This window comes from Artemia franciscana, chromosome 4 (genome assembly GCF_032884065.1).
Source record: "Artemia franciscana chromosome 4, ASM3288406v1, whole genome shotgun sequence".
Classification (NCBI taxonomy): domain Eukaryota; kingdom Metazoa; phylum Arthropoda; class Branchiopoda; order Anostraca; family Artemiidae; genus Artemia; species Artemia franciscana.
This window is the reverse complement of record NC_088866.1, coordinates 60,311,286-60,383,374: the sequence shown is the minus strand read 5'-3', so window position 1 is coordinate 60,383,374 and position 72,089 is coordinate 60,311,286. Positions and strand designations below refer to the sequence as shown.

The following is a 72,089-nucleotide window of genomic DNA, read 5'->3' as shown; positions in this document are numbered from 1 at the left end:
TTAGCACATGGTACTCTGTGTCCCAAGCTTTGTATTTCAGACAAGAATCTATCTTTGTCACATGTACCCATATTTTAAGCAAACACAGCTCAGTTTGAAGCGTGCATTTGATTATTTTCCTCTTGTTTCGGTCAAAACCAGTTTGAAGTGTTAATTTGCATACACGCCTCCCGTGGCACCATTTGGATGTCCTGTGGCACACAGTATCATTCCTAAAAGCGTTTTCAGCCAATTTCCTACAAAAAAGTAACCGTATAAACTAAAATTGACCGTTTAACTTAAAACTTCCCAATAATGTTTCTTCTAATGACTCTTGGCACTTTGCGGCTTGCCCATAGTACCCTGTGGCACCCTTCATGGAGTAGGCCTTTTTTACCGGAACTAGGCCTCCCTGATTGCATGGCACATATTTCATATAGCAACGGGTAAACAGACGGTCAGACACGCAGGCACAGAGAGAGAAAAAACACACAAAGTCAGACACATAGGCACACAGAGACGGACAATCAGACACATAGGCAAAGACAGAGAGAGAAAGAGAGAGAGGGAGAGAGAGAGAGGGAGAAACAGAAGGAAACACATTAATTCAGACACACAGAGACAGGCAAACAGACGGTAAGACACTCACAGACAGATGAAGAGAAAGAGAGAGAGAGAGAGAGATAAAAACGCACAGAAACACATAAAGTTAGACACACAACCGTACATACACAGGCAAACAGACAGTCAGACAATCAGGCATAGAGGGAGAGAAAGACAAAAACACACACAATAACAAAAGAGTAAGACACACTGGCACACAGATACAGGCAAACAAACAGCATGACGCACAGGCACAGAGAGAGAGGGACAAAAACACAGACAAGCATAAGAAGTCAGACACATAGGCATGCCCAGACAGGCAAACAGACGGGTAGACACACAAGCACAAGGACAGAGAGAGAAAGACAGACACAGACAAACAAACTTAGGAAAAAAGATGGTCAGACACACAGGCACAGATCAAGATAAAGAGAAAGAGAAAAAACACACAAAGTAGGACACAGAGGCACACAGATAGAGGTAGACAGAGGGTCAGACACACAGGCACAGAGAGAGAGAGAGAGAGAGAGAGAGAGAGAGAGAGAGAGAAAAAAAACCACAAGCAAACACACAGTCAGACCCAGTGGCAAGCAAAAACACGGTCAGACACACATGCACAGAGAGGAAGAGGGAGAGAGAGAGAGAGGGGAGAGTCAGAGAGAGAGAGAGAGAGAGAGAGGGAGAGTCAGAGAGAGAGAGAGAGAGAAACACTCACAAACACACAAATTCAGCCACAGAAACAAGCAAACGGATGGTTAAGCACACATGCACAGATAGAAAAATAGAATAAAACACACATAAACGCACAAAGTCACACATACAGGCATAAAGAGACAGGCAAAGATTGGGTCAGACACACAAGCACAGAGAGAGAGAGAGAGAGAGAGAGAGAGAGAGAGAGAGAGAGAGAGAGAGAGAGAGAGAGAACTCACCAACACACAAAGTCAGACACACAGGCACGGCTTGTTTTCCTGTCGCTGTGTGCCTGTGTATATGACTTTGTGTGTTTTTTGTCTCTCTTTCTCCGTGCCTGTGTGTCTTACCGTCTATTTGCAAGTCTATGTGTGCCTATGTGTTGGATTTTGTGTGTGTTTTTGTCTTTTTCTATCTCTCTCTCTCTGTGTGTCTGACCGTCTGTTTGCCTGTCTCTGTGTGAAATATTTGCCATGCAATCAGGGAAACATAGTCCTAGTAAAAGAAAAAAGGCCCTATCTGTGGAGCATGCCACAGGGTATCCAGGGCCAGCCGTAGAGTGCCACAGGTCTTCAGAAGAAACGCTATTGGGAAGTTTCGTTAAAATTTAAACAGTAAATCTTAGTTTATACGGTTTATAGGGTGTTTTATAGAAAAATGACCGAAAACGCTTTAGGAATGATAATATTTGCCACAGGATGCCACGGGGCCGCTACGGGAGGCACGAACTGTGTTGATGTTCGATAATCAAAGAAAATAGTCAAGTCAACGCTTCAAACTGTGGTTTGAAGAACCAGCCCCTCGATATGGCTATGACTTTTTTGTTTTTGTGTGCTGAATTTCAACTTAACAATTTAGAATTCAAATTCAGATAGCAAAAAATTATCATGATTATATTTCTTATCTCTCCATCATTAAAACCAGAAGAAGAAGAAGAAAGCTTTAGCCGTAACTCAGATGCCTAACGAACCTTACTCCGAATGCAATTAACACGATTATTCAGTCACTTACCAAACGAAGACGAAAAACTATTTCACATTCCCTTTTTTGCAAGTTGTTTGGCATTAAGATCGTAAGATATACACCAATATATTCACAAGTCGGCAGAATATGTAAATAGCCCTTTATTTTATGTACTAATGAACATCTGAGTCCTTAAATTAAGGTGCCAAGTACGGTTTGTTTCGATAGCCATATCATCCCACTGACCACCCGTAATTTTAGACGCAAAAACAGATCTCTATCATAATTAATGCAGATAATTTAAAATAATTGATTTTGTTCACCATATTCGGAGTCTTGTTTTAAATTGCTTTACTTGACTGGCTATTTAAAATTGACGCAGATATAGCATTCTAGGTTTTAATTATATAAATTATTTGACCCCAGAATTAGCGTCTGGTTAGTAATCTTGCTTTTAAAATAGTAGTGTTAATAGCACAAAATGATATGCATTATATTAAGGAGAAACTCTGTCTGATCTGGCTTGTATGCGTGATTCTTATTCTTATTTTTAAGTTGGATTTAAAAAGGCAATAAGAATTTTTATTTTTGCCCATTTTTTTGCAAAACGACTTTTCATTGCTTCAAACAATTTCTCTTCGATTTTTAAAGGACTTCTTTTTGCCTAGTTTTTCTTTTTTCTAGTTTTCTTTTTGCAAAAAAAAACCCTCATAGAATCTCTTGCTGGTATGTATCGAGCTCGGGCCGTATCCAGGATTTTGTTAAGAAGAATTTATTTTTTTCGGGGGGGGGCGTACAAAAAAATAAAAAGGCATTAAAAATGTACTTCATGCATTTTATTAAGTTTTTACGAGTCAGAATAACATTTCAGAGGGGGTCAACTCCCTACCTTAAATATGACCTCTATTGAGCCACTAGTTAAATAATTCAAATCTTTTAAGGTATATGTTTCCTCTGAGACAAATGATTTTGTGATAAGCTCGAATTTGCAACTTGCATCAAAAGGATAAGATACTTATACCATTGGATTCAACAGTTTCAGTTCTGTCCATTCACTAGGCCAGAATAATGATATTACTTAGACTTTTGCTTGGAGTAAGATCAAGGCTATATCCAAGGGGGGCATGAACCCTCTTCCCTGAAATTTTTCTTCGACTCGTAAAAAGGTAACAAAATGAATATAAACAAATTTCTGATGCATTTTTTAAAAATTTTGAAACCCCTTCCTCCGAAAAAAAATCCTGAATATGGACCTGAGTAGGAAAAATACGAAAATTGTCCTTTTTTCAACAAATTTCAACTAACATTCAAAGTATGTTCACCCATCAGTTTTAAAAAATATAAATAATAAATTTCAAAAAAGCGATTCGGCAGATAGATGGAACTGAATCCCAACTATGGAACGAAAGCAGGATTTTGGTTTTTCATTGATATATTAGAACTGGAGGAGAGCTGAAGAATAATGTAGAAAAATTGCAAAGGTAGTACAAACCTTAAAGCACCCAACTTCTGAATAGAACCGTTTTATATTCAAACTACATTTTCAAATTCAGCATAAAATATTGCATTACAGCCACAGTAAACCTTGCCAGTCTAAAACTGGGTTCATCAGTGATTGTGATCTGGCACGTTCTTAGGGCTAGCCATGAAAGCGGTGGCCTTAGGAACTATGGAATCTAGTTTAGGGGGCAAGGCCGTATCTAGAGGAGGGATGGAGGGGCGCTTGATTTGAAAGGACCCTAGTTTTCATATCCTTAATTACAGCAAAAATATTTTGCAGTGGTTTCATTCCTCGTGATGTGAGTTAGTATTATTTCCAATGGCTTCAGAGCGTGCAAAAAAGCAATACATACGGAAGAAACCAATGCAATAAGGCAATGGAATAGATATGAAGGTTTTGAACCAGACAAAAGAGCAACTGATTTCAGGGATGTACAAAGCAATTCAATTAAAGGTGATTTTTTATTTTTTTTTTTTTTTTTAAGAAGACAGTAAATGACTGCTTATCCAAAGCAGACACATATAAAACTATTGGAAGAACCTGTAAACGTTTTAGGTAAATACCAGCCACATACTTGGGGATGGGAGGGTTAAATCTCATCCCCTAGAAGTCTATTTTTTTTTAATTTGTGTGCACTTCTTATTCAATTTGTCAAATAATTATTTTTATTGAAACTGTTCATTTTTTCCAATGAAAATACCCAAAACGTTTTGAATAATAATACTATCCCTCTAAAACCTAATTTTCAAAGTCTTGGGGGGGAATGTGTACGGGACACTTTGCTACCCTGCGTCAGCTTCCCCAAATTTGTGCTGCTGCTATTATTGTTTAGATTATTTGTTATTATTATTGTTTGTTATTATTATTATTATTGTTTAGAGTATTAAGGATTAGAATTTAACACTGAGATACTCATTCAATTTCTTTACTTAAGAAAATGCATTAAACACCAAGAAAATAATTATCTAATGGTAAACTAATTATTTAATGGTAAAACTAATTATTTAATGGTATGCTACCTCAAAGGCTAATGGAGCTTTCATGTCAAAATGCAATAATTCGCACTTACCGTTTTACGCATCTAAGCTTTCAGACGAAAGTAATTCTAAAAAAAAAAAATTTTCATTTTAAAACACTATCTCCACCACGCACCTGTGGATGTACAAGGCTTTAACATGACAGATAGTAATAGCTTTGGAGACGATGGCATCTCAACACAGCAAATGGGATTGAAATGTCATTGGAACACAACAAATGACAACAATAATTATTAATATTTGCATGCTACGTTTATTTGTTATTCCCCTACCTATACTTATGACCAAAGATCCTATGCATTTATTGTTTCAATTGTATTTTTATGATCAGCCTCTCTTTTACCGAAAATCAATGTATTTTCTTCAACAAATTTACATATTTTTCTTATCTCTCATTTCCTTATCAATCTTGTTCCCCCAATTTTATTCTTCAGGTGCGATAAATTAAATAAACTTCAATTGCGTTTTGTTTGTAATTCTATTACGCTTAATAACGTTAAATGTTTGATCATTGGCTCCGTAATCATCTGTAAGATGGCCAATCTAAAGGGGAAGTATAAGCAAAATTTGTGATCTAGCAGTTCTTTGAAGTCTCATACCTAAGCGTTGCACAAAATCATTGGTTACTACAGCATATACCGGTTCTAGGTCTAGGCCAAAAGAGCAGCTGCTTCCCTTTTTTACCTCTGACATTAATTGTTTTATTTTGTATTTTGTTTAGATCCTATTAAGGTACGTTGACACTCCTTCAGATTATGAGGCCCAAAACCGCTGCTGAAAGTAGCCTACTTCAAACAAGAAAGGTATTATATTTTAAACCAGCTCTTAATCAAATTAAATTGAAACTGATTCTTATCAGTATTTCTAAGGAACCTCGAGTTTTATACAGGCTATTCATTAAAATTTATTCTATTGGATTTAAGACCCCCGGAATGCCACTAAGGACAATTGCTCATAAAAGATTTCTCGGGATTAATTCAACTGACGGTAAGACTACAATTTAAAATAAAAAGTGATTTGCTAAACAATTAACAGGAATCTTACACCTGAGGATAAGTTAGATGTGACTTTATATTCATTTTCATCCACGCTATAAATATCTACATTTTAAACTGTATCAAAGTGGCCATAGAAATATCCGGTTCTTTTGTCTTTCGTGGCTCCAGAATCAGGCTCGTCCGCAGGTTGTTTTTTTTAGGGAGGGAGGCTAAACACAAATTTTGATTGATAACTTGAATAAGAAACGCCAATAAATTAGTAACAAATGAGATTTTTGAGAGAGGGACGAGTGGGCTCGAAGGCCGTCCTCCAAGATACTTCCCTCCCCAGAATATCTTTATTTATCAACTGTGCACAACAAATTGTCTTTTCACATTTACAAAATTTCAAAAAAAAGAAAAACAGGAAATATTCGGGAAAAACAACATTTTTTACAACCAAATGGCTGCATTGCTGGAATCTTTCAATTTGTCATAAGCGGTGGAGCTTACCTCAGGTAATCGGGTAAGCCTTAGGTTATCTCAGGTCAGCTTACCTGAGGTAAGCAGTGGAGCTTATCTCAGGTTTTCCACTCTGCCTCTGTAAAAAGTAATACTCCCTTTTTTGATTTTGAAATGTTAAATCTTGCCTATGGACCTCCAACAATAGTAGGTGCTTTGGGTAGAATTATTAGATACTATAGCCTACTTCAAGTAAGAAAAGCAGTGGATTTTAGATTGGATTACACTAAAACTGGTTCTTTTCGGCACTTCTAAGAGACCTCGAATTTCACATGTTCTATAGAATTCCATTCAATTAGGATTTTTAAGCCTCAAGAAGATACTGGGAGGAGTATTCTTCCATGAAAGACCTCCCGTGATTAAACTAACAGACGGTTAGATTAAAATCTAAAAGAAAAATGTTTGGCAAAGCAATTACACAGGACTCTGAAACACCTGGAGATAAGTTGGATGGGATTTTTATCATCATTGTTGACCCATTTCTGTCCCGAGGATGTACTTAGTTAAGGATCTGATAAGAAAATTATTTCTGATTCACATTTTCAAATCAGCTGCTTGGGACAAAATCTGTAGGGTTTCCTTTGTAACAATGGGTGGTTTCGAATAAAATCTTATTTTTTATTTATTTTAATAGTGTGTAGTCATTCTTTTACTTCGTTTCGTCTCAAGATTACAAATGTCTGTTGAATCTAGTTTTAAAGGGGTCAACAGAAAAACTATTCGAAAGGACAATCCCAGGAAAGTTGTTCCAGATTGAAGTGCACAGTTGAAAGAAGCTGTTTTTCAAGTACTCACTTCTTGGAGTGTCATCCATAGGATAATTAGACCGAGCTGTGTGGCTTCATGTCTCTCTTGTCGGTTGGATAATGGGGAAATAATGCGAAAAATCTTTACAGAGGGTTGTGAATTCGTATGCAGGTAGAAAACAGTCATTGAAACTACGTCAAACCTTCCACGAACAGACTGGAGATAGTCAAAGGTAACGACTGAACCTGCCCTATTCTGGATATTCTAAAGTAGTGCCAACAGCGTTTTCAAAGCACCGTCACACAACGGAAATCCACATTCTGCGATAAATCTATGGCAACATTGGTAGAGTAACATGATTGAGCTAAGAAAAGATACTATCATGGGGCAAGCTTCCCTTTTCTGGCCATTCGTGGGAAGGGAGCAGCCCGGAAGTGAACAACCAGAAATAAAGCTTTCAACTTTCAACCGCTTTTAACAGATGTCCACGGACGCCATGCGTGTAGTTTTTTGTTTTTTTAGTATGCGATTATGCCATACTCTGTCAAAAGCTCTGGCAATATTGAATTACAATATCTTTTTGCTAGTCCGATCCGAAGACTAACCCACATGTTTGACCACGAGATGGACAAGCGCTAAACAGTTCCAGCAGAACCCAGGCACCGCCCCCTTAAAAATTCACTCAATCTTATTTCTTTTTCGCTCCAAAATATCATAATTCGTCGATGGTTTAAAAAATATCCTTCCTCATTTGCCAAATTTCTCAAAAGACAAGATTGCGGAAAAAAAATTATCGGGACACTTATTTGCTGCTTTGGAATATAATAATTTGTTACTAGAGAAGTGGACATTTGCATATTTTCTGAAATGAGTGGGGTATATGTCCAAGGTATTGACAACGGGAATCATTGTGGCATTTAGCTTAAATGAGAGTACCCCTGGTATCACTTTTAAAAGTGATCAAATACGCCTAATAATATTTCTGCCTATTACTGCCGACTTCATATTTTACTAAAAGTAAAAAATACGATCATATTAATTTTTAACAGTGCCTGGGAAACATATTAACGTAAATATTTTCCTAAATTTGCTTTTTACATACTGTTACCTCAAACCAGCTAAAATGATTCAAACAGAATGAATCAGGGTTTATAATAGAATTTTCATTTCAAGTTGTCTCCAGATTGCTAAAATTATACCAAGTCGTTGGTGACCAGACCTGACATCATCTTCATTTCTATTAATGAATTTCTTCTTAGTCAGTAGAAATATATGAACAAGAATGGCAGAAATTATAAGAGGGTAATTTCTAAATATCGAAGCTTCATATTTTAAGTAGAGAAATAAAGGATTTCGAGCAACATTAATTTTAATAAGGCTACTAAAAAAACATAATACTCATTAAGAAATTATTATATTTTATGAGATATAAGAAATAACTGTTTAAGTGGTAATTTTGTGATCCGTAATTGAACTTTCGATGATGAGGGAGGTTTATTTTTCACCCCAGTGATTGAGCCAGCCATATAAAATAATTAAACTAATTAATCTTAGAATGTCACCCTTAGACACTGAAAAATATTCGAAAACAATTTTTAGAACCTTGGTCTCTTATGAAATAAATAATATAATTTCTTTAACCTTGTCAAAAAAATAGTGTTTGTAAATAGTTAACTATTATCGACACTTATAATTCTCGAGATTCAAGATTTCATTATTTAAATACATAAAAAAGAATTAAAGACTTTTAACCAACTTTAACCTCATTTTAACCTCAATTTAACCATTTACTAGCCATTTTAACCAGCTTTAAACTCTTTTAACCTTACACAAGTTTAGACAGCCTATAAAGTAAGGGATCACCAATAGCAAAATTTTACTCATAGAAAACAACAATAACCACATACAAACTCACATACTCAAGACTGAACCAGCGTAAAAACTTAAATAATCTGAAAGGCTGAACTTGTGTATAAAGGAAAAACCTATCGATTCCTACTTAAAAAAATTCTCCACTCTTACTTTTATTGTGCTAAGAATCGCTTCATTTTTATGGCACTTGGTATTAACCAAGTGACATATAGCAATCGCAAATTCTGTCGGTCTGTCGGTCTGTCTGTCGGTCCCGGTTTTGCTACTTTAGGCACTTCCAGGTAAGCTAGGACGATGAAATTTGGCAGGCATATCAGGGACCAGACTAGATTAAATTAAAAATAGTCGTTTTCCCGATTTAACCATCTGGTGGGAGTAGGGGGCCCGTTAATTCGGAAAAATAGAAAAAATTAAGTATTTTTAACTTACGGACGGTTGATCAGATCTTAATGAAATTTGATTTTTAGAAGGATATCGTGTCTCAGAGCTCTTATTTTAAATCCTGAGGGAATCTGGTGACATTGGGGGGATTTGGGAGGGAGAAACCTAAAATCTTGGAAAACACTTTGAGTGGAGGGATCAGGATGAAACCGGGTGGGAAAAATAAAAACAAGTCTAAGATACGTGACTGACATAACCACACCGGATCCGCTCTTTTTGATGAAGTTGGGGGGAGGGGGGTAATTCGGAAAAATAAGGTATTTGTAACTTACGAACGGGTGATCAGATCTTAATAAATTTGATGTTTAGAAGGATATCGTGTCTCAGAGCTCTTATTTTAAATTCCAACCAGATCCTGTGACATCGGGAGGAGTTGGAGGGGGAAACCGAAATTCTTTGAAAACTTGAAAATTGGGGTATTTTTATCCTACGAATAGGTAATTGGATCTTAATGAAACTTGATATACAGAAGGATCTTATGTTTCAGATGCTCCATTTTCGACTCGAATTGGATCCGGGGACATAGAGGGTTGGAGGGGGGAAACAGAAATCTTGGGAAACGCTTAGAGTGGAGAGATCGGGATGAAACTTGATGGGAAGAATAAGCACAAGTTCCAGATACGTGATTGACATTATTGGAACGGATCCGTCCTCTTTGGAGGAGCTGAGGGGTGTGAATTTGGAAAAAATAGAAAAATTGAGGTATTTTTAACTTAAGAATGAGTGACCGGATCTTAATGAAATTTGATATTTAGAAGGAATTAATGTCCCAGAGCTCATATTTCAAATCCCGACCAGATTTGTTGACATTGGGGGAGTTGGAGGGGAAATCGGAAATCTTAGAAAACGCTTAGAGTGGAGGAATCGGGATGTAGCTTGGTGGATAGAATAAGCAAATGTCGTAGATACGTGATTGACAGAACAAGCACAAGCTCTAGATACGTGATTGACATTATTGGAACGGATTCGTTCTCTTTGGAGGAGCTGAGGGGTGTGAATTTGAAAAATTAGAAAAATTGAGGTATTTTTAACTTAAGAACGAGTGACCGGATCTTAATGAAATTTGATGTTTAGAAGGAATTAATGTCTCAGAGCTCTTATTTCAAATCCCGACCAGATCTGTTGACATTGGGGGGAGTGGGAGGGGAAATCGGAAATCTTAGAAAACACTTAGAGTGGAGGAATTGGGATGAAGCTTGGAGGATAGAATAAGCAAATGTCGTAGATACGTGATTGACGTAACCGTACTGAATTCGCTCTCTTTGGAGGAGTTGGGGGGGGGGTTCAGTGCTTTTGCGAGTTTGGGACTTCTGGACGTGCTAGGACGATGAAAATTGGTAGGCGTGTCAGGGAGCTGCACAAATTGACTTGATAAAGTCGTTTTCCCAGATTCGACCGTCTGGGGGGCTAAAGGGAGAGGAAAAATTAGAAAAAATTAGGCATTTATAACTTACGAGTGGGTGATCGGATCTTAATGAATCTTAATATTTAGAAGCACATCGTGACTCAAAGCTCTTATTTTAAATCCCGACCGGCATTAAGCCTCTGATTTTCCTTTTAAATCAATGTATTGATTCTTAGAATTTTGTTAGAGCTCATACCATTTGAACTCATGGCTCTTAGCTCTTCTGGCCTTGTCACACAAGTGCCATATGAGCTCTTAGCTCTTGTTTTATTTGTTGTCGTTGTTTATTTGTATAATTAAATAAATAAACAAGATTTTTTAACTGAAAGTAAGGAACGACATTAAAAATTAAAACGAACAGAAATTATTCCGTATATGAAAGGGGCTTTTCCTACTCAACTTTACGCTAAAGTTTGACTCTTTCTCTTAACTCTACTTTTTAAACAGTAAAAAACTTTAGCGTAATGAGCGGGGCGTTGAGGAGGAAAAGCCCCTTTCATATACGGATTAATTTCTGTTAATTTTAAGTTTTAATGTTGCTCTTTACTTTTAGTTAAAAAAGCTTGTTTTCTTATTTAATATCTGGAATGTTTTTGAGTTAATGCATGTTTTGATTTTGGCTCTATAATTAAAACTAATTTGCATATTATTTTTTTTGGCTAAATGGCTTTCTCACAGTTTTAATCAGAATATTTTAAGAATAAAGTGGAGGAGGAGGCCCAGATGCCCTCCAACGTTTTGATTACTTAAAAAGCCAACTAGAACCTTTAATTTCTTACGAACGTTTTCATTAGTAAAAAATATACGTAACTTACAAATTTACTTACGTAACGAACCCTTATTCGTATGTTTTTATTACGTATATGAGGGGGTTCACCTCCTCGTCAATATCTTGCTCTTTACACTAAAGCTTAAATTGTGTCCCAATTCCTTAAGAGTGACCCCTGAATCACAAAGGCCATGGAATAAGTAGTTAAAATTACTAAAAATACTTTAGCGTAAAGAGCAAAGTATTACAGGGTGGTGAACCCCTCATATGAGTAATAATTTCTGTTCGTTTGAAGATTTAATGCTGCTCCTTACTTTCAGTTGAAAAAACTTTTCATATTTATTTTTTCGTTATTTTTTTAAATAATGCTAGAAAATCCTGCGCCCCCTTCCTTGAAATACTCTTCCCCATGACAAATTCCTCCATGGAAAGATCCTCCCATGTAACCCCCCTTCAATTTCCTCCCCCCCAACCAAAACAAATCCCTGTGAAAATGTCTCTACACTTCCCAATAACCATTATGTAAACACTGGTTAAAGTTTGTAACTTGCAGCCCCTCCCACGGGGACTATGGGGGAATAAGCCGTTCCCAAAGACAGAGTTAGTAGGTTTTTGACTATGGTGAATAAAATGGCTATCTCAGAATTTTGATCTGGTTACTTTGGCGGAAAAATGAGCGTGGGAGGGGGCCTAGGTGCCCTCCCACGCTCTAGAACTAGTAAAAAGGGCACTAGAACTTTTAATTTCCATTAGAATGAGACCTCTCGCGACATTCTAGGACCACTGAGTCGCTACGATCACCCCTGGGAAAAAAAAACAAAACAAATAAACACGCATCCGTGATGTGTCTGAAAAAAAAATACAAAATTCCACATTTGTTTAGAAAGGAGCTTGAAACTTCTACATTACGGTTCTCTAATATGCTGAATCTGATGGTGCAGTTTTCGTTAATATTGTATGACTTTTAAGGGGTGTTTCTCCTATTTTCTAAAATAAGGCAAATTTTCTCAGGCTCCTAACTTCTGATGGGTAAGACTAAACTTGATCAAACTTATATATTTAAAATCAGCATTAAAATGTGAATCTTTTGATGTAGCTATTGGTATCAAAATTTCATATTTTAGAGTTTCGGTTACTGTTGAGCCGGGTCGCTCCTTACTACAGTTCGTTACCGCGAACTGTTTGATTTTAGATTCTGCCAAAATTTTTGGCAGAATCTATATCTTTCATAAATCGATGCTAGTGCTTAAAACTAAATTAATAAAAACAACTTTCCGAAAAAGAAGTTTATCAAAGAAAAGTATATGTTCACATAGTTTGCCTCCTCCTCTCACTGTAAAAGTCTAAAACCTACTGCGTCATTGGGGCTTTGCTGAAAACTATATGTTTCTTGTACAGTCTTAGAAAGTAAAAACAAATCTAACTGAATATTTGATATATAATAATATTAATTGTTGAAAGATCATTAGTTCAAGATTTTTTTACACAGTTATTTTTATTTTTATTTTGAATGGTGCAATATCTGAAAAAAATATTTGTACCATAATTCGTTTTCAGTAAAGTGCCAATGACGCAGCAGGACTTAAAATGTAACAGTTAGGGAAGGGGATAGTATCCAAACTCTTGTTTGTAGTGAAACTATGTAGTCTTGAAGAGTTTTGGAAAGTACAAATAGAATCAAACTGATTATTTGATACATAATTATATTAACTGTTGGAAGATCATCAGTTCAATATTTTATTTCACTGTAATTTTCATTTTCATTTTCAATGCTGTAACAGCTGGAAAAGAAAATATATGTGTTATAATTCGTTTTCAGTGAAGTGCCAATGATGCAGTAGGCTTTAGACTTTAAAGTTAGTGAACAGGACAGTATCCAAACTCTTGTTTTTAGTGAAACTACATTTGTCTTGAACAGTCTTGGAAGGAACTAATAAAGTTAAACTAGACCTACGTTGCCCGGGCAACGTTAAGTGTTGAGGCAACTTTTGTCCGGCTTCACCGACTAAACTGTTGCGAGAGCAACACTTTGGTTTTGTTTCTTCGCTATCGATCAGTAATCACATGATCAATGGCTATTCCTCAGCGTTGAAAAAAAAAAACTGTATCGAAAGAAGGGACTAAATTGACTTTGCAGCCAGTTGAAATTTATCGTTTTTAATCGTAGATATACTGATATCTATGACGGATGATAACTTGGAACAATATCTTATATAATCTAGTTGGTATTATAAAGCTATCCCTAACTTTTCAGGATCAAAATACCATAGATGACATTCTATTAATTATTACGAAACTATCTTATGGTTTTACATTCTCGTTTGTGCTTGTTTCTTCACTATCGATTAAATGATGAAGTTGTCAGTCTATCGAGGTTTTTAAAACGGTATGTTCAAACAAGAACGCAATCAGTTATCACATGACCAAAGGCTATTCCTCAGGGTTGAAAAAAAAAACTAGAAATAATATCGAAAGAGGGGACTAAATTGACTTTGCAGGCAGTTGAGCTTTATCCTTTTCAATCGTAGACATCGTGACGGATGAAAACTTGAAACAATATCTTGTATAATCTAGTTGGTATTATAAAGCTATCCGTAAATTTTCAAGATTAAAATACCATAGATGACACTAATTATTACGAAACTACCTCATTGTTTTACTTTATCGTTTGTACCCGTTGTGTAAACACTTAATTTTGTCAGATTTAAATAGATCCAATACAATGTGTACCAATTTGCACAAATTGCTTGCCCAAAGTGAACAGACTCTTACTTACAAGTCCCCCTCCCGTGATAGACATCAAGTTCACCGGAAAAAAATAAATGGGTACACCAACTAGAAAAAGTTGCAAGCCCCTCATCGCTGAAGATGATTGTAGCCCAACAGCCGGTTATTACTTACAAATCCCCTACATGTCTTACCACTGGAACCAAATAGGTTTAACCATAAAATACACCGGAAACAAATAATAGGTACACCAACTAGCAAAAGTGGCAAACCCCTCATTGCTGAAGATGATTATGAGCTAACAGGCCGTTTCTCGCCCAAAGTGAACCGATTCTTACTTATAAGTCCCTCTCCCGTGATAGGCATCAAGTTCACCGGGAACAAATAAATGGGTAGCCTACATCAACTAGCATAGTTGCAAACCCCTCATCGCTGAAGTTGACTGTAGCCTAAGAACAGATTAATACTTAAAATTCCCCTAGATGTCTTACCACTGGAACCAAATTGATTTTACCATCAAATACACTGGAAACGAATAATAAATACACCAACTAACAAAAGTTGCTAACCCCTCATTGCCAAAGGTGATTATTACCTAACAGCCGATTGTTGCTTACAAGTCCTCTATATGTCTCAGAGTTTGTATCGGCCTAGATTTCGTTTCAGTGTGTACCTTACTACTGAACTACTACCTCACTACTGAACTACTTACTACTGAAGATGTCAACCCCTTGAAACTTTCAAATCGGTTTACCTCATGAGCGAATTTTTGTACCAAAAGATGGATGTCATATACTTTGACCAGCTCATCAAGAGCTATCGATTGCCGTCGAAAAAAAATTCTATCTATCTTAGTTCAAAAGTTGTTTTTTTTTGCCGTAGGCCAACTTTCTAACGTCATCACTTAAAAAGAAGAAAAGGATAAGCTCCAATTTCTTTAGCAATGAGAGAACATTTAAAGTTTATTAGGCACATCTGATACTATTTCTCTACCGCAATCCCAAGTCCGAAAAACCGAAAGATAAAATAAGCTGAAATCACGAACAGAAATAGGCAGAAACAATAGATGGCAGCACTTTCGGACCCGTGGGAAAATGCCACATTTTTGCTTCAGTAAATTTTTCTATTTATCACTCAAAGAAGATATATTGGTTGTGGGGCCGGGTAACGGCCGCATATATTTAACACTTATAGATGTAACTTGTAAAGTTTAAGAGGTACATCTGATAATATTTCTCTACCTCAATCCCAAGTCCAAAAAAAAAACAAATGATAAACCCAGCTGAAATCACGGCAGTGCTTTCGGTGCCGGTTTTTTGCTTCTGTAAATTTTTCTATTTATCACTCAAAGAAGATGTATTGGCTGTGGGGCCGGGATACTACCGTATATATTTAACACTTATAGATTTTGGTCCATCTTCAATTTGAAAGTGGTGCCTCCCTGCTTACCTGCTAGAACGGAGCTTTCCACTCGAAAGCAGAAACATGGTTTGATGAAACGAAAGCTTGGCTGCACAACTTCAGATACTCCTTTTTGACATAGGCTATATAACTCCATTTCACTCCGTACACCATAGGCTCTGGCTCGTGGGCAAGCAAAACCATTCTTTTTGGCCCCAGGCAAGAATTCTGCGGAGCTTTCCAAAATGTAATGTCATATTCATCAATCCGGCCTCAGGTCCACACTTTCTGTAAGAACCCCACAGGTTAAACCCTTACCAGTTTCCAGGAATAAGCTGAGATCGGTGGCATAGGAAAAAAAATCGGGACAAAACCAAAGTGTTGCTCTCACAACACAATTGAATATTTTATATATAATGACATTAATTGCCGAAAACTCCTCAGTTCAAAACTTAATTTTGTAATATTTTTTTATAGTAATTTGTATTTTTAATGTTATAACAAGTACAAAAGAAAATTTGTGTGATATAATTTGTTTCAAACAGTTCGTGGTAACGAACTGTAGTAAGGAGCGACCCGGCTCAATAGAAACCAAAACTCTAAAAATGGAATTTTGATACCAATAGCTACATCAAAAGAATTGCATTTTAATGCTGATTTTAAATATATAAGTTTCATCAAGTTTAGTCTTACGCACCAAAAGTTACGAGCCTGAGAAAATTTGTGTTAATTTAGAAAATAGGGGGAAAAACCCCCTAAAGTCCTAGAATCTTAACGACAATTACACCATCAGATTCAGCGTATCAGAGAACCCTACTGTAGAAGTTTCAAGCTCCTATCCACAAAAATGTGGAATTTTGTATTTTATGCCAGAAGGCAGATCACGGATGCGTGTTTATTTGTTTTTGTTTTTTTTTTTCTTTTTTCTTTTTCCCAGGGGTGATCGTATCGAACCAGTTGTCCTAGAATGTTGCGAGATGGCTCATTCTAACGGAAATGAAAAGTTCTAGTGCCCTTTTTAAGTAGCCAAAAAAATTGGAGGGCACCTAGGCCCCCTCCCACGCTAATTATTTTCCCAAAGTCAACGGATCAAAATTCTGAGATAGCCATTTTATTCAGCGTAGTCGAAAAACCTTATAACTATGTCTTTGGGGACGACTTACTCCTCCACAGTCCCCGTGGGAGGGGCTACAAGTTACAAACTTTGACCAGCGATTACATATAGTAATGGTTATTGGGAAGTGTACAGGTGTTTTCAGGAGGATTTTTTGGTTGGGGGAGGGGTTGAAAAGAGCGGGATATACTGGGGGAACTTTCCATCGAGGAATTTGTCATGGGGGAAGAAAATTTCCATGAAGGGAGCGCAGGATTTACTAGCATTATTAAAAAAAAACAATGAAAAAATAAATATGAAAAGTTTTTTTCAGCTGGAAGTAAGGAGCAGCATTAAAACTTAAAACGAACATAAATTATTACCCATATGAGGGGCTCACCTCCTCCTAATACCTCGCTCTTTACGCTAAAGTATTTTTAGTAATGTCAACTATTTATTCTAGGGTTTTTGTGATTCAGGGGTCATTCTTAATGAATTGGGCCAAAATTTAAGATTTAGTGTAAAGAGAGAGGTACTGACGAGGGGGCGAACCCTCTCATATGTCTAATAAAAACATGAGAATAAAAAATCTTTACGTAAGCTAGTTTATAAGTTACGTATATCGTTTACTAATAAAAAGATTCGTAAAAAATTAAAAGTTCTAGTTGCCTTTTTTATTAACCAAAAAATTGGAGGGCAACTAGGCTTCCTCCCCCGCTCTTTTTTCTCAAAATCATTCGATCAAAATTATGAGAAAGCCATTTAGCCAAAAAAAAAAAATCCAAATTTCGTTTTAATTATTTCTCTGCGGAGAGCCAAAATCAAAACATGCATTGATTCAAAAACGTTCAAAAATTAAATAAAAAAAAACAACTTTTTTCAACTGAAGGTAAAGAGTGACATTAAAACTGAAAACGAACAGAAATTACTTCGTATATGAAAGGGGCTGCTTCCTCATCAACGCCCCGCTCTTTACGCTAAAGTTTTTTACTGTTTTAAAAAGAAGAGTTGAGAGAAAGAGTCAAATTATAGCGCAAAGAGCGGGGCGTTGATGAGGAAGCAGCCCCTTTCATATACGAAGTAATTTCTGTTCGTTTTCAGTTTTAATGTCGCTCCTTACTTTCAGTTGAAAAAACTTGTTTTTTTTATTTAATTCAGTAAAGCGCCAATGACACAGTTAGTGAGAGAAGGAGACAGTACCCAAAACCTTATGATTTTTGCTTTTGATCACTTTTGACTCTTAAGAAGGGAATTAGAACTTTCAATTTCTAATCATTTGAGACCCCTCCGAAGCTTATACGCCCACCTATTATATAAAAACCATACATGCCCCTGGGGTAGTAGTTACGACTCTTCTGCAGGCTTTAGGGGTTTATATTGATCCTGAAGTCTTTGTTTCTGATCGTTAGACTATATCAAGCAAAATTAATCTCTCAAAATTTTGATTTTGGTTTGGGTGTGGAGGGGGTAGGATGCCCTCTGATTATGTCTGCCTCTTGAACTTTCTATTTTCAATCAAATGAGCCCCCTCTGAAGATTATACGACCACCCCTACATAAAAACCTTATACGCCCCCGGGCATAACTTACAACACTTGGTCTCAGGCTCTAGAGCGTTGTTTTTACCTCGGGTTTTTGTTAATTCATCTTTGAACTATTTTGAACAGAATGGCAATCTCAGAATTTTGATTGGTGGTGAATTTTGATTAAGTATCTTTTCTCATCTCGTCAGGCTTATTTCAAAAGGTTAGATTTTGCTTGTTTTCACTTTTTCTGAGCATTGAAGTTGACTTGGTTGAGGTCCTCGTTGAAAACTTTTTTTTTTCTTTCAATTTTTTCCACTGATTGGTACTACCCCTGTTTTCCTTGCCCATTTGATTTTATTTTTTCTACTATTTATTTTTTTCCTACTTTGCTTCATACAAAATTTTGATCGGATACATTTGGCAAAAAGGCTTTTGGGGGCTACCTACCCTCCAATCACCTTTGGCTCTTATAAAAGGCACTAGAACTTTCAATTTTCAATCGAATGAGCCCTTTCTGAAGCTTATAGATCATCCCTTCCATAAAAACCATTTATCCTCCCAAGGACATAACTTACAACACTTGCCCCTCGTCCCTGGGGGGCTGTTTCGACCCCAAAGTTTTTGTTATATAGTCTTTGAGTTATTTTTAACAACATGGCTAATTCAAATTTTTTCAGATAAATTTGGAGGGAAAGGGTTTGAAGGGTTAGTTGCCCTCCGATCACTTACGACTCTTAAAAATGGTAGAACTTCTAGAACTTTCAATTTCCAATCGAATGAAACCCTCCAAAGCTTATACGACCACCCCTTTCATTTGAAGTGCCTCTGGAAAGAAACAAATAAATAATAAAACATAGGAGCCTTATGGCTTTTACTATAGGCAACGCTATAACGTTGTCTCTGATGGAATAATCACTAGCCTGGACAGACGAGACACACGCAGGGGAGCCTTAGGCCAAACCTCTACGAAATCATAAGTTCTAAAATTTCATAGCACTTTCTATTCAAACTATAAAACAAATTTCTCTTTTTATGGCTGAAAATTTTGTATTGCCCCTTCCCAGTAAAGAGCTCCTGTGCCCACTGAAAATGTTTATAGACAGGTTTGTTAATTGTTTTTTTTTTCAATGTATTATGAATTTCTCTCCATATAGTTTCTGTTTAAATATACTGAAAAGAAAATCCAAAAATTCAATCGAATGTATTCCACAAAATATTACCAATTATTTCTTTTTTTCTTGAATTAGCGTTTATTGCTCATTTGCTTGTATTTCTCATTTTCATTTTCCGTACGATGAACTTGGTAGGTCTCCAATGCTGTCCATCAATAATTTCTTAGTCTAGGAAAAGAAGTTTCTACCAACTATCCTTTATCGGTGGCGTTCTGTTTTAAACAAGGAGGGTGAAAATTATAAAACGTATTTCTAACAAATTGTTGTTTCAAGCCCTAGAAATCAGGAATATTTAGAGATTGGATTTTAAAAAAAATAGCATTTTTGATATATAATTTAGGCTCTAAATCCATTCTTGAAAAGTTTTCTTCATCTAAATTTAAAATTTTCCAAAACAGCATAAAACCCATCATCAAGGTCGTATCCAGGGGAGGGGCTGGGGGGGATTTAGACACCCAAAAAATGTTTGACTCGTAAAAACGCAACAAAGATGCATAAAAATATATTTTGATGCATTTTTAAAGTTTCCCCCCCCCCCCGAACAAAAATCATGGATATGGCCTTACCCATCATCCACAATTATACCTCAGAAACATCTACTTATCCATATGTGATGTCATAGCGCCATTTGAAAATGTTAATGTATAATTTTCTTCCACTTATTATCGTTATTTTTTTATTATTATTATTTTTTTTACCGATACGAAGTCATATCATCAGAATGCAAAACTAATTCACACACAAGTACTTATTGAGAAAAACTGAATCAGTCATTCTACACCTATTAAATATCAAGGTGAGAATAACTCACATGAATGTTAAAAATGAAGTAACTAAGGACACCGCTTAGAATATTAGAGTATCAACACTGGGATTGAGATTAATAGTACAACAACCACTATAGTCAAATACGCATGAAAGTTGTGAATAATGATTTAGCATTTTCTTGCAATTACCATGCAGCTTTTTTAACGTACCCAACGATTTGTCATGCTTACAGTATGACTTATAGAAATAAGATACCCCATAAATGGTAGTTTTAGGTTCAGCCGGGGAATCAGTTTCCATTGAGAAGAAAAGAAACATTAAGTTTGAATAAAGGAGTATGCTGATTTTAATCTACAATTCATCATACTTGGCAAATCTGTTGTCAGAGAACGTCTACTATTGACAATGAATTTTTTTCTTCTTAGCAAAGGTCAGCATATTTCAATATAAAGAGGATATAATAGTCTAATGATAATTTCTTTTAGGAGGGTGAAGACCTTTAAATAAAATGTTCTCATTTTCCTCTCTTAAAAATTTTCCAAACCTTTCTTCGTTGTTTTATTAACCAGCAACTTACAAGATATCACACACTCGTGTCTTATAGCGGAACACCTACTCTTTTCTAACATACCTCCTCTCTTCTCAGTGATGCTAAATTCTTTATTTTTCGGAACCAATAAACTGCATTTAGTCAACCATTACACTTCGACAGATCCATTTGAAAATTACTATATAAAAAAAATTTTGATTTCAGTAGCAGATATTTAATGAATTTAATTTTCGAGTTTTCTGCAACCAATTGTCAAAATTAAACATCCTCTGGGTCAATTTACAGGTCGTTCTCTTCTTGAATAAGGTATCCCTTCAATTATGGCACAAAATTATAAGAATTCAACAAATATTTTTTTGCTCAAAACTCTCCGTTTACCTTCTTGCCATTTTACTCGCCAACATATTAGATGGCAAAATCAAACAGTTCGTGGTAACGAACTGTAGTAAGAAGTGACCCGGCTCAATAGTAACAGAAAGTCTTAAGAATGGAATTTTATACCAGTAGTTTCATCAAAGAATCGCATTTTAATGATGATTTTAAATATATAAGTTTCATCAAGTCTAGTTTTACCCATCAAAAGTTACGAGCCTGAGAAAATTTGACTTATTTTAGAAAATAGAGGGGAAAACTCCCTAAAAGTCATATAATCTTAACAAAAATCACACCATCAGATTCAGCGTATCAAAGAATCCTAATGTTAAAGTTTCAACTTCTATCTACAAAAATGTGGAATTTCACATTTTTTGCCAGAAGACAGATCACGGATGCGTGTTTATTTAATTTTTTCCAGGGGTGATCGTATCGACTCAGTGGTCCTAGAATGTCACGAGAGGGCTCATTATGACGGAAATTGAAAGTTCTAGTGCCCTTATTAAGTGACCAAAAGATTTAAGGGCACCTAGCCCCCTCCCACACTCATTTTTCCCCAAAGTCACCGGACCCAAATTCTGAGATGGTCATTTTATTTATCATAGTCGAAAAATATAATAAATATGTCTTTGGGGACGACTTACTCCCCCACAGTCTCCGTTGGAGGGGCTATAAGTTACAAATTTTGATCAGTGTTTACATATAGTAATGGCTATTGAGAAGTAAACAGACGTTTTCAGAGGGACCTTTTGGTTTGGGGGGAGTTTAGGGGGTGGGGTATGTGGAAGGATCTTTCCATGGAGGAATTTGTCATGAGGGAAGAGAATTTAAATGAAGGGGGTGCAGGATTTTCAAACATTATTTAAAAAAAAACAATGAAAAAATAAACATGAAAAGTTTGCTCAACTGAAAGTAAGGAACAGCATTAAAACTTAAAACGAACAGAAATTATTACGTATATGAGGGGTTCACCTCCTCGTAATACCCCGCTCTTTACACTAAGTATTTTTAGTAATTTCAGCTATTTATTCTACGGGCTTTGTGATTCAGGGGTTGTTCATAAGGAATTGGGACAAAATTTAAGCTTTAGTGTAAAGACCGAGGTATTGACGAGGGGATGAACCCCCTCATATACATAGTAAAAACATACGAATATAGAAGTTCGTTACATAAGTTAATTCGTAAGTTACGCATATTTTTTACTAATGAAAACGTTCGTAAAAAATTAAATGTTCTAGTTGCCTTTCTAAATAACCAAAAAATTTGAGGGCAACTAGACCTAATCCCCCGCTTCTTTTTTTCTCAAAATCTTCCGATTAAAAATGTGAGAAAGCCATTTAGCCAAAAAAATTAATATACAAATTCTGTTTCAATTATTTATGTGTGAAGAGCCAAAATCAAAACATGCATTAATTCAAAACGTTCAGAAATTAAATAAGAAAAACAAGTTTTTTTTAACTGAAAGTAAGGAGCGACATTAAAACTTAAAACGAACAGAAATTACTCCGTATATGAAAGGGACTTTTCCTCCTCAACGCCCCGCTCTTTACGCTAAAGTTTTTCACTGTTTTAAAAAGTTGAGTTAAGAGAATAAGTCAAACTTTAGCGTAAAGAGCGGGGCGTTGAAGAGGAAATGCCCCTTTTATGTACGGAGTAATTTCTGTTCGTTGAAGATTCTATGACTTTTAGGGGGTGTTTCCCCCTATTTTCTAAAATAAGGCAAATTTTCTCAGGCCTGAAACTTTTGATGGGTAAGACTAAACTTGATAATCCTTATATTTTTAAAATCAGTATTAAAATACAATTCTTTTGATATAACTATTGGTATCAAAATTCTACTTTTTAGAATTTCGGTTACTATTGAGCCGAGTTGCTCCTTCTACTTAATGAAACTAGTATTTTATACTAAAATTTGACTATGCCTCTGTCAGAATTGGTAGGTTCTAACATCATCCTTGATCAGCAAAATTTATGGGTTCTGTGAGAAATTAAATAAAAAAAACAAGTTTTTTTAACTGAAAGTAAGGAGCGACATCAAAACTTAAAACGAACAGAAATTACTTCGTATATGAAAGAGGCTGCTTCCTCATCAACGCCCCGCTCTTTACGCTAAAGTTTGACTCTGTCTCTCAATTCTTCTTTTTAAAACAGTAAAAAACTTTAGCGTAAAGAGCGGGGCGTTGATGAGGATGCAGCCTCTTTCCTATACGAAGTAATTTCTGTTCGTTTCTCATAATTTTGATCGAATGATTTTGAGAAAAAGCCTAGAGCGGGGGAGGAAGCCTAGTTGCCCTCCGATTTTTTGGTCAATTAAAAAGGCAACTAGAACTTTTAATTTTTTACGAATATTTTTATTAGTAAAAGATTTACCTAACTTATAAATTAGCTTACGTAAAGAACTTTTGTATTCTCATATTTTTATTACATATATGAGGGGGTTCGCCCCCTTGTCAGATCCTCGCTCTTTACACTAAAGCTTAAATTTTGTCCCAATTCATTAAGAATGACCCCAGAATCACAAAAGCCGTAGAATAAATAGTTGAAATTACTAAAAATACTTTAACGTAAAGAGCGAGGTATTAGGAGGAGGTGAGCCCCTCAAATGGGTAATAATTTCTGTTTGTTTTAAGTTTTCATGCTGTTCCTTACTTCCAGCTGAAAGAACTTTTTCATATTTATTTTTTCATTGTGTTATTAAATAATGCTAGTAAATCCTGCGCTCCCTTCATGGAGATTTTCTTCCCCCATGACAAATTATCGATGGAAAGTTCCCCCAGCATATCCCCCTCTTCTCAACCCCTCCCCCAACCAAAAAAACACTCCTAAAAACGCCTGTACACTTCCCAAGAACCATTACTATATGTAAGCATTGGTCAAAGTTTGTAACTTGTTGCCCCTCCCATGGGGACTGTGGGGGAGTAAGTCGTCCCCAAAGACATAGTTATAAGGTTTTTCGACTACGCTGAATAAAATGGCTATCTCAGAATTTTGAGCCGTTGACTTTGGTAAAATAATTAGCGTGGGAGGGGGCCTAGGTGCCCTCCAATTTTTTGGTCACTTAAAAAGGGCACTAGAACTTTTCATTTCCGTTAGAATGAGCCCTCTTGCAACATTCTAGGACAACTGGGTTGATACGATCACCCCTGGGAAAAAAAAACAAAAAACAAAAAAACAAATAAACACGCATCCGTGATCTGCCTTCTGACAAAAAATACAAAATTCCTCATTTTTGTAGATAGGAGCTTGAAACTTCTACAGTAGGGTTCTCTGATACGCTGAATCTGATGGCGTGATTTTCGTTAAGATTCTATGGCTTCTAGGGGCGTTTCCCCCTATTTTCTAAAATAACGCAAATTTTATCAGGCTCGTAACTTTTGATGGGTAAGACTAAACTTGATGAAACTTATATATTTAAAATCAGCATTAAAATTCGATTCTTTTGATGTAGGTATTGGTATCAAAATTCCATTTTTTAGAGTTTTGGTTACTATTGAGCCGGGTCGCTCCTTACTACAGTTCGTTCCCACGAACTGTTTGACTCTGAAACAGAGAAGTGGATAAAATCACAATTGTGTATTTCAAATTTTCCTACCGAAGTGCGAAAGGCCTATATAGTAAAACGAGCTAGCCGAAACCTCAGTTACTCGGCAGCGAGGGTATAGCATATCACATACTATGTGGATGTATTGGTCAAGTATGGTTCTGAAGCATGGACACTCCGAAACAGGGAGAAAGATTTGCAATATATACCCCAGAGAAATCGCCTACGGAATCTTTTGAGTATCTGACTGACTGACCGTATCTCAATCAGTAGGCTGTACAAGAGTGTGATTCATTTCCACTTTCTTAGGCTATAATGAGAAAATGTTAAGATACTTTCTGTGGAAGAAGGATGACATATTGCCAAAGATAGTCCCTTTTGGCCAACCCCTTAGGCTGTCTAGGGATTAACCCTTATAAAACTCAACCATGTTAAAATTAAGCCTTTTTTTTAATGAACTCAACTAAGTGTCTAAGGATAAGTTTGAACTTTTATTGATTAGAAGCTCAAAATATGCTTCTCGCTTCATTTGTAGTTTCTAAATTATATTACCCATTTTGGCAAGCATAGCTAATTTCAACCAAAGACATAGAGCCGGTAGATTTGCGGTTGTGACTAATTTCTGTCAGTAGCCGCAAATAAAAACGCTTCGTTTTCGTTTTTTTTTTTCGTTTATTAACAAAAAAACAAACAAATCACACACTATAAACTAACTACACCCTAAGAGAGCACTGCCCGTAACGGGTGACAATATTTATTCAATCATCAAGAATAGAATTATAAGGTAAGAAGAGAAAAGAAGAAGAAGGGAAAAGAAAAGAAAACAAACGTAAATTAATAAAAACAAAACATAGAGAACTATCGGTAAAAGAAATTAGGATCTAATCCAATGTTTTCCATTAAGAAGCTTTTAATCTTACTTTTGAACTCTGGTAGGCTATTAGCATTTCTCAAAGTATTTGGCAAATAATTCCATATTTTCGGTCCGGTAAATCTAATTGAAAAACCAGATGACGTGAGACGTCTCGTTTCTGTAACTAGTTGCGGTGCATGCCGAGTATCATGTTGGTGAATTTCATCATTCTTTCGAAAAACTGACATAAAGGACTCAGGTGCGGTACTAGTGCTTACTTTATATAAAGTTTCGGCAATCTTTTTTTCTCAAAGTCGAGCCACATTTAATATCTTAAGTCTTATTAAAAACGCCTTCACACTCTGACGAGGCTCAAGCTTGCAAATTGCACGTATAGCTTTATTCTGAAGAATTTGAACTTGCTTCCATTCTGACTTATAATTTGAAGCCCAAATGCTTATTCCATATAAAAGATATGAGTGGAATAGACTAAAATATAGGATCAGTAATATTTTATGGGGGAAAATAAATTTCAGTCTATGGAGAATACCAACAGCTCTTGACAGCTTCATACAAAGAAATTTAATGTGGATTGCCCAATCCAGCTTTTCATCAATTATTATACCTAAATATTTAATGTGCTCAACTCTTTCAATTTTTTCGTGGTCTGCCGTATTTGTCTTGCTTCGCCTTCAAGATGCTGCCTGCGCGTATCTTCTTGCCTCATTCAGAGTTTCTAGCTTATAACCCATTTTGGCAAGCCAAACTAGTGTCAACTCAAAACAAAGAACCGGTAGAGCTGCGATTGCGACTAATTTCTGTTGGTGGCAGCAATATAAAAACGCTTCTCCTTCAGGATACTGCTTGTGCGTATTTTCCTGCTTCGTTCTGAGTTTCTAACTTATATTACCAATTTTGGCAAGCATAACTAATTTCAATCAAAGATATAGAGCCGGTAGAGCCGCGTTTGTGACTAATTTCTGTCATTGGCAGCGAATAAAAATGCTTTTCCTTCTGGATACTGCCTGCACGCATCTTCTTGCTTGCTTCGGAATTTCTAACTTATATTAATCATTTGGGCGATCTGAAAGAATTTTAACCAAAGGTAAGGAACCGTTAGAGCCGCAATTGCAACTAATTTCTATCAGTGGCAGCAAATAAAAACATTTCTCCTTCAGGATGCTGCTTGTGCGTATTTTCCGCTTCGTAATGAGTTTTTTACTTTTACTACCCATTTTTCCAAGCATAACTAACTTCAATCAAATACATAGAACCGGTAGAGCCGCGGTTGTGACTAATTAATGTCAGTGGCAGCAAATAAAAATGCTTCTCCTTCAGGATGCTGCTTACACGCATCTTCTTGCTTGCTTCGGAATTTTTAACTTATATTACCCATTTGGGCAAGAGTCTAACTTTAGCGTAAAGAGCGGGGCGTTGAGGAGGGAGCAGCCCCTTTTATATACGAAGTAATTTCTGTTTTTGAACGAATTTCAACCAAAGGCAAAGAACCGTTAGAGCTGCAATTGCGAATAAATTCTATCAGTGGCAGCAAATAAAAACACTTCTCCTTCAGGATGCTGCTTGCGTGCACCTTTTGGCGCATGGCAAAGTTAATAATTGTTCCATTCAAGAAGAAATTTATCCTGTTTCCATCTAAATGATCAACTTTGATTTCTTTCCCAATATTTGGTCAAATATTATAACTTTTTTTTAATTTGTGAGTGAGGAGGAAAGAGGGTCGTTGAGTTTGGGCCTCAACTCTAAGATTAGCAATAGTTTTTACTCTTGTTAGACTTAAATTTTAAAAGGATGAAGTCTCTAGTCTAGAAATTCACATAAATCAGGAAAAAATTAAATAAGAATTGAAATGTATTAGGAAGAAACCAAAGTTTTACAGGCTCAAAAATTTCGGCTGAAAAAAAATTCTAAATGAATAGTGTGACGGTAGTGATTATTTTAATTGTAATCAGGTTTGAATAGTGGATCAATCTTCTTTTTAATTGGAATTTTGGGTGAAATATGTTATGCAACAACAGTCACCAGTTAATGCACAACTTAATGGGATAGGGGAAATAAACTACTACTTCCGAGAACCTCAGAAGGTTATCCATTCCAGTGTCCCTAAGATGTTCCAGTGACCAGCTGGTACTGGGGAAAAAGAGAAAGAAAAAGAGGAAGACATGTTCGGGTACCAGGAACTTCTTCGTAATTTTCAAGAATTGATTTTGTAATTAATTTTAGTGCTGAACGAAAATAAATAGCTTCTAACAATAACGAATAACCATTGTATATTCGAACCAATTCTTTTCACTTGGTAGTTCATTTCAAACATTTTTTTTTTACTTTCCACTTGCAAAGGTGACTGGGTAGGGGATTATTCAAAAGGGGGATTTTAAACACCAGTAGGAAGATTTTTGATCATGGAAATTTCGGTGTTAGATATTTGTTGGTTTCAAGTCTGTACACTCTAGAAATGACACTAAAACTGGATTTTGGTGCCATAAAGTGCTATACGACCGTGCTTTCACGAGGAAATTATAAATATTGAACATTTTAGCTACGTTATTCTACTGTCCTGTCAGAATTGGAGAAATGAACCAAAAAAGGGAAACTTGTCAGTGCTTCCGGCTCTTTTTAAGAGTTTTCAGAAGTTTTTTTCCCGAAATTAACATTTAGTGTTAATTTAAATAGCTATCATTCCTGAATTAACATTAACGACAAATTTGTCTTATAAGATAGTTTTTCTTTTTCTAATGTGTCCTTAGGATTTTAGCTAGTATGGGCTTTGTCTATACTAGGGTACAGCTACTGCTGCAACCAGAACCTTCAGGTTCGTTTTAGTCATGGCCCTGAAAAGCTCTGCTAATTTTCAAATATATAGGACAGAATTATAATTTGTTTTTTTTTAGATGTGAGACGGGGAATAGTTTTACATCGAAAAGGTATAAAAGAAAAGACATAAAAGAATTAACCAACATATAAAGACCCTTTTCAAACATGCCTTGAAAGCTTCACCTTTATGCTCTTACTTTGTAGTAGCAATAGATGTAGTAGCATTAGTAGCAGTATGCGCACAGCACTTTTGGTTTTAGATTCCCCTCAAAACACGCTGCAACTTAACCATTAACCGCCTCTGAAGCACTTCTAATGCCTCCTCTTGATAACCTGTGTGGGTATATTTTTTTTTAATTATATTCCAAACATTTTTTCAATAATTCCATAATTTTTTGCCTTAATATTCTTAGAATTAGTATCAGTAGTAGTAGTAGCAGTAGTGGCACAATTAACAGTAGCACCCATACCTTTAGTGGCAGTAGCAGCAGTAGAAGTAGCAATAATAGTAGCAATTGTGGTAGTATGAGTAGAAGCAGCAGCTACTTTATCTCGGTCTAAGTCGGACTTTAGTTCTTACCTCGGGCCGTCTTGAGCTAAGTCTATGTTTCTAGAGCCAGTAACAGAAATTGAAATTATTAAAATTGTTAATGGCTTGAAAGACTCATCTTCATCTGGGCCAGATTATATTCCTACTAAGGTAGTTAAATCTTTTCTTCCTTCAATAGTTGTGCCTCTTACAAAACTTGTTAATCTTTCATTAAAATATGGGGTTTTTCCAGATCCTCTCAAGCGTGCTCGGATTATTGTTCTGTATAAAGGTGGACCAAGAAATGATCCAGCAAATTATCGACCAATTTCAATTTATCAGTATTTAGTAAAATCTTCGAAAAGGCTATGCTTTCTCGTCTGCTTAAATTTCTAAAATCTAAAGAGTTTCTTCATGATTTTCAATTTGGTTTCCGAATGTAAGCACTCCACTGAGCATGCCTGTATGACCCTTTTGAATTTTATACATTCTGAATTGGATTCGGGGTTAATTCCGGCTGCTATATTCCTGGATATTCGCAAGGCATTCGATTCCTTAACCCATGAAATTCTTCTATCGAAGATGTCTCATTTTGGCATTAGGGGTAATGTATTTTCTTGGTTTCAATCTTATTTAAATGATAGGTTAATTCCTGTCAATCCACAATTTAATTTCTGTCAATCACAAGTGAATTTTGGCGTCCCTCAGGGATCAGTTTTAGGGCCAGTGCTATTTTTGATTTATATAAATGATCTTTTTTACGCAGTAAAAAAGCAGAAACCTATTCATTGCTGTAGACTCTGTCATCCTAAACCTTCCCTTGCCCATAGTGCCAGCTTTAGTTCACCATCTTCTGATGTCCTTGTTTGTTTTGCTGATGATAGCACACTCGGCACTTCGGGGAACTGTGAATCCGAGCTTCGATTAAACTTGGAATACTTGTTTGAGAGAGTAATTTCATGGCTTGATGCTAATTTTCTTAGCCTAAATTATTCAAAATCCAATTTTTTGATATTTTCGCACGTTTCTCAGATTTATCCCAAGTTATCAGAAATTCATCAGCCAAATGGGATAATTCACAGATCTAAAGATCGATATGTTCGTTTTTTGGGCATTCTTGTTGATGAAAACTTGTCTTTCAAGCGTCACATTGATTTGATTAAAATGAAGATATGCAGGAGTCTCGGTATTTTAAGGAAACTCAAACATATTTTCCCTGGATCAATTTTGGAAATCCTTTTTAACTCCTTGATCCGATCTTACGTTTCCTACTGTCCAATAGTATGGATGTCAACCTTTCCTTCACTGTTAAAACCACTTTCTAAGGTTTATAATAAAGCTAGAAACCTCATTAAGGAAACTAACCGTTCAAGAGTTATCCCATTACTTGATCTCGAGTCACTGTATATTCTTTCGTGTGCATGTTTTACTTTTTCTCAGCTTCATGGTGACCTCCCCCGTCCCCTAAGTGTTCAGCCATCTTTCACCTCTGATCAGAATAATTATAATCTTCGCAATACCAAAAATCATATTCAAGTTCCTTTTACTCCTTGTGTAAGGTCAGACTTTAATCCTTTAATTGCGAGTTATATTGTATGGAATAAGTCGCCCGAATCAGCGCGAAGGTGCCACTCATTCGGTGTGTTCAAAAAACTTATTAAAAATTCATTGGCTTCTTAGAAATTATTTTATCTCTTTTTATATGTGTATATGCGTGTTGTATGCATTTATATGTCCTTATTATTTCATTGAAGTCTATTTTATCTATAGATCTACATAATTAATTTAGTCTATTCAATCTATTAGTCTATTTAGTTTTTTTCTATAGTTTTTCATTTTATTTATATTTTCCTCTCTTCTCCTTTTTGCTCTTCTCTCTGTGAGTAAGTGATTTTTTTTTTCTTCTCTGAGTAAGTGGCTCGTTCATTTTCCCCTTCTTTACAGGCCAAAGAGCCTTTGGGGAAATAGTAAAATGTAATATTGTATGTGTGTTTCGTGATGAATAAATCTTATCTTATCGTAATAGGATGCAAATAGTTTCTTTTAACGAGTTCAACATCCCCCACAATAATCTCTAATAGTTTCAACTTAACCCACCCAAGTACTCCTAAGATATTGCCATTACGCCTTTTGACAACCCTCCTACAAAGGCTGTCTTGTGATTCAGTTCACCTTCATTCTCTTAGGCATAGTTGTAATTGCAGTCACAGTTGTAATTGCAGTCTTGCTATTTCTAGTAGTAGCATTAAAAATAATAGTGGTAGTACTAGTAGCAGCAGAAAAATTAGCCTCTTCCCTTTTGGTCACTTGAACATCCCTCCCATCAAGTCCTAGAAATTTCAACTTGTTACAACTTGCTGTTTGTATAACATTGCTGATATGACTTCTGATAGCCTCTATTCTCATATTCTTTGTGGAATTTTAAACTCAATGCAATTGCAATCAACAATTGGTTGCAATAGAAAAAGTAACTGAGGTACTAGTAATAGTAGTAAATGTAGCAGTGATTGTAGCATTAATAGTAGTGTGCACGTATTACCAGCTGGTCAGATGATCTTGCCCTTTAAGTATTCTCCAAAATATCCGACTTAATACCAAAATCAATTCTTAAGATCTTTGGATAATATAAATGCACATAATGTTTTTTTCATTTAGCTCAAATTTACCCTCAACATTGTAAATGAAGTAGTGTGGTAGTAGCTGTGGTAGCAGTAGTAGCGGTGGTAGTTGTAGCGGTAGTGGGAGCTTGCAAATATTGCCTTTTTGATCATCTCCCTTATCATTTCCTGAAAGCTCCAAATTACTATTTTCAGTCATTCCTGAGTTACGCCCTTTTGACGTTCCGTATACACATAACCTGTTTTCATTTAGTTCAATATTCCCATCAGCATTCTCTGAAAGGCTTACTTCAATGTCCTTTGTCTGTTTGGACAATAAAGTTCAAACACGCATACCTGACTCAATAACATATACTACATGTAAACAATGAACGAATTTCCTAACTTACAACCCTTACCCTGAAAACTTTGGGGAGGTTGACATGCCCAAAGACATAATTTTGGACCTCTCAGCAATGCTTAAGAACACCGCTCTCTTAAAATTGTGATCGGATTCATTTTGGGCAATGATAGGCTTAGAGGGGATGGTGGTTGTCCTCCATTCTCTTTGACTTTTGACTTAAAAGGGCACTAGCACTTCCAACTTCCAATCAAATGGGCCGTATCTAATCTGAAGGTTATATGACTACCTGTTTCTCAAAAACCTTATGTACCCCAGGGCATGGATTAAAGTCCTTGCCTCTGGGCTCTGAGGGTTCCTTCCACCCTGAATCAAGAGCGTATTAGCATTTTCTCCGTTTTGAGGGTACAGAAAACCTAAGAAAAACGCATTAAAAATTTGTTTATATTCATTTTTTACATTTTTACAAGCCAGACAAAAATTTCGAGGGGGAGGGAGGTTCAAACCCCCAAACATCCCCATATACGGTCTTGCCCTCAACGTATTGTTATGCTCTTTGAACTACTCTGAACGAAATATCTATCTCGCAGTTTCGATTGGATGCGTTTGGGGAAAGGAGCATGCGTCAGAGAGAAGGTGGACAAGGTGCCTTCCATCCCTTGTGGCTCTCAAAACCCTTACATTTCAGATCAAATGAGCCCTATCTAAAGTTCACACAACCACCAAATTCATAAAAACCTTATAATCCCCCCGGGGCATAACTTATAACCCTTGCCCCCAGACCGTGGGGCTGCATCGACCCTGAAAGCCTTTTTATGTGATCTTTGGACTATTTTATTAAATAAATGGTTGTCTCAAAGATTTGCCGGATGCATTTGGGGGAAATAGGACACGAAGGGGTGAGGGGACTGGTTACCATCTGATCACTTTGACTCATAAAAAGAGCTATAGAACTTCTGATTTCAAATGTAATGTGCCTTCCCCGAAGTTTATACGACCATTCTTTCTATAAAATGCTTATATGCCCCCATGACGTAAATAACAACCCTTCCTCTGAGGGCTGTCAGGGAGAAGTTGTCATCCTGAAAGACATAATTAGCAGAGCTTTCAAACTACGCTTAACAAAATGGCTATCACAAAATGTTGATTGGGGGGCTGGTTGCTCACAATTCACCTTGGACTATTAAAAAATGCACTAGAATTTTCAATTTCCAATCGAATGAGCTCTTTTCGAAGTTTTTTCGACAAATCCTTCTATACGAAGTGCCGTCGTCTAAAAAATACATTGGGCCTATATCGCTCTTTACTTGGGCAGCTCTACGAAGCTGCCTGTGATTACCTTATGGCTACACATATGCATCTAAACTTCAACGCCTACAGCTTTAAAATGTACCAGGGGATTCATTCTTTAGCTTTCAAGAAATGGAAGCATTTCCAGAATGGAAGTATAGGGTTTCTCTCTAATAAGAAAATGCTTGGCTTTACGAAAACCCCCAAACCGAAAGTGCTATGGAAATAAAGTGGCTCTTTAAAAGAGACAAAAATACCAAAGAAAACAAATGTAAGTAATATTGACAAGTATCCTGTAGTATTTTTGGCAATTTAGTCCGATAATTGTCTTATTTTATTTATTTTACTTACGTCTAGGCTATTGTTTATATATAGAAACATCATAGATTAAAAACATTCTTATGGTACCGATGTGAAAGGACTTGAATCATTGTCAGGCAAAATAACTAAACCTTTCCTAATTTCAAAAATTCCAGGAACCTGAGTTGGGAAACATATAATAAATGAGGGACTTTTTTTTCTTTCCAGACAGAAGCAAATAACCTTATATGCACTAATATTTTGGCTGCATAAAAGAAGCATTTCTTGGCAAAAAAATTAAAATAGTATAATGTACAAAATAATAAAGGAAGGGCCTTAACAACTTTATTACAAGGAAGTTCACAAGGAGAATCACTTATTAAAATACTTTAAGTTTTGGTGTTTTAAGCTTTGTTTAGGTGAATATACATATAATATTGAACAAAAACAAAATTTCAATACAACCAGGAGGCACCAGCATCTTAGAAATGTCTTGGTGGGACATGGCCTAGAATCGGCTGGGAACTGCTGCCCTAATGGTTTTAATAAACAGAGCTAGCGGCTGTCAAAAGCTTCAAGCATAAAACGTCAAGTTGGGCTTCTATATGCATCTTCTGTAGATAGCAAGTTGCGTTCCAACAGCCATCTTTTTCAAACGTTTTTCAACATTTTTCAACAGAGTGCTTTTCACACAATATCTGCATTATTGCTTGCTCTGGAAAAAAGTTCACTAATTTCGATAAGTTGAAACTTCACTCTCTTTTCTTTTGTTTCACAAAATATGTCCTATGTGAGACAGGATTTTATCACTACTCTTACTATTTCTGTTGAAAAACAAATATCTTTATTTTCAACAAGCACACATACTTTTTTTGAGCCGTCAATACAAAAAAAATTATAATTTGCTCGAGAAATACGAACAACTTGCGGTAAATTTAGGAGGAAGCTAACACCCAGAATGATAGCCCTCCCCTCTCCTTCATACGTGCATGGCTTACAGCGCCCAGTTTTTGGGGCTGAGGAATTTTTAGGCTTAACTACTGACTCAAAAGCTCTGGTATTTTTAATTTTAACTTTTCTTTTTAACATCCTCCTATCTTCACAGATAGTAGGGTAAACTACTAGCTTCACAAATTTGTTTGTCTTCGTTGGTCTTCATTTTAGCTTCTTTTGTATATTTTTTTTCTTTTGTTCTATTTTTATCTGCTCCATCGTTTTGTTTTATACGACAGATTTTCAAATGAATAAAAAACAAGTTTTTTGAAATGAAAGTAAGGAGCGATATTAAAACTTAAAACGAACAGAAATTACTCCGTATATGAAAGGGGCTTTTCCTTCTCAACGTCCCGCTCTTTACGCTAAAGTTTTTTATTGTTTTAAAAAGTAGAGTTGCGAGAAAGAATCAAACTTTAGCGCAAGGAGCGGGGTGTCGAGAAGGAAAAGCCCGTTTCATATACGGAGTAATTTCTGTTCGTTTTAAGTTTTAATGTCGCTCCTTACTTTCATTTCAAAAAACTTGTTTTTTTTATTTAATTTCTGAAAGTTTTTTAATTAATGCATGTCTGATTTTGGCTCTCCGTGCATAAATTATTAAAATGAAATTTGCATATTAATTCTTTTTTGGCTAAATGGCTTTCTCTTAGTTTTGATCAGACGATTTTGAGAAATAAGGGGTGGGGAAGGAGGCCTAGTTGCCCTTCAATTTTTCGGTTACTTAAAAAGGCAACTAGATCTTTTAATTTTTAACGAACGTTTTTATTAGTAAAAAATATACGTAACTTAAGAATTAACTTACGTAACAAACTTTTATATTATTATATTTTTGATTATGTATATTAGGGGGTTGGTCCCCTCGTTAATACCTCGCTCTTCTCACTAAATCTTGTTTTGTCCCAATTCTTTGAGAATGACCCCTGAATCAGAAAGGCCGTAGAATAAATAGTTGAAATTACTTAAAAAATTTTTATTATAAAGAGCGAAGTATTTATCTCCTCATAAATACCTCGCTCGTTATGCTAAAGTATTTTTAGAATCCCTCATATGCGTAATAATGTCTGTCGTTTTAATGCTTATCCTTACTTTCAATTGAAAAAACTTTTTCATGTTTATATTTTCATTGTTTTTTTAATAGTAATGCTAGAAAATCCTGCGCCTTTTTCATTGAATTTCTCTTCCCCAAGAAATATTCCTCCAAGGAAAGATCCTTCCATATAGCCCCCTCCCCTGAACCCCACGCCCAAACCAAAAAAATCCCCCTGATAACGTCGGTACACTTCCCAGTAACCATTACTGTATGTAAACATTGGTCAAAGTTTGTAACTTGCAGCCCCTCCCCCAGGGACTGTGGGGGGTAAGTCATCCCCGAAGACATAGTTATTATGGTTTTCGACTATGCGGAACAAAATGGCTATCTCAAAATTTTCATCCATCGACTTTGGAAAAAAATGAGCTTGGGAGGGGGCCTAGGTGCCCTCCAATTTTTTTGGTCACTTAAAAAGAGCACTAGAACTTTTCATTTCCGTTAAAATGAGCCCTCTTGCAACACTCTAGGACCACTTGGTCGATGTGAGAAAAAAAACAGGGTTTTTTTCCCTGGGAAAAAAAAACAAAAAAACAAACAAATAAACACGCACCCGTGATTTGTCTTATGGCAAAAAAATACGAAATTCCACATTTTTGTAGATTGGACCTTGAAATTTTTTCTATCGGGTTCTCTGATACGCTGAATGCGATGGTATGATTTTCGTTAAGATCTTATGACTTTTAGGGGGTGTTACCCCCTATTTTTCAAAATAAGGCAAATTTTCTCAGGCTCGTAACTTTTGATGACAAAGACTAAATTCGATGAAACTTATATATTTAAAATAAGCATAAAAATGCTATTCTTTTGATATATCTTTTAGCATCGAAATTCCGTTTTTAGAGTTTCGTTTACTATTAAGCCGGGTCGCTCCTTACTACTGTTCGTTACCACGAACTGTTTGATAAGAATTTAATAAAAATGATATTATGCTTCCGAAATAAAGCTAATAAAAGAATATTTGAAGCTTGTATCTAGACATAGCAACAGGTTAGCTGCCAAAAAGCAAGTATTTTAATAAGAGATTCTTTGAGTCTAATTTCATTTTCAGTCTTAGCCATCCTGAACTTCCTTGTAGTAAAGTTGTTAAGGCCCTTCCTTTATTATTTTTTACATTATACTATATTATTTTTTTTGCTAAGAAATACATCTTTTATCCAGCCAAAATATTAGTGCATAAAAGGTTATTTGCCTCTGTCTGGAAAGAAAAAAAAATTCCTCATTTATTATATGTTTCCCAACTCAGGTTCCTGGAATTTTTGAAATTAGGAAAGGTTTAGTTATTTTGCCTGACAGCGATTCGAGTCCTTTCACTTTGATACCATAAAAATGTTTGTAGTGTATGATGTTTCTACATAAATAAACAATAGCCTAGACGTAAGTAAAATAAATTAAATAAGACAGTTATTGGACTAAAACCGCCAAAAATACTACAGAATACTTGGTAGTATTACTTACATTTGTTTTCTTTGGTATTTTTGGCTCTTTTCAAGAGCCACTTTAACATTTCCGGTTTGGGGTCTTCGTAAAGCCAAGCATTTTCTTATTAAAGAGAAAACCTATACTTCCATTCTGGAAATGCTTCCATTTCTTGAAAGCTAAAGAATGGACCCCTTGGTACATCCTAAAGCTTTATGCTTTGAAGTTTATATGCATATGTGTAGCCATTATTTTTTAGTAGTCCAAAGTCACTGGGGATTAACCAGCCCGCCAATCAAAATTTTGAGATAGCCATATTGTTAAGCATAGTTTGAAAGGTCCGATAATTATGTCTTTCAGGATGAAAACCTCTCCCTCACAGCCCTCACGTCAAGGATTGTAAGTTATGCCATCTGGGCATATACGCATTTTATAGAAAGGATGGTCGTATAAACTTCGTAGGAGGCAAATTGGATTTCGAATCAGAAGTTCTAGAGCTCTTTTTAAGAGTCAAAGTAATGAGACGGTGAGTAGTCCCCTCACCCCTTCGTGTCCTATTTCCCCTAAATGCATCCAATAAAATTTTCGAGAAAGCCATTTGTTTAATAAAATAGTCCAAAAATCACATAAAAATGCTTTCGGGGTTGATACAGCCCACAACCTGGGAACAAGGGTTATAAGTTATACCCGGTGGGATTATAAGTTTTTATGGATGAGGTGGTCGTGTGAACTTTAGAGAAGGCTTATTTGATCGGAAATACAAAGATTTTAAGAGTCAAAAGGCTTGGAGGGCACCTAGCCCACCCTTCCCTGACGCATCCTCTTTTCCCCAAATGCATCCCATCGAAACTGTGAGATAGCTATTTTGTTCACAGTAATTCAAGGAGCATAACAATACCTTGAGGGCAAGGCTGTATATGGGGGTGTTTGAGGGTTTTGACTCACCCTTCCCCCTCCCTGAAACGTTTGTCTGGCACGTAAAAACGTAAAAAATGAATATAAACAAATTTTTGATGAATTTTCTTAGGTTTTCTGTACACCCACCCCGAAAAAATACTAGATAAGCTCTTGATTCAGGCTGGGAGAAACCCCCAGAGCCCAGAGGCAAGGGTTGTAATTCATTCTCTAGAGAATATAAGGCTTTTAAGAAACAGGTAGTCGTATAACCTTCGGATCAAATACGGCCCATTTGATTGGAAGTTGGAAGTTCTAATGCTCTTTTAAGAGTCAAAAGTGAATGGAGGACAACCACCATCCCCCCAAAGCCTGCCACTCCCCAAAATGCATTCAATCATAATTTTAAGAGAGCCGTTTTCTTCAGCATTGCTGAAAGGTCCAAAATTATGTTTTTGGGGATGTCAACCTCCCAAAACTTTTCAGAGTAGGGGTTGTAAGCTAGGAAATTCGTTCATTGTTTACACATAGTATATGTTATTGAGTCAGGTATGCGTGTTCGAACTTTACTTTTCAAACAGACAAAAGGCATTAAAGCAAGCCTTTCAGAGAATGCTGAGGGGAATATTAAACTAAATTAAAACATGTTATGGGTATACGGTATTTCAAAAGGGTGTAACTCAGAAATGACCGAGCAGATTAATTTGGAACTTTCAGGGAATGATAAAGAAGATGGTCAAAAGACAATACTTGCATGCTCCCACTACCGCTACAATTTACACTACTATTACTGCTACCGCAGCTACTATCCTACTATTCCATTTACAATGTGGAGGGAAAATTTGAGTTAAATGAAAAAACGCTATGGGCATTTATACTATCAAAAGATATCAAGAATTGATTTGGGTATTAAGTCGGAGCTTTCGGAGAATACTTAAAGAGCAAGATTGAGTTGATTAGGTTGAAACTGACAGGGTTTTTTGTGGGAGGTGTTGAACTAATTAAAAGAAAATATGTTCATCCTATTGCTACTGCTTCAACTCATAATACTACTACTTCTGCTACTTTTATTACTATTTCTGCTGCTACTACTGTCACTAAAGCTAAGGCTACAACTTTTAATTGTGGCACTACCATTACTGATATTAATGCTAAGGATATTAAGTTATAAAACTAGGGAAATATTGAAAAATGTATGGAATGAAGTCGAAACAATATACCCACGCGAATTGTAACGAGGAGGCATCAGAAATGCTTCAGGGACGGTAAATGGTTAAGTTGAAACTTGCAGCATGTGTTGAGGGGAATGAAAAACCAAAGGTATTAGGCGCATACTGCTACTAATGCTACTACATCTATTGTCACTATGCAAGCTAAGAGCATAAAGGTGAAGCTTTCAAGGAATGTTTAAGCGGAGTTTGAACAAAGTAAAAACGAACTATGAGCAGGTAGATTTTCAAAAGGGTGACAAAGCAATATCTCAAGAGCGGCTTAGATTATTAAGTTAGACACATAGAGGTAAGCTGCGGCGGATTCTGAACTAGCCAGAAGGCGTTACGTGTGTATTAATGTTAGTATATACTATATATTAGTTACTTTTACTAATGACGCTAAGAGCATTAAGATGAAACTTTTAGGGAACACTTAGGGGGAGTTTCAATTAAATGAATAAAATTATGCATGTAGGTTTTTAAAAGGGTATATAAGAAATATCCTAGGTGGTGCTACTCTATAATAGCTAGAAACATCACTTAAACTTTTAAAGGGGTTAATTCGACTGGGAATTAAAAGTTCTAGTGGCTTTTTTAAAAGTAAAAAGAGATTGGGGGGCAAGCAATCCTCCTCCCAAGCCCATTCATTTTCCAAACACTTACTGTCAAAATGTTGAGACAGCTGTTTTGTTCAGCATAGTAGAACGATCTAGTCAATATATCTCTGGGGATATTGGGTATGTCAACCCCCACAACTATTCAATTGACCTAATATGCTTTAATAGTAAATGTTGCCAATAAGACACCTCAGCAATATATCGAAAACGACTGGGGGTATTAAGTTATAACTTTCGGGGCTACTACTATTACTACTTCAGTTCTTACAGTCAAAACAATGTAATTGTATCCAGGTTGTTAAAGAGTATAGTTAGAATTATTTGGGAATGATATTAAGTTTTATTTTTCAGGTCAACTTGAGGAGTTATAAAATTAAATTAAAAATACTATTTGTTTCAGGATTTAAAATGTTTGAAAAAGTTTTTCCAACACACAAATAGCAAGCTAAACTATGGATTCTTATAGAAAAAACTAAAAATACATAAAAAAGAATTCCATGCAAAAGCCTATGTCATAAAAACCAACAGGAATTAAGTTCAAAACTTTTTTCACAAAACAAGTTTTTCAAAGAAAAGTAAAGAGCTCCATTAAACCAAAAATGAGCAGAAAAAAGTCAAATAATCTTTTAAGGGTAAAACTACACCAAATCACCGTTAATAATTAAATGAAACCCAAAACAAACGCAAATTACAATAAGTAACTGAGTCAGATTCAAAACGAACAAAAACTAACATCCATTACCATTATCAACCATTATGTTTAATGGTTTAGTGTAAACCATTATCATGGTTTGCACTTTACTGAAAACAAAAAACATTTTAAATGTTTTCACTTTTTTATCTTTAATAGCTGAAAAAGTATCAAGATATTAAAAAATAAACATCCCTATGTGTATTATACTGACAATTGACGGCGATTTTTTTTTTCTGTAAAGTGCAAATTATGTTCTTGTCTTGAGAAGGTAAGGGGGATTGTCAGCCCTACTCATGTAATTTTTGCCCGTTTCGAGATTGACTTAGTTATTAATTGTAATTTCTTTTCCTTTTGGGTTTTGTTTATTTACCGACGGTGATTTGTGGTTGTTTTACGCTTGGAAGATTTTTAACTTTATTTTTGCTCATTCTTGGCTTAATGGAGGTCTTTACTTTTCTTTGAAAAACTTGTCTTGACGAAAAAGATTTTTAAACTAATTAAATAAAAAAAACAAGTTTTTTTAACTGAAAGTAAGGAGCGACATTAAAACTTAAAACGCACAGAAATTACCTCGTATATGAAAGAGGCTGCTTCCTCATCAACGCCCCGCTCTTTACGCTAAAGTTTGACTCTGGCTCTCAATTCTTCTTTTTAAAACAGTAAAAAACTTTAGCGTAAAGAGCGGGGCGTTGATGAGGAAGCAGCCTCTTTCATATACGAAGTAATTTCTGTGCGTTTTAAGTTTTAATGTCGCTCCTTACTTTCAGTTAAAAAAACTTGTTTTTTTTATTTAATTTCTGAACGTTTTTGAATCAATGCATGTTTTGATTTTGGCTCTCCGCAGAGGAATAATCAAAACGAAATTTGCCTATTTTTTTTTTTGGCTTAATGGCTTTCTCATAATTTTGATCTAATGATTTTGAGAAAAAAAGAGCGGGGGACGAAATCTAGTTGCCCCCCGATTTTTTGGTTAATTAAAAAGGCAACTAGAACTTTTAATTTTTTACGAATCTTTTTATTGGTAAAAGATTTACGTAACTTATAAATTAGCTTACGTAAAGAACTTTTGTATTCTCATGTTTTTATTACATATATGAGGGGATTCGCCCCATCGTCAGTGCCTCGCTCTTTACACTAAAGCTTAAATTTTATCCCAATTCATTAAGAATGACCCCCTGAATCACAAAAGCCGTAGAATAAGTAGTTGAAATTATTGAAAATACTTTAACGTAAAGAGCGAGGTATTAGAAGGAGGTGAGCCCCTCATATGGGTAATAATTTCTGTTTGTTTTAAGTTTTATTGCTGTTCCTTACTTCCAGCTGAAAAAGCTTTTTCACTTTTTATTTTTTAATTGTTTTTTGTTTTTTTTAAATAATGCTAGTAGCCTAAATCCTGCTCTCCCTTCATGGAAATTTTCTTCTCCCATTACAAATTCTCGAAGGAAAGTTCCCCCAGCATATCCCCCTCTTCTCAACCCCTCCCCCAAACCAAAAAATCCTCCTGAAAACGCCTGTATACTTCCCAATAACCATTACTGTATGTAAGCACAGGTCAAAGTTTGTAACTTGTTGCCCCTCCCACGGGGACTGTGGGGGAGTAAGTCGTCCCCAAAGACATAGCTATAAGGTTTTTCGACTACGCTGAATAAAATGGCTATCTCAGAATTTTGATCCGTTGACTTTGGGAAAATAATTAGCGTGGGAGGGGGCGTAGGTGCCCTCTAATTTTTTGGTCACTTAAAAAGGGCACCAGAACTTTTCATTTCCGTTAGAATGAGCCCTCTTGCAACATTCTAGGACAACTGGGTCGATACGATCACCCCTGGGAAAAAGAAAAAAAAACAAAACAAAAAAACAAATAAACACGCATCCGTGATCTGCCTTCTGGCAAAAAATGCAAAATTCCACATTTTTGTAGATAGGAGCTCGAAACTTCTACAGTAGGGTTCTCTGATACGCTGAATCTGATGGTGTGATTTTCGTTAAGATTCTATGACTTTTAGGGGGTGTTTCCCCCTATTTTCTAAAATAACACAAATTTTCTCAGGCTCGTAACTTTTGATGGGTAAGACTAAACTTGATGAAACTTATATATTTAAAACCAGCATTAAAATGCGATTCTTTTGATGTAGCTATTGGTATCAAAATTCCATTTTTTAGAGTTTTGGTTACTATTGAGCCGGGTCGCTCCTTACTACAGTTCGTTACCACGAACTGTTTGATTATCTGGTAAAAGCTCCGGTTAAGGTAGGAAATGAGGTTAGGAGTTGGTTTCGTATTAAATCAGGAATTAAGCAAAGTTGCATTCTATCCACATTTATATAGATCATTTTGATTAACTTTGTCTTAAGCAGCACAACAAAGGCAATGGGACAACACGGCATCAAATTAAGAAATCAAATTCCCCTGTACCTAGGTTATGCTGGTGATTTAAGCGTCCTAGATGAAAGTGTTAGCAAAATGAATATACTGTTTAGGTTTTGCGAGTTCAGGGTGCAAGATAGGGTTGAAAATTAATTTTAAGAAGACTATATCGCTAGGGTTAGGAATAAGTGAATATGAAAAGGTGATGCTGGGTAGCAAGGAGATCGATCAAGTGGACAGCTTCACTTACTTAGGTAGTATTACTAGCAAACACTGAAAATGTTAAAAGCAAAATAGCCAAGGCTAAAGGTGATTTTATTTTTCACAGTTGAAAAAAGTTTGGAAGAGTAGGATGATTAGACTGCGGATGCAAATTAAAATATGAAAAGCTAAATTGATGACAGTGATGAAGCATGTCTCTGAAGCTTGGATGCTCCGAAAAACAGAGGAAAGTTTGTTAGATATTTTCAAGAGAAATTGCCTACGGATTGCTTTGGGTACCCGACTTACTGGCTATATTTCAAACAGTAGGCTCTACCAAATTATGTTTCAATCCTGCTTTCGAGGACTATAGCACGTTTGTGTATGAAGGATGACAGATTACAAAAGATAGTCATTGTAGGACAACCGTCAAGGCCTACAGGAAAAATAGGTTGTCCCTGGTTGGGATGGGAAGATGTCTTAATTAAAGATGAAGGGAAATGGGAACTTCTTGGGAGGGCGTAAAGAGTGAGGCTTTAAATAGATTAGGATGGAGGAGGAGGATATGTAGCTGTATTGGTCACAGGCAACTTGGTGCTGAAATGAGTTATTAGTAGCAGTATGTGCGTAGCCAGATTAATAACATGGAACGAAGGGGGGGGGATATATATATATTTTTTAGCAATTAAGGAAGATTTTTTAATGTGGTATTACAAATATTTTCAGTTTTGCCACTTACTGAGAATATTTGAGATAAATAAATAGTCTCCATTCATCCCAGTTATTATCCATGATTGACCTGATGTGATTTAAATAATTCTAGGGTGTAATATCCCATGTTTTAATCTTAGTCTCCATAGAAACATTGGCCTATAACCATAATTTTAAGGTTCCAAACGAGCATCATTGCCAAAAGGAAAGCAAAAAGAAGAGTATTGCATGATATTTTTTTTTTGTAGGCAAGTCAGAATTTTTTATTGTTTAAAATATGTGACAGTTTTACTTCTTTAATTAAAAGTCAAATAAAAAAAGAGGCATTAACACGAATCTTAGATGATTTTAGGTATAATAAATTGTATGTTGGATATCAGACTGATAGAATAAGCTATGTGAAAAAAAAAATGAATGGAGAAAATGATTTAACTGAATTTTTGAAAAAAAATACAACATAGCCTTACTTATTGATTTAATGCCCTTAAAAAATCGTGTTGACTTTTTTGTTTCCACACCCTAATTAAAAAAATGCTTATGTAAAGTTTATTTGTGTATAAAAAAAATCAATTAAGAAAAACAAGATTTTTTTGCAAAAGCAAGGAGTGGAGAAGAATGTATCTGTAGAACTCTATAAACAAGCGCTTTACTAAAGACAGTGTTTATATGAATGTTTATATGAGTCCTAAGTACAATGCAGTAAATTTGAACAGATCATAGGCCCAATCCAAAATTTCTGGTTCTGAGGCTGCATTTGCGGGGTTAAGTTCTATATTTGATACCAATCTGCTATAGTGGCAATACTCAAGAATTACGATGTGTAAAACAAGAGAACAAATTAGTTTAACCTGTCTGTATTAAGAGACAATTAACTTACGATCATTGGAAAACAGTTGGCGGGTGACAGAATACATTGGACTTATATACCTTGGGCTGCATATTTGCACATTAGGGGGTAAAGTATTTGAACAGCATGGAGTTAGAAAAAAAACTTACCACATAATATGTAGAATCAATGTAGCTAACACATCTTGCATGCAGACCCGCTATACTTTATCCCCTCCCCCGCCTAATGTACAAATATATAGCCCAAATTTATTTCAAAAGTATTACATTTTCTTTCATTCACTTTTATTATAATTTCATTCATTCATTTCTATTATAATGGTAACTTAACTTCATTTCTCGAGAGTTGCCGCTATAAGAGATAAGTGCCTTATATATTTTTTTAATTTTGGGAACTCCACAAGTCACCTCTTAGGAATTTAGGCAAAAGAAGAGTGACCTTCGTCAACACTATATAAAAGCAAATCTCCGTGAATTTCATAATAATCAAACAGTTCGTGGTAACGAACTGAAGTAAGGAGCGACCCGGCTCAATAGTAAACGAAAGTTTATTAAACGGAATTTTGATACTAATAGATACATCAAAAGAATCATATTTTTATGCTGATTTCAAATATATAAGTTTCATTAAATTTGATCTTACCCATCAAAAGATGAAAATTGAGAAAATTGCCTTGTTTTAGAAAATTTGGGAAACATCCCCTAAAAGTATAGCATCTTAACGAAAATCACACCATCGCGTTTAGCGTATCAGAGAAGGGGTTGTCCCCTCCTCAACGCCTCACTCTTTACGCTAAAGTTCTTTATTGTTTTAAAAAGTAGAGTTGTGACAAAGAGTCAAGCATTAGCGTAAAGAGCGGGACGTTGTGGAGGGGACAACCCCTTCCATATACGGAATAATTTCTGTTCGTTTTAAGTTTTAACGTCGTTCCGTACTTGCAGTTAAAAATACTTTTTTTTTATTTTGATTTAATCATTACACAAGAATCAGTGCTTGAAACTGGTTTTCACGACAGGATGAAGATATTAATAAAAAAAAATTGCATGCCTCTCAGTTTATTTTTGCATTTTTGTCTGAAACGGGAACTAACCTCGATTATTATATTTGTGCTACAAGAAATCGATAGGGGACAACTTGTTCAGAAACCGGTAAAATTTATCTCAAAGCGTTGGCAATTCTGGATTGGAGATTCCATAGGAAGCTTTGGAAGCAAAGGGAGCTCCTACCTGTCGAACACTTTTTGGAAAGGGATTCCTCGAATCAATCTTTAGAAGAATTACCCCCTCTGTATGCACTAAATCTAGGCCTAGCCATTTTCAAGCTACATTGGAAAAAAAAATTCACAAGCTTTTCTTGTCATATTAATTTCATTCTTTAATTGACAACTGAGAGTTAGGACCCTATAGTTAGCAATAATAAGGATTAGTTTTCTGGAAATTTTTAGGCCTTGTAACGCCAAAGGACAAAGAACTTTCTTGACGCATCAGGAATATTTTTATAATTATAGAATTTAAAAGGACATTTTCCCTTTTGATTCGCCTTTCGGGAACGTCTAGTCACGTGAGCTGGAATAATTTTATTTATATAACTCGATGCCTATTATTTTCTTTTAAAAGCATGTAAGACGATCATGGAAAACAACATCGTAATCCACCTATCCGACATCAGTGATCGATATGCCAGCATAGAATTCATAATTTCCAGTTTTTTTTTTTTCATTTGAGTTTTTTTATCCTTTGATAAATTACCGAAGTTTTTATTGAGTGGGCAAAATATATCGTATTTTTAATCGCTAACACAGCTTGAAGCATAATTTGAATTCAAATTACTTGTTAAGCGAGCTAATAATGAAATGGGAAACAAAAAAATCGAAAAAAAAAAACGATTACATTGCATAAAGTATTCAGAACCACACATGGTATTTTGCAGATAATAAAAGTGAAAAGAATAATACCATTAATCTTCCTGCGCATAATTAATGTGAAATAGGGTAGCAGCAAGATCATTATCGTTTCTAATAAACGTGTTTATATTATTCGGAAACGGTATTTTAATTACAGTGTTCCCGTTTCGACATTAATTCGAAAATAAGAAAAACGATATATAAAAAGGCCCCATTATATGTGTTGAAATGTAATATAGTACCGTAACTGGGGTGCACACCCTAGTAAAAAGGGGAAACAATAGATATATAGAAAGATAGATATTTATTGCAAAAAGCAACAGAGCCATGGCAACACAAAAAATACCACTATTAACACCATAGCACTATTAACAATTCAAAAATGTACATAAAATACAATGAGAAAAAAAACTTGCACATATAGAACAATATCTTAAGTATTACTCCCCTCCCTTTTCTCACAAAAACAAATTCTCTTAAACAAATTCACGATTTAATATATTTAGAAATGCCTTTAATTGTTGCAAAACCTTTCAAATCTTTTACTGAATCAAGCCACTCACTTGAAACCAGCTTAATTGAAGATAGATCTATCCTGAAATCAATTAATTTTTTTTTTACAAAACAAGTTTTTCAAAGAAAAGTAAAGAGCTCCGTTAAGCCAAAAATGAGCAGAAATAAAGTCAAATAATCTTCTGAGCGTAAAACTACCACAAACCACTATCAATAAATAAATGAAACACAAAACGAATAGAAATTACAATAAATACCCGAGTCAAACTCAAAATCAGCGAAAATTAACGGCAGTAGGGTTGATAATCCTCATGCCTTCTCAAGATCAGAACATAATTTGAGCTTTACTGAAACATAAAACAAATGACCGTGGATTGTCAATTTAATTTATATGCTGACATTTATCTCTTAAAGCTTCAATAATTTTAGATTTATTAAAGTAAAAAAGTGGTAACGTTTAAAACGTATTTTGTTTTCAGTAAATTGTAAATTATGTTCTAGTCTTGAGAAGGCATGGAAGCTATCATCCCTACTCATGTTAATTTTTGTTTGTTTTAAGTTTGACTCAGCTATTAATTGAACTTTCTGTTCGTTTTGATTTTAATTTACTAATTAATAGTGATTTTTGGTGGTTTGCTTGGAAGATTATTTGGCTTTTTTTTCTGCTCGTTTTTGTATTAGTGGAGCTCTTTATTTTAATTGAAAAACTTTTTTTAGGGAAAAAGTTTTTAAATTAATTTGTGTTCATTTTTTTTACATAATATTTTCATGAATTTTTTTATATCTTGTCGGTTTTATTTGATTTAGTTCAACATACGCCTAAATATTCCTTGAAACCTTCACCTTAATACCCTTATCTTGCGCAGTAGCAATAGCTGTAGCAGCATTAGAAGCAGTATGTCCATAGCACCTTTGGTTTCTTCAACATCCCCTTCAACACACGCTGAAAGTTTCATCGTAATCTAATCAATCGTCCCTGAAGCATATCTAATACGTCCACTTGACACCCTGTTAACCTGTTTTGGCATCGTGTATTTCGATTTGGTACCATAGAGTTTCTATACATCCCAAAATTTTCACCTTAATTATCTTAATTTTATTAGCAGCAGTAGTAGAACCAGCAGCAAAATTAATAGCAGTAGCCTAAGCTTTGGTGCCATTAGTAGTAACAGAAGTTGGAATAATAATAACAGTAGTAGTAGTATGAGTAGAAGCACAGAAATCCTTGCTCTTCTGGATAACACGGCATGTAATAAGGGCCAAGCATAAACTTGGTATTCAAACTTCTGACATTCTCACAATCTCTTTTGCTACATAAATCAGGAACTATGACCTTGAATTTTCTCTCAAATGAACCACATATTTAACGACCTGTGGTTCGATACAGGTATTTTTTTTTTTGGTTCGACACTGGCTTGTGATGAACTTTTTGTGCAAGGGTATAAAATTTTCCTTTTCTGTGTGCAAGAACTTGAGATATCCATTATAGGGTTCTTAGAAATGTTGAATTTTGTGAGGTAATTTTTATTAAGACAGCCATCCTCTGTCTATCCTCTTGGTACTTCTGTCCCTTTGATAAGGTTTTCAAATTTGATAATGCTAGTAACTTCTGATGAATAGCCTTTAGACTTAATGAATTTAAGTCTTAATTTAAATAATTTAATTATTTAAATTTTAATCTTAATTTAATTAATAATGAATATAAATAACATTTAATTTTATTTAGGATTTTATATCATAAGACAATTTCTGCTTTTTCGAACAATTTCGGTCTTGTGTAAGAAAGACACTGGAGCTCACTTCAAATGATTCTGATTACATAAAACTATATACCTCTCGTAAATTGGGAGAAAGTTACATTTGCGCCTGAAACAGGGTAATAGGCTTACTCTTGTCAAAGGGTATCTAAATATCGGAAATAAAGACAATTTTACCGGATATGGGGCCCTGTGAGCGTACATGTTAGTGAATATTTCCCTGATATCACGACGATCGTATGATCACATCATATCAATTAATTAGAAAAATAAAGGATAAATTATTTGAGCAGATAAATAGATTTTATGCTCCATTTTTAGATTCTTACTGTCGATATCCGTGTCTATTTGTTCAGACACCCAGAAACCTATCAATCTCTCCCTATAGACAGGGCAGGGCCTTAAGGTAGGACGGACTCTCAAGGAGTCTTCCTATACCTCCCATGTTAAACATTTGGAGTTTGCCTGACGTGTTGCTTCCCAAGTACAAGCTTGAAGCATGGTATGTTGTTTATAATATTGCTCTGTTGTTTTTCCTGGGAGTTTGCAGAAGAAAAATAAATTACAAGTTAAAAAATGTCATTTGAATCCCTTTTTGGATTGTATCCCACTATCTAAAGTGCGACAGTCATTATACATAAACTCGAGAAACATTTCTCCCAAAGGAAAGGGCTTTTCTCCCTTCTCAAGAAAGAACAAATTTTAAATAAAACTGTGAGAAATAAAGTGATATTCGACTTTTTTTTTCATTTTAAAACACTTACAATTGAATGGAAAATAAAAGCTGGAAGAGGTATAAGAATTTTTTTTTTTTATAGCCACTTGCTTCACTCAGTTAAATCTTTTTTTGCCCTCTCCCCTAGATTACAAAAAATACTTTATTCTGTATCTTCGTTAAAAAAAAATGCCTTTTTATTTTTATTGACAAAGAACTTACCCACCTGTAAAATGAATTGAAGAAAGGCTAAATAAAAAAACTAAAACAAAAAAAACAGAAACTGAAAAAAAAACAAAATGTATTAAAAAACTAAATTGAAAAAAGCCATGCGAGGAGAGATATTTCTTGGATTATGCCTGTTATTCGATTTTTTTTTCTCAGCTTCCATCCAAAATATCAGAATTTGATAGTATGTTAAACTTAATTAAAGAAAAAGTCACGGTCTATGATCTGGATTATCCACCGCCCCGAAATTACAGTTCTTGCAACCCCGTTGAAAATCAAGCTACTATCGTCATTTCGAAAATCCCGATTGATATCTTGACTTTCATGCCAATAAATCTTTTTTTTTACGAATTTTTACTTCCTTTATTTTCCTACTTTCAGGCAGTTTTTGCTGCATAAGGCTGTTGAAAATCCTTTGTTAAGGAATTCATAAATATTCACTGAAAAAATCAAATAATGAGGAGGAAAAAAAAATTCATCTAAGTCCAACATATTTCAGGGCTTCTGACATTATTACTTCTTTACAGAACTTAGGCTCAAAATAAGTAAAGGATTATGTTTTTTCTCTGGGTCCCTTCCACCCTTTTGTTCGTTTATTTATTCGTTAGTTTTCACCTGTTTTCGTTTTATAGTTGCATTATCTTTTAGAGGTTCTTTCTTTAGTTGAGTTATGGTTGTGTTGTATATGTTTTATCTCTCGCATTATCTTTTATTTACACCACTTGTCTTTTCTTTTAGTGATTAAAAAATAAATTATCATTATTATTTAAGCCTATAAAATCAAATATCTCATAAGACAAAAAAAAGACAAAAAAAAGTTTCATAACAGCAAGACTTGCTCAAAATGTGAAAACATTTCATTAAAATATGAGAGATGAATTTTTTTTTACAATTTCTAACATGTACAATCGGAAGGAGAATAAAAGTCAGAAGAGGTGTGATAATTTTTTGTATGCCAATTTGCTTCACTCAATAAAATCTTTTTTTTCCTCCCATAGGTACCTTTTTTGGTGTTTTCATTGAAAAAAAAATTTTCTCGTGTATTTTTGTTTACAAAAATTCAAAACTAAAAAAAAAAACTAAATTGAAAAAGCCACACGAAAAGAAATATTTCTTTGATTAGGCCCGTTGGTTCGATTTAAGCCTATAAAACCAAATATCTCAGAAGACAGTATGCTTTGTTCAGAATGTGAAATCATTTCATTTAAATATGAGAAATAAAGTAAGATCGGTCTTTTTACATGTTTAACTCTTACAATTGGATGGAAAAAAAAGTCGGAGACGGTAGAATAATGTTTTTGTATGCTCATTCGCTTTACTCAATTAAATCATTTTTGCCCACTCTCGTAGGTTATGAAAAATTCCTTTTTTTTGTGTCTTCATTGAAAATTTTTTTATGTATTTTATTTCCAACCCCCTCCCCCTTAAATTTGAAAATAAGTTTTCCCCTCCCCTCTAAATTTTGGGAAATTAAGTCCGCGATTAAGAGTAAAACTATTTTATGAAATATTGCAATTTTTACTGACTTGTTCAATTTAGTATTTGAATCGCATGCTTTTAAGAATTGTATTAAATAAAAAAAAAACACGTTTTTTTAACTGAAAGTAAGGAGCGACATTAAAACTTAAAACGAACAGAAATTACTTCTTATATGAAAGGGGCTGCTCCCACCTTAAAGCCCCGCTCTTTACGCTAAAGTTTGACTTTTTCTCTCAACTCTACTTTTTAAAACAGTAAAAAACCTTAGCGTAAAGATCCAATGATAGAAAATTGAAAAAAATGCTATTAATTTCTAATTCAATTATTTTATTCTAATTATTGTAGCAAACCGTATACTTAGAGTGGTACTCCTTCACAATCCAGAGCCCACTCGAGAAGTGAAGTAAGGTTAATCCTAATGAAATTTACCCAAATATAATGAAAATGTATTACTTTGTCAACAAAACTATAGGACTATAATTTAAAATTATGTAAAAGAGGCCGCCCAGAACACAGTATATTAAATACCTAACCTAACATAACCTAGCTTAATAAAAGTAATTTTGTTCTGTTTTTAAGATTCCACCCTACCTCCCGGAAAAAAGTAACGTCGATGCGTGTAAAACACGAATATGAGTCAGCTTTAACGATTACAAGCGCTCATAAGGCTAGTCCAAGATCAAATATGATAAAGTTAAAAGGCGTCATTTGATACCTTTTGTCAAATTTATATTTACAAGCCAGCATCTTAAATAACGAAATACGTTCAATCAATTGTTCAAACTCATATTCATACATATTATTTGTGCCTCAAACAAATCAGAAGTTTTTTTATCAAAATTTATTCCACCTCCTTTTCTGAAATGCAGCGATAGTGCGAAAATTAAGCCTCTGATATCAAGATTGTGTCTACCTTATCGTTAAATTCAAACGTAAATTGGATAATTGAAAAAATAGCTTAAATTAAAATGTTGCTAAAACGTAGTTGATTTCAGTGAATCTAAGCTAATTGTCTCCGAATACAGAACGGAAAACCAGTTTATCACTGATTCAACGGAGCAAACCTCTCGAGTGTGTACTGGATTGTACGGGATTACCATTGGAGCAATGAAAATGCAGGAAAATACTTTATGGTATTTCATGGGTACAATAGTCTAAAATTGCCTTGTATAATATTTTCAAAGACTTTTTGCTGCTTACTGAGGTCATTACATCCATAGCAGGAACATTATTGCCCTCCTTTTCATTACAGCTTAATAGGGTCCAGTTTTGGACCTGGTCAGTTTCAGATGACATATTTGCAATTAAGTTATCTTTGTCCATGTCAGTAACAGACTGGGAGTGTTTTTCCTTTGCTTTAGAAACATTCTTCTATGATTGAGAAGCTTTTCTGGTTTGGAAAGGTCTTTTTCCATACATTCTTGTCCCCTTTTTTTGTACTTATTTCGCCGTATCACCGGTGTACAGTAAAAAAGAAAAAAAAAACAACGCTTCAATATATTTCAGATTGCCCAGAGTAACGGAAAAATTTAAACAGAACTGGATTTAAACATTCAAGAAAGCGATCCTTTTCTCTAGCTTGTAATTATAGTTTGTGTTGTCTATCGCACTGATTCGTCTACCCCAACGCGTATCTTGAAGCTGGTAATACTATGTGTTAGATCGAATTTCTTACTAAATTGCAAACACACTAGTTTAAATATTATTTAGTACAGTTTCTGGCATTCACACAGAAAAAAGTCATTCGGGAGGAGGGTTAAGTCCTTCCCTACACGTGACCAACACAGTTACGCACGCTCCTTCTCTATTCCATCCTATTCGAAGTCTCCCTCTTTACACCCTCACGAGAAGTTTCCATTTCCCCTAAACCTTTCCCGACGGTATTTCCCCAACCCATTCAGGGACGACCGCTTTTCGTTGGAACATAGACGGTTTGTCGGAAAAATCCGGAAAAGAAAATCTTTGGTTATCTGTCATCCTTCATCCACAGAACGTGTCCAAGCCATTACATACTTTCTCTCATTATAGTCCTACAAGGCGGGATTAAACCACAATTTTCGTACAGCTTACTATTCGTAGCTATACAGCTATACTATTACTACGGATGTACCCAAAACAATCCTCAGCCAATTTCTCTGAAAAACATCTAGCAATTAATCTTCTGTTTTTCGAAGCGCCACCACTTCAGAACCATACTTGACTACTGTCATCACTTTAGCTTCCAATATTTTAACCTAGCTTTACAGACTAATCTTCCAATTGTTCTAAACTTTTATCCACTGTAATAAAACACCCTGGGCAGTATATCTTCGCCTTTTTTATTACTATTAGGCTCATTTCTCAGTTTTCCCTGTCGTGTAGGAATCTGTGTAGAAAAATTGGCTCCAACTTTGCCAAACCTCCAGGACATTGACAAAATTCTACCACTGCTAACCACCCCCGAAATAGCCCCTCAAGACATCCGGTTAAAATTTATATTCTGCTATTTATTCAAAATAATCTAAAATGTACAACAATCATGTTTCTGGGGATAACCTGACTCCTAAAACCCTTGATTTATGGGTCGTAATAGGAAAATCAGTAGCGCTGCATAAGTAAACATGGTTTGAATGTATTATATTGTTTTTTTCTTTAGGCCACTTCATATTGAATGAGTTGTCTTTTATTGGTCTCTTTCTAGGATTTACAGATACCTTTATTGTCAAAGTGCTATATTTTCAATACGGTTTCGAATCTCTTTCACAGGAGATAAACTTAAATAAAAATAATTATTACCTTAATTTAGATAATTAAATTAAAATCTTTCTAAATTGAAAATGAAATTAGAAAGATCTACCTGTTCTAAACCACAGACCTGTTATAAGAAAAAATTTACACAACATATTTGTCTTTGATGACGGGATAATAAAGAAATATATTTTTTTTTAATATATAAACTATCTTCCATTTTTTTCAGGGATATTTCGGAAGGGTAAGAGTAATGGATAGTCCTTACTCATTGCCCATGAATGGAGAAGATGACGACGATCTGCTTCACTTTATGGCCCCTGGTCCCAAATCACTGGATCATAGGCAGCGCAATAGCCCTGCCCAAGTAAAGAGTGAAATGGGCACAATGTATTATTTATTTATCTATTTTTCAAAACCAGGGCGTTTCGTAGGGAAGCAATGGTCGTAAAAGCTTCGAAAAGGGCTCATTCGATTGGAAATTAAAGGGGTTAGTACCCTCTTCAATAATCAAATGTGATTGGAGGGCAACCAACCGCTCCCCTCCCCACACCCATCGCTTTCCCAAACACTTCCAGTTAAAATTTTGAAATAAAAATTTTGTTGAGTGTAGTCGAAAATCTGCAATTTTATTTCTTCGTGGATGACGACCCTCCATAGCCCTGAGGGCAAGGGTTATAAGTTATGTCCTAGGTTATATAAGGTTTTACAGAAAGGGTGGTCGTATAAGCTTCGAAGGGACTTATTGGATTGTTTAATAGAAGTTCTAGTGCCTTCTTTCGAGTCAGAGTGATCGGAGGACAGATAACTCCCCCCCCCCCCCCCCGCTCAAACGGTATATTTTCCCGGAATGCATTCAAAAAAATTTAGATGGCAATTTGTTTCCGTAGAAACTTCAAAAAGGGCTCATTCGATTGGAAATTGTGAGGGCTAGTGCCCTTTTTAAAAGTCAAAATTGATTTGACTATTAAAAGGACACCGCACGGCCGTCATTTCTCCGAACGAACCCAATCAACATTTTGAGATAGCTATTTTTCTCAGCGTAGTTGATAAGTCTGGAAATTATATCTTTGAGGATCACAACCCCCCTCCCTCATAGCACTCAGTGCAAGGGTTATAAGTTATACCCCAAGGGTATATAAGATTTCCATTGAAAAGGTGGTCGTATAAACTTTGGAGGGGGCTCATTGAATTGAAAATCAGAAGTTCCAGTGCCCTTTTTAAGAGTCAAAGTGATCGGAGGGTAGCCCAACGTTGCATTTTCCACAAATGCATTCGATGAAAATTTCAGATAGCTATTTCTTCGTAAAAAGTCAAAAGATCATATAACAAGGCCTCTGGGGTTGACATAACCCCCAGAGTCTGCAGGCAAGCGTTGTAAGCTATGCCCCAGGGGATATAAAGTTTTTATGGAATGGGTGGTCGTGTGAACTTTAGAAGAAGCTCATTTGATTGGAAATATGTATTTATAAGTTTCTTTTAAACGTCGAGAGTGATATAGAGCAACTAACCCCCTCCCTGATATCCTTTTTTCCCAAAACGAATTCAATTGAAATTATGAGGTAGCCATGTTCTTGCTTATAGTCCAAAAATCAATGTCCATATGGTGGACAATATCCCCCAGAGCCCAGGGGCAGAGGTTGTAGGTTATGTCCTGGGGCCATTCAGAGAATGTTAAGGGGACCGCTGAACTGAATCAAAAGACTTTATGTAAGTAAGGAGTCTTTATGTAAGTAAGGAGGGTCAAAAGGTTATACCTCAGGAATAACTGAGTATATTAATTTGGAAAATTCAAGAAATAATAAGGGAGATGATCAAAAAGGCAATATTTGCATGCTACCAATACTACTATAACTACCAACACCACTACTACCACACTACTACATTTATAATATGGAGGGGAAATTCGAACTAAATCAAAAGACGCTATGTGCATGCACATTATCAAAAAATTGTATCTCAAGAACTGATTTGCGTACTAAGCTGGAACTTTCAGAGAATACTTCAAGGGGAACATCATCTGGCCAAAAGACATTATATGCACACTACTGCTGCATTAACTACTACTACTACTACTTATTCTATGGCAACTACTTGCAAGGCCAAGAGCATTGAGATGAACATTTCAAGAGGTATATGAACAAAGAGGTAATCATAAGGAGGTATCAGCAATGTCATAGCAATGGCTAATTGTCTTAAGTTGAAACTTCCAAGACTTGATAAGAGAGATGTTCTACTGACCTATAAGCAATATGGTAATATTACTGCTGCTACTAGTACTATCGCTATCCCTATTACGACTTTTATTAGTAATGTCAATGCTACTACTCTGACTACTATTACAATTATCCCTAGTTGTAATATCCCATACTAGTTGTAGTATGGAGGTGAAATTCTTAAGAAGTTTTGAGGGGGGAGGGTGAACTAACAACAGCAGCCTTCGATGTTCTTGCTGAGGGTGAAACTAAACTGAAATCAAGAATGTATCCAGGATTTTTTTTTCGGAGGGGGGTTTACGAAAAACTGTAAAAAACGCATCAAAAGTTGTTTCTATTTATTTTTGTAATGTTTTTACGAGTCGGACAAGCCTTCGGGTGACGGGGGTTCAAATAAGCCTTGAATGTAATTAACTTCTCCTACGGAAGAAAGGGTGTAAAAATGGGGTTCAATGATGTTAATCTTTTCTAACAACATATCTCATATTTTTAAACTTAGTCATAAGATGCAAGCATAGTTTAAGAAACCGACCAAAAAGTGTAATGATTTTTTCTGTGGTTTAATCGTCACGAAGCAATGTTTTTTTGTTTTTTTTTGCATTGATTTTCAGAATTTTGAAAATGAAAACACTAACTCTGCCAGCCCAAAAATATTTTAGGCGACAACATGTCGAAAGCTTATGTACACTATCCCATAAATTACAGGGATGAAGTCAAGATAAAAAAGTGATCATTTGGTTTCACAACATGAATGTTCACATATATCTCAAGCTATAGATTCACCAATTTTAAGACCACACACACCACCTGTCCGACCAGTGCCTTTCAAGTGATTTATTTTTATGCTGAAATGTCAATTGTTTAAAAAAAAGTAGTATGAATTTTTATGTAATATGGCGGATATTTGTTCTTCACAAATTTCTGCAAGAAAATAATTAATCAAGTCCCTGAAAGGATTTAAGTTGCGTCATTTCGTAATATACTTCCGTATTAGTGTTTTTTTCGTATTATGTTTTCTTAATTAATGTTGTTGTGTAAAGAAAACCTTTGTTTAATTTATCCAGACAGACAGAGCGTATAGACAGAAAAATCGTTTTAAGTTCCATCATAAAAAGTTGAACATTTTCAACAATTTAGGCTGGTGGATTCATTATGTTTATTGGTTGTTACACTAAAAGTTATGTTGTATTTAAGTTCGGCTACAGATAAATGATAATGATAAATGCTACATATTTTGTAGCCATTGATGTGCCATTTTATCCTTATTATGGCTGCAACTATAGCTGCAACCTAGTACGAAACTTAACACAGCATAAAGTGACCAAAAGTTTAAAAACACGTTGAAAAACCTGTGTAATGAGAAATAATAGCCCTTTTTAGCGGAATCAGTAATAGTAACTACCACTGTATTTCAAATAATCTTAATGGTAAATATTTTTATTATGAAAATATTTTTTAAGATACCACCCGGAAAAAAGTAACGTCGATGCGTGAAAAACACGAATATGAGTCAGCTTTAACGATTACAAGCGCTCATAGGGCTAGTCCAAGATCCAATATGATAGTTAAAAGGCGTCATTTGACACCTTTTGTCAAATTTATATTTACAAGCCAGCATCTTAAATAACGAAATACGTTCAATCAATTGTTCAAACTCATATTCATACATATTATTTGTGCCTCAAACAAATCGGAAGTTTTTTTCAAAATTTATTACACCTCCTTTTCTGAAATGCAGAGATAGTGTAGAAATTAAGCCTCTGATATCAAGATTGCGTTTTTAAATTCAAACGTAAATTGGATAATTGAAAAATTCAAAATGTATTTCATGTCCTGTAGTTCTTAAGTTAGGCGAGCTTTTAACAGCCTTCTTTTCCTCTCGCAAAACCACTACCGATGTTTTTTTGTATTTTTTTAATCATAATCTCGTGTTTTGCGTCACTTTTGGGCAAAGCAGAGGCATAGAGAGACCGAAGCTAAACAAGACGCACGAACCTAAAACCTACTAAGGATTTGGGTGCAGGTTCTGAAGCACTTTTAAAACCGAATCTAAGAGTCTAACTCATGGGTCAATCCTGACACAATCATTCCTTTAATCCTTCGCTCAGAAACCTTTCAAAGAGGCTAAGTTTTACTAATATACATGAAAAACCTATAGAGAACACACAAATTAACTCTTCGATGATGGCCCCTTTCATGGTTTTTATGTGGTATAAACTTCCTTTGAATTTTATCCCCCTCCCCTTGTTTCTCTTAAATAAAATATTTCCCTAGATTTTCCTAACCGAAAAAAAAAATCGTGGGTGTCGTTCATTGGTAACCTTGATTCTGACACAAGCAGGAATTTGTCAATACATTGTCAGGTATTCCTTATTAAATTTAAGTGACATTCAGGGGCTTAATCTAATGTTCCCCTCATAGAAGATGAAGGGGGTGATCTCCACCTATTCTATCTCGATTAAAACTATAGTTGCTTCTTTTAATTATTGTCTCAGTCTAATTTCTTGCCACTTTTAGTTTACATTTGTTACTTTTAGCAACAGTCCTACTTTGGAACAGCTGTAACTTTCGTATACGCATAAATATACGTATACGTATATTTTTGAAATCGTTAGCAATTGGAAATTGACGGATTTCCTTAATTATATTGCCTAAATTTCCATATTTCCTGAGCCATTGCAGCTAAAGAGAAAACGGATTTAATTTCGTGAAAATTTCAAATACTGAGATTGCTACAGCTTTCCAACATCTAATCGCTTCCTCTAATGAGGTCATTAAGAGTTAGAAACAGACAGTAGAAAGCAAGAAAATATTATTATGGCGGTGAGCATTCTGAATGGAAAAATTTGAATGAGTTGGAGGAAGTCGTTTTTTTTTTGTTTTTTTTTTTTGTTTTTTTTTTTTGTTTTGTTTTTTTTAATCCAATTGACACAGGGATTTTTGACTAATTAATCAATCCTAAGATAAAACAACAACTACTAATAACTCACTCAAGCCAGTTAATGTCAGTTTTAAGCCCAAAATTGGCTTTCAGAATTCAAAGTATAGATGTAACATAGGCAGCGCAATAGCGCTGCCTAAGTAAGCACTGCCAGTGGGTAATTTTTTTTGGCACTTCTTATAGAAGGAGTTGCATTAGAAACTTCAAAATGGGGTCATTCGATTAGAAATCGAATGGTCTATAGCCCTTTTCAATTGTCGAAAGTGATTGGAAGGCAACCAGCTCCCCTTCCAAACACCCATCATTTCCCCAAGCTCATCCAATCAAAATCTTGAGATAACAATTTTGTTCAGCGTAGTTGAAGGGTCCTGAAATTATGTCTTTGAGGATGACAAGCCCTCCACAGCCTTCAAGGCAAGGGTTGTAAGTTATTGCCTGACGGTATATAAGGTTTTTGTAGAAAGTGCCGTCGTATAAGCCTTAAAGGTGGCTCAATGGATTGGTAATCAGAAGTTCTAGGGCTCTTTTAAGAGTCAAAGTGATTGGAGGGCACTTACCTCCCTGGCCCTAAGCACTTCGAGTTTTCCCATAATACATCTGATAAAAAATTTTGAGGTCGCCATTTGTTCAAAAATATAGTCCAAAGATCATAGGCCGCACAAAAGTGCTGCCTGAGTAAAGAGCGATGTTGACACAGTGTATTTTTTTCTCTTTCTTTTTTTTCCTTTTTGTTTTTTTTAACACCAGGAAACTTCGTATAGAAGGAGTCGTCGTAGAAACTTCCAAAGGGGCTTGCTCGATTAGAAATTACAGGCTCTAGTGCCCTTTCTAATAACCAAAAGAGATTGGAGTGAAATCAGCCCCTTACTCTCGCCAAATACATCCAACCGAATTCTGAGATAGCCATTTGGTTCACCGTAGTTGATAGGTCCAGTATTTATATCTTTGAAGATTAAACTCCCCGCCCTAACCCTCAGAGCAAGGGTTGTATGTTGTGCCCCGGGGGTGTATAGGGTTTTTATGGAAAGGCCGGTCTTATAAACCTTGGAGGGGCTCATTGGATTGTAAATTGAAAGTACTAGTGACAATTTTAGTCATCAAAGGTGATTGGAGAAAAACCAGACCCCCTCGCCCATCATTTTCCGAAGCAGTCTAATCCAAATTTTAAGGAAGCAATTTTTCAAGTGCATTTTACAGGTTCAGTAATTATTTCTTATAATGTGAGAAATCTCCTCCCCCCTTCTGGCCCTCAGGCAAGGTCTGTTAGTTATATTAGTTGCTCGTTAACGTTTAACGTTTTTACGGTAAGGCTGGTTGTTTAAACTTGAAACGTAGCTCCTAGTGTACTTTTTAAGAGCCAAAAGAATAAAAAGGCAACTTGCCTTTTTATCCTCCCCAAGGGTTCGCTCCCCCAGATGCATCCGATAGACAAATGCGATAGATATTTTGGGATAGTCTTTTTGTTCAAAATAGTTTTCAAAATATAATACATAAGGACCATCGGGGTTGAAATAGTTCCCCACCCCAGAACCTGGGAGAAAAGATTGCAATTTATGCCCGGAAATAAAATAATAGTGACGGCATAATCTGTTCCATGACGCCCATAGAGTTTATACTATTGGAGTTATCAATCCTTCAAGATGTTATTACGTGCATCTGGGCCTTGTGTAATACTATAAACACCTGTGTGTTTCGCAATACTACAGTACACCTGTTTATACGTAGTAAGAGCTGCTTGTTACTTAATTATTTACCTATGTTGAGGATGATGTAATCTTGCGTGACTTTTTAGATTTTACGGTTCACTTACCTAAGTATTGGATAAGAGCTAAGTGTGTAAACATAGAGGATATTGTTCGGGGCATATTATTTAGTAATGAATACTTTTAGACTATTGAATATTGAAGGCGCTAGCAGCGGTTATATGAAACCTAGAGTACCTAACGTAGAAGTAGAAATTAAAAGGGGCTGTTCAATAACCCTAGAATGGAACGAGATGTTAGGAAAATGTGTAATATCATTGGAAAAATTCAAGTTGCAAGAACAGTTATGTTTTGCAGCAAAAGTGAATATAATGCACATACAAAGATGAAAAGACAGATTAAATGCATAAGTGAAATATTGAAGAAAGTGTTCCGAATCACTATATAAAAAAGGAATGAGTTTGTTACTATTACATTTGAATGATTTTCTCGTTGGATCTTTTAATAGCAATGAGAAGGTGGAAAGAATCGTTATTCTTGATTAGTCTATAATGGGCAGTGAGAGAGTCAAGATTAAAAATGGTTAGATTTGAGAAACAAAAAAATATACGGCACCTAGTGACTTTGGAAAAATGGCTAATCTTGAATGATGATTTTCAAGTGTTATCTCTTCAAAGAAAATTTTAAATTGTTTTGGGAAGAAGAACCTGGTCATCGCTTCAATTGCAGGAATGATAAAAGAGTTTTGTTTTTAACGACATCGCTGATTTTATTTTGGCTTTTGCAGAAAATGATTCTTCATATGGGAATATCGTGTGTAACATTGCTTCAGATAAGCAAATTGAAACATTTGAATTTTATAAAAAGAATCAGAACAGTATTATTAACTTTACAAGGAAACATAATCAAATTATGTTACATTATTTTGTAGAAAATGTGTCCCTGACTTTGAATGCCAAAATGAATACAAACTGAGCCGTGAAGAGCTGCTGCCACATATCGTTGTCGATGGTTAATTATACGTGGAAGAAGAAATCTAAAGAATGACGATTTTTGTACCTGCCAGTTTTATCAATAAACAAATTCAAAAACATTTTAATACCATTTAACTCTTAGGACACTAAAATTTATAATATACAGGTAGGAAAGGGTAATTTCCACTAGAAAGTCGTTCAATCGAGGGTTGTCTATGTAAATGCTGAGAAACTGACTGTAAGCACATCCATGACATCGAATATAATAGTGCGTGAAAACCAAAGCTTTTGTTTGATTAAAGAAAAAAAGACAAGTATATTTTAACTGAAAGTAAGGAGTAACATTAAAACTTAAAATGAACAGAAACTATTCTATATATGAAATGGGCTGTACCCCACTTTTTACGGTAAAGTTTGACCATTTTTTACATATCTACTTTATAAAACAATAAAAAACTTTAGCAAAAAGATCGATGTGTTTTAAGGTTTATAGTTGCTCCTTATCTTCAGTTTAAAAAACATGTTTTTTATTGAATTTTGGAACATTTTCGAATTAAAGCAGCTTTTGAATTTGGTAGGCTTATATGATTAATTATAACGAAATTTACATATTAATTTTATTTTGCTAAAAAAAATGACAACCCTGTAATAACATAAGTTTGATTTTTGTTTCAGTTGTTTAAGAATCACTCCTGAATCACAAAGGCTAATTAATTAGAATAATAAACTCTTTTTAAATGTCAAAACAGAAACTTGAGCTTAAGAGTGAGCTACTGAAGAGAGGCAACCCCATCTCATATACATAATATTTTCTATTCGTCTTAGGTTTTTATGTTGCTTCTTACTTTCAGTTGCAAAAAATGTTTGTTATTTAATTACTGTTCGTTTTTTAAATAACTTCGGGAAATCCAAGTCCCCCCTCAAATGAAAATTTCCCTTTCCCCACTAGAAATTTCTCCATGGATAGGTTCTCCCACGTAGCTTAAGCTAGAGATATTTGCAGTACTAATTTTTTAAGACATAATAACAAAACCGCCAAAGAAGTAGAAACTATTTTAATGAAAATGAGAGTCGAAAGTTAATCAATTCTCAAATGACTGAAATGAATAAAAGAAAAGATCTTTAAAGGATATACGTATTAAATTATGCTTGTTTTAAGTTTTAATGTTATTCCTTACTTTCAGATGGAAAAACATTACTTTTGTGTTTATTAACAACCACCAACCAAAGACATACAATGTCGTTGCTCCATTTTCATATAATAATCATAGTTATGAAACTGCTTAAGGTAAAATTAAATGCTAAGATTGGCCAAAAAGTAACACAAACAAATTATTGCTTATATCGGCTTTTATCTTACAAAATTCAAATTTTAGCATAAACACCAAGGTATTAAAGAGGGGGAGAACTTCTTAATTTACGTAATATGAGGGGTTTTGCCCCCTTGCCAATACCTCGCTCTTAAGCTGAAGTTTGAATTTTGTTCCAATTCTTTAAAAATGACCCCTGAATCACAAAGGCCGTTTAATTAGAATAAATGGCTCTTTTGAAATTACTAAAAATACTTTAGCGTAAATAGCGAGGTACTGACGAGGGCTTCCAATTTTGAATAATGGATTTTCCACTTTGCCCAAGAAAATTTTTGATACGGGCGTGTAAAATGGATATGGTAGTTCATGAGGATCGAAAAATTCAATATTCTTTCATATTTGAAATATACATAGACAATGACCCGTCTTTACATATGACGGACTTCTATTAACAATGATAATGGTATTCTTAATACTTTGAATAGGTTTAAGGAAATCCGAGTGTAGGCAATGCAATTTGTATTTGGACATGCACAAATCCAAGTTGAGTACATTGATGATTTGACTTATGTTCATGGTGCCAAGTTTAATAGAAAACTGCCATCAGGGCTAATTTCCCAATATGTTTCAAACTGATTTATAAAGAACAATACTATAATCTCCTTCAATGGCTTGGCCAAAGATACACCCAAAACGCACTGTGGGGATTCGGACAATACTCATATTTTGAGTACCAGAAAAATCTAATACAAGTATACCATGAGTTTTTGCAAACAATGTATCGGTTAGACCATTTTCAAAAGTTATGAATTTCGTTCTAGGGAACGCACCGTCATTTCATATAGAGTCCTTTAGGATTTATCAAAGTATAAATTGTAGAGTTGAATTCTAATTACTTTATGTGTAAGAGATGAAAGTCCAAATATTTCAAATTCGTGTGGGAAATTTGTCCATGATCCCATTGCACAAGCACTTTTTACAAAACCTAAAGCAAGTTCTAAAGGAATTTCACCAATGATAAATGAAGAGAGAGTATAGGTATGTGAACCTGCAGCAAAACGTCGTTGATTCAGGACTGTATGTGGAACAGATAATTTGATATTATATGTATTAGCCCTTAATTTTTCAATTGGCAAAGCAACAGAAATCATAACCTGTTGTTTTCGTAAATGGAGCATTGGCGAGGTGAAAGAGACTGTTGCATCAGGTGCAGTTGCAAATGTCGATTGTCTATATTTATCCACTGTCTGTATTTATTGATATTCGTAAAGCATTCAATGCAGTTGATTTTCAAACACTACTAAGTCGGATGGAGTCGTTAGGTGTCCGATGAAAATGCCTGAAATGGTTTGAAAGCTATCTCACAGGAATATCTCTAAAAGTATATGAACTCAGCAGCATTTCCAGTGATGTGTGGAGTACCACAAGGTTCAGTGTTGGGTCCACTTCTTTGCCTTATCTATGTTGATCTCATGCGTTTTTACCTGAAAGATGTGTGTCTTACCTCGTTTGCTGATGATACCGTTTTAACTGTTTTTGCCTCATCTGTGGAGGAGCTGGTGAGACAAGCGAGTCTTACACTGGAAAGGCTAGAGGTCTTTACCTCATTAAGTCTACCGTGCGTAAATGTGCGCAAGACATTTTTAATGACGTTCTGCAGAGTTGGTATACCGCTAGATGTGCATGGACTCGTAACTTTATGTGGTAAACCAATCCAGCAAGTTGATCATCTCCGCTATCTTGGTTTTTATCTGGATTACCACCTGTCATGGAGATTTCACTGTGACGCTATTTCATCAAAAATCGCCCATGGGGTTGGCATACTTCGGCGTCTGCAGCACTTTCTCCCACAGAGGATACTTCCAACTATATATTATTTGTTGGTTTATCCATATATCTCCTAAGGCTGCCTCCTATGGAGCAGCAACTTCTTATCCAACTATAGAAGAGTGCAAATTCTACAAAATAAAGCTGTTAGAACAATAGGTAGATATGTCCAGGATGTGCATGACACCTGTGCTTGCTTTACGTCACTGAAACTCCTTAATGTCGGTCAGATAAGAGATTACCAGGCTGCTGTGTTTGTGTTTCAGTGTATGAATGGCCTAGCCCCGGATGTTTTTAAGAGTTTTTACCAAACAAATAGTGATCTGCATAATTATGGAACAAGGCAGAGTAGTGATATAGTTGTGGATTTACGTCATGGTACCCGGTCTTCATTCTCAATGAAACACCTGGGTCCAAGTATGTGGAATGAACTACCAGTGAGCATTAGGGCGGAGGAAAACGTACCTCAGTTTAAAAAGAAATTAAAAGATTATTTTTTGGGGGACAAATGTTAAATTTTATTATGGGTGGTAGGGTGATTAGGGGAAGAAGGGTGGGTTCAGGAGGTAAGGGTGGGGCTAGGGAGATAAGGGTGGGCTAGGGAAGTAATTGTGGGCTAGGGAGGTAAGGTGGGGCTGGGAGGAATGAAAGGGGGGAGGGAGAGTTGTGTATTAATTAGTAAGAGAGATTGGATTTGTTATTATAGGTAAGTAGATATGTGGAATTTCGCGCGAATACAAACCCTCATAGGCTTTCCCCAGCGCAAAAGTGTTGTATTTTATTTATTTATTTGTGAGTGTTGAAATGAAAACTTAAACTTAAAAACTTGAACTTTTCGTAAAATAAAATTGGACAGAGCAAGTTGTAACTTTATATTAACCCTAATGTTGGGAGGCATCCATTGAGGTATATTAAATATTTCATGATTTATTTTAACAACAAGGTGTAAATAACTAGTTGTCGCCTCTTTAAGTATATTGGTAATATCAGTGTCTGTTTTATATTCATATTGAATGGGTATACCTACCAATTTTTTATAGGAATTTGGAGTCATCAACATAAATTATATGTAACTTGCATAAATTAATAGATTGTTACTTGTGCTCACCAATGTTCCATTTAAGTACTTATGACACTTATTTGTCAAAGCAAATTGGGTAGTCAAAAATTTTCATAGGATCAGGCCTCTGTGGCACTTTATGATTTAAGTTGGATTCTTTGACAATAAAATGTAAATCTATTAATGTGAAAGTCAAACCTATGAAATAGCTTTCACTGGAAAAAAATTTTAAAATGAACGTTTTTGGTGAGCGGTTGTTGCGAATAAAATTGTTCATAGTAGCCATGTTTTACACTACAATCAACACGTTCTGGATAGAGAAGATTCAGAGATGGGATGACACCTCGCGATTCAAGCTAATGTTATTCGGCACTTTTAAAAACGTTACTTATTGTAACGTTTCAAAACTTAAAACTAACAAAAATTATTATTTATATGAGGGATTTCCCCCTTCTCAAATCCCTCGCTCTTTACTCCATAGTTTTTATAACTTTCAAAAGAGCTTATTATTCTAATTCAACGGCCCTTGTGTTTCAGGAGTCGTTCTTGCAAAATTGGAACATAAAGTTAAACTTTAGTGTAGAGAGCGATGTATTGAAGAGGGGGCATTCCCCTCATATACATAGTAATTTCTGTTTGTTTTAAGCTTTGATGTTGCTCTTTACTTTCATTTGAAAATCTTGTTTTTTTTAATCTAATTTATGATCGTTTTAAAATAATTCCTGGAAATCCTTCTCCTCCTCCATGGGGAGTAACTTCTCCTCACGAAAAATCCCTCCATGGAAAGTTCTTTCCGCTTAAAATATCCCCTGCCACCATGAATTTTCCCCCAAGACAACTCCCTTCTAGCTGAATATTTTCATTGGAAAATTTATTGCGAACTGTTCCGGGTGAAAAATTTCTCTTATCGTACATTCATTTGAAAAATACTCAATTCCTGATTGTTTTTTAAATCATACCGGAAATCCCCTCCACCATGGAAAAGTTTTCCCCCCAATATCCCGCCCCTAGCAGAAAGTTGCTCTTGCAAAAAATTCTCCCTGGAGAATTTATCCCGTGGAAAACTCCCACATGGAGAATTTCTCCTGCGGAAAATGCTCCCCTATGCTAAAGTTACTCTAGACAATTCCGACCCGGTTAAAATTTTTTCCGGGGCAATTCCTCCTAACATCTCAACATGTAAAACTGAGTCGGCAAAGAGAAAGCAAGACAAATAAAAATAATTTCGTATGAAAATTCTGGATAATTTTTCCAGTGAACTATTTCCCCCGAAAAATTCCCTGCCCACGGAAAGCTCTCCCTATGGAAAATCCCCCAATAAGAAAATTCTCTTTGCACCTCCCCCCATAAAAAAATTCTGTATAATTTTCAATAACAAATACTGTATGTAAACAATCGACAAATTTAATGACTTACTGACCTTTCCGTAGGGCTGTGGGGGTTCATTTTATCCCCAAACCCAAAGGCATTGTTACTGAATGCTGAACAAAACAGCTATATCAAAATTTTGATCGGACGACTTTTAGGGAAAAAAGAGGTAGGACGGGGGCTAGTTCTCTTTTAATCTTTTCGGTTATATAAAAAGGACAGGAGAACTATTGGTTTCCGTTCGAATGAGCCTTTTCCCGATATTTTAGGACTATTTTTTTAATACGATCACCCCAAGAGTAAAATAAAACGCATCCGTGATGTTTCTTCTGGCAAAAATAACAAATTCTATATTTTTGAGGCATGTCTCTCCTTACTAACAGTTTATTACCACGAACTGTTTGAAAGCCACGCAAAAATAGAGATACAGAAGAATAATCCTAAATAGAAAGAGAGCATATCCCCTTAATTTACAGCTCTTTATGGTGACCTTCAAGTTTTGCATCAATCCTTCCATAGCGATTGCTTTGACACCAGAGCAATGTGACGACAACTCATAACCTATATTGTCTTGTCAGGTAAAGAACTGTAAGGAGCGATCCGGTTCATTAGTGACCGAAGCTCTAAAAAGCGGAATTATGATACCAATAGATACATCAAAACAATTAAATTTTTATGCTGATTTAGAAATATCAGTATCACCAAGTTTAATCATACCATCAAAAGTTAAGAGCCTGAGAGTGTTTTCCGTGTTTTCGAAAAAGGGTGAGGGGGAACCATAAAAGTAATAGAATCTTAATTGAAATTACACCATCAGATTCAATGTATCAGAGAACCGTATTGTAGAAGTTTCAAACTCCTATCTGGAACAATGTGGAATTTTGTATTTTTCGCCAGAAGAAAGATCACGAATTGTTTGTTTTCTTTTGTTTGTTTTTTTCTAGCGGTGATCGTACCGACCCAGTGTTACTACAATATCGGTAGAGGGTTCAATCGAACGGTGATTAAAAGTTGTAGTGGCCTTTTTAAGGTATGAAAAAAATTGGAGGGCAACTAGGCCCCCTCCCAAGCTCATGTCTCAAGGTCACCGAATCAAATTTTGTGATAGCGGTTTTGTCCAGCAAGGTCGAACTACCTAATAACTATGTCTTTGAGGACGCCTTAATCTCCCACTGCCAGGAAGGGCAGCAAGTTATGAACTTTGCCCATTGTTTACATATAGTATTTGTTATTGGTAAGTATACAGACGTTTTCAGGGGGATTTTTTTCTGGTGGGGCGATCAGGCTACGTGGGAGGATCTTTCTGTGGGGGAAATTTTTCATGGGGGAAGAGAATTTCCAACAAGGGGGCGCTGGATTTCCCAGCATTATTTAAAAAACAATCAGATATTAAACAAAAAACAAATTTTTATAACCGAAAGTAAGGATTAACTTTAAAACTTAATAAATAAAAAAAAACAAGTTTTTTTAGCTGAAAGTAAGGAGCTACATTAAAACTCATAACGAACAGAAATTACTTCGTATATGAAAGGGGCTGCTTCTTCATCAACGCCCCGCTCTTTACGCTAAAGTTTGACTCTTTCTCTCAACTCTGCTTTTTAAAACAGTAAAAAACTTTAGCGTAAAGAGCGGGGCGTTGATGAGGAAGCAGCCCCTTTCATATACGAAGTAATTTCTGTTCGTTTTGAGTTTTAATGTCGCTCCTTACTTTCAGCTAAGTTAAAACTTGTTTTTTTATATTTAATTTCTGAACGTTTTTGAATCAATGCATGTTTTGACTTTGGCTCTCCGCAGAGGAATAATTACCACGAAATTTGCAAGTTTATTTTTTTTGGCTAAATGGCTTTCTCATAGTTTTGATCAAATGATTTTGAGAAAAAAAAGGAACGGTGGAGGAAGCCTAGTTGCCCTGCGATTTCTTGGTTACTTAAAAAGGCAACTAGAACTTTTAATTGTTTACGAATGTTTTTATTAGTAAAAGATAAACGTAACTTATAAATTAGCTTACGTAACAAACTTTTGTGATCTCATGTTTTATTACATATATGAGGGGTTCACCCCCTCGTCAGTACCTCGCTCTTTACACTAAAGTTTAAATTTTGTCCCAATTCATTAAGAATGACCCCTGAATCACAAAAGCCGTAGAATATATAGTTGAAATCACTAAAAATACTTTAGCTTAAAGAGCGAGGTATTAGGAAGAGGTGAGCCCCTCGTGTGCGTAATAATTTCTGTTCGTTTTAAGTTTTAATGCTGCTCCTTACATCCAGTTGAAAAAACTTTTCGTATTTATTTTTTCATTGTTTTTTTTTTTAAATAATGCTAGAAAATCTTGCGCTCCCTTCATGGAAATTTTCTTCCGCCATGACAAATTCCTCGATGGAAAGTTCTCCCAACATATCCCCCTCTTGCCAACCCCTCCCCCAACCAAAAAATCCCCCTGAAAACGCCTGTACACTTCCCAATAAGCATTACTATATGTATGCACTGGTCAAAGTTTGTAACTTGTAGCCCCTCCCACGGGGACTGTGGGTGAGTAACTCGACCCCAAAGACATAGTTATAAGGTTTTTCGACTACGCTAAATAAAATGGCTAACTCAGAATTTTGATCCGTTGACTTTGGGAAAACAATTAGCGTGGGAGGGGGCCTAGGTGCCCTCCAATTTTTTGGCCCCTTAAAAAGGGCACTAGAACTTTTCAATTCCGTTAGAATGAGCCCTCTCGCAAGATTCTAGGACCACTGGGTCGACACGATCACCCCTGGGCAAAAAAAAACAAACAAACAAACAAATAAACACGCATCCGTGATTTGGTTTCTGGCAAAAAATCCAAAATTCCAAATTTGTGTAGATAGGAGCTTAAAACTTCTAAATAGGGTTCTCTGATACGCTAAATCTGATGGTGTGATTTTCATTAAGATTCTATGACTTTTAGGGGGTGTTTCCCGCTATTTTCTAAAACAAGGCAAATTTTCTCAGGCTCGTAACTTTTGATGGGTAGGACTAAACTTGATGAAACTTATATATTTAAAATCAGCATTAAAATGCGATTCTTTTGATGTAGCTATTGGTATCAAAATTCTATTTTTTAGAGATTTGGTTACTATTGAGCCGGGTCGCTCCTTACTACAGTTCGTTACCACGAACGGTTTGATAAAACGAACAGAAATGATTACGTATATGAGGAGGTTCGTCCCATCGTTAATAGTACAAAGTGAGGTGTTGAGGAGGGAACAGCCCCTTTCATATACGGAGTAATTTCTGTGTGTTTTAAGTTTTAATGTCGCTCTTCACTTTCAGTTAAAAAAACTTGTTTTTTTTATACAATTTCTGAACGTTTTTGAATTAATGCATGTTTTGATTTTGGCTCTCCGTACATAAATAATTAAAACAAAATTTGCATATTAATTTTGTCTTCGGCTAAATGGATTTCTCTTGGTTTTGATCGGATGATTTTGAGAAAAAGGGGGGAGGAGAGGAGGCCTAGTTGTCCCCCAAACTTTTGGTTACTTATAAAGGCAACTAGAACTTTTAATTTTTTACGAACGGTTTTACTAGTAAAAAGTATACGTAACTTATGAATAAACTTGCGTAACGAACTTCTATGTTAGTTTTATACGTATAGTTTTATTACGTCCATGAGAGGGTTTGCCTCCTCTTTAATTCCTCGCTCTTTCCACTAAAGCTTAAATTGTGTCCCAATTCTTTAAGAATGACCCCTGAACCACAAAGCCCCTAGAATAAATAGTTGAAAATAAATAGAATAAATATGTGTAATAATTTCTGTTCGTTTTAAGTTTTAATGCTGATCCTTACTTTCAGTTGGAAAAACTTTTTCATATTTATTTTTTCATTCTTTCCCCATGACAAATTCCTCCATGGAAAGATCCTCCCACGTAAACTCCTCCCCTTAACCCCTCTCCAACCCAAAAAATTCCATCTGAAAATATCTGTACACTTCCCAGTAACCATTACTATATGTAAACACTAGTCAAACTTCATAACTTGCAGCCCCTCCCAGGGGACTCTGAGGGAGTAAGTCGTCCCCAAAGACATAGTTATTAGGTTTGCCAACTATTCTGAACAAGAATAGTTAATTATAAGAATTTTGTTTTAATTATTCATGAACGGTAAGCCAAATTCAAAACCTTCATTAATTCAAAAATGTTCAGACATTAAATAAGAAAACATCTGTTTTTAACTGAAAGTAAGGATCGACATTAAAACTTAAAACGAACAAAAATTATTCAGTATATGAAAGAGGCTGTCCCCTTTTCAACGCACCGCTCTTTACACTAAAGTTTTCTATTGTTTTAAAAAGTAGAGTTGTGAGAAAGAGTCAAAATTTAGCGTAAAGACCGGGGTATGGAGAGGGGACAGCCCCTTTCATATACAAAATAATTTCTGTTTGTTTTAAGTTTTAATGTCGCTCCTTACTTTCAGTTAAAAAACTTATTTTTTAATTAATCTCAAAAATAAATCGTATTTGCTTTAAACTTCTCATTTTTATGCTGAAATATTTTGAAATGCATTTCGTTGTAATCACAAGCTGGCTATATTTGTTGTAATCTAACATACATTTTGGAAAGTAATAATTAAACATCAGCGTAAAGAGTAAGGAACGTAGTGGGTGAGATGGCTACAGCCCCCTTTCTCTACAGGATAATTGCTTCTTTTTTAAATATTAACTTAGCTCTTAAAATTAATTCGAAAACTATGTATTTTAATTATGTCTAAAATCGATAAGAAAATAGAAAATCAAGGGTTGCATGTGTAGAAGCAATATTGATTTTTACCAAATAAATACAAATGCCTAGTGAGCATAAGCCACATCTTAGATTCGTACATGGCTACACTAAGAACAGTGTGAAATGTTATAATATAGCCATAATGAATGTTAATTAACTAAC

General features: G+C 35.3%; 1 long non-coding RNA gene across 1 annotated transcript; it reads left to right on the top strand.

Annotated features, from left to right (window-relative positions):
* Positions 1–25,395: 25,395 nt before the first annotated feature.
* On the top strand, positions 25,396–61,719 carry LOC136025683 (uncharacterized). Its single transcript, XR_010617150.1, has 3 exons — positions 25,396–25,770; positions 54,010–54,170; positions 61,572–61,719. It is a non-coding gene; the product is annotated as an uncharacterized LOC136025683 (long non-coding RNA).
* Positions 61,720–72,089: the final 10,370 nt, after the last annotated feature.